This window comes from Folsomia candida, unplaced genomic scaffold (assembly GCF_002217175.1).
Source record: "Folsomia candida strain VU population unplaced genomic scaffold, ASM221717v1 Fcan01_Sc026, whole genome shotgun sequence".
Classification (NCBI taxonomy): domain Eukaryota; kingdom Metazoa; phylum Arthropoda; class Collembola; order Entomobryomorpha; family Isotomidae; genus Folsomia; species Folsomia candida.
Window position 1 is genome coordinate 369,486 of NW_019091218.1, and position 72,089 is coordinate 441,574.

The 72,089-nt window shown below is 37.1% G+C and overlaps 4 protein-coding genes and 2 long non-coding RNA genes across 13 annotated transcripts; 1 reads left to right on the forward strand and 5 right to left on the reverse strand.

Moving 5' to 3' along the window:
* Positions 1-2,801: 2,801 nt before the first annotated feature.
* LOC110859526 lies at positions 2,802-5,806 on the reverse strand. Its single transcript, XM_022108488.2, has 8 exons — positions 5,651-5,806; positions 5,554-5,580; positions 5,321-5,447; positions 5,148-5,248; positions 4,576-4,662; positions 4,280-4,480; positions 3,198-3,218; positions 2,802-2,941 (listed from the first exon to the last, which is right to left on the reverse strand). Exons 1-8 carry the CDS (start codon positions 5,702-5,704, stop codon positions 2,909-2,911), a joined length of 651 nt encoding a protein of 216 aa, XP_021964180.1. The 5' UTR covers positions 5,705-5,806; the 3' UTR covers positions 2,802-2,908.
* Positions 5,807-18,547: 12,741 nt separating this feature from the next.
* LOC110859469 (gastrula zinc finger protein XlCGF26.1) lies at positions 18,548-23,382 on the reverse strand. Of its 4 annotated transcripts, none has more exons than XM_022108426.2 (8): positions 23,243-23,382; positions 22,682-22,753; positions 22,540-22,596; positions 22,015-22,291; positions 21,185-21,769; positions 20,479-20,793; positions 19,511-19,589; positions 18,548-19,096 (listed from the first exon to the last, which is right to left on the reverse strand). In XM_022108426.2, the coding sequence occupies exons 2-8, from the start codon at positions 22,737-22,739 to the stop codon at positions 18,695-18,697; spliced, it is 1,773 nt and encodes a 590-aa protein (XP_021964118.1). In that variant the 5' UTR covers positions 22,740-22,753; positions 23,243-23,382; the 3' UTR covers positions 18,548-18,694. The 4 variants fall into 4 exon arrangements, with proteins under 4 accessions (XP_021964118.1, XP_035715414.1, XP_035715415.1 ...); XM_035859521.1 differs by having other exon boundaries at positions 22,988-23,365; XM_035859522.1 differs by lacking the exon at positions 23,243-23,382 and adding an exon at positions 22,944-23,057.
* On the forward strand, positions 18,739-35,449 carry LOC118438782. Its single transcript, XR_004837060.1, has 3 exons — positions 18,739-18,748; positions 24,843-24,844; positions 35,278-35,449. It is a non-coding gene; the product is annotated as an uncharacterized LOC118438782 (long non-coding RNA).
* Positions 29,357-32,753, reverse strand: LOC118438780. 5 transcript variants are annotated; one of them, XM_035859527.1, is made up of 8 exons: positions 32,542-32,753; positions 32,105-32,387; positions 31,695-31,842; positions 31,257-31,609; positions 31,103-31,194; positions 30,520-30,678; positions 29,569-29,712; positions 29,357-29,492 (listed from the first exon to the last, which is right to left on the reverse strand). In XM_035859527.1, exons 2-8 carry the CDS (start codon positions 32,157-32,159, stop codon positions 29,475-29,477), a joined length of 969 nt encoding a protein of 322 aa, XP_035715420.1. In that variant the 5' UTR covers positions 32,160-32,387; positions 32,542-32,753; the 3' UTR covers positions 29,357-29,474. The 5 variants fall into 5 exon arrangements, with proteins under 5 accessions (XP_035715420.1, XP_035715418.1, XP_035715417.1 ...); XM_035859525.1 differs by having other exon boundaries at positions 29,469-29,712; XM_035859524.1 differs by lacking the exons at positions 29,357-29,492; positions 29,569-29,712 and adding an exon at positions 29,718-30,461.
* Positions 34,205-34,692, reverse strand: LOC118438781. The gene is made up of 2 exons (XR_004837059.1): positions 34,467-34,692; positions 34,205-34,374 (listed from the first exon to the last, which is right to left on the reverse strand). It is a non-coding gene; the product is annotated as an uncharacterized LOC118438781 (long non-coding RNA).
* A 29,156-nt stretch (positions 35,450-64,605) lies between the features above and the next one.
* LOC110859470 (ABC transporter G family member 23) lies at positions 64,606-70,575 on the reverse strand. The gene is made up of 15 exons (XM_035859584.1): positions 70,310-70,575; positions 70,181-70,210; positions 69,571-69,688; positions 69,247-69,401; positions 69,105-69,175; positions 69,000-69,036; positions 68,827-68,920; positions 68,037-68,401; positions 67,285-67,531; positions 66,972-67,149; positions 66,571-66,686; positions 66,285-66,355; positions 65,651-65,913; positions 65,452-65,538; positions 64,606-64,994 (listed from the first exon to the last, which is right to left on the reverse strand). Exons 1-15 carry the CDS (start codon positions 70,399-70,401, stop codon positions 64,777-64,779), a joined length of 2,142 nt encoding a protein of 713 aa, XP_035715477.1. The 5' UTR covers positions 70,402-70,575; the 3' UTR covers positions 64,606-64,776.
* Between the last annotated feature and the right edge of the window lie 1,514 nt (positions 70,576-72,089).

Sequence of the window (72,089 nt, forward strand, 5' to 3'; positions counted from 1 at the left end):
AGCTGACTTCATTTATTTCTTTACATACTTACTTAAGTTACATAATAAGTATGTCAAAGGAGGTAATTAATTCGCTATTAGAATTTTCAATTTTTCTACACCAAATGCGGCAAGTCCAATCGTCATCGCAACTGCAGAGTGAGAAACAGAGTGCAGAGTGAGAAAGCAGAAGTAAGACCACAGAGACAGCATTTGAGTCACTAAATGTTACTGGCTCTATCACATTTCCACCTACGTCTTGCACAGCTTCAAAATATTTACCACGTGCCAACAATTTTTTCTTGTTCCGCAAAGTAGCGGGGATATCTTTCACAAGGGAACATACCGAGGTGTCCAACGAGTTAAGGGTCGACACCTATACCAGAATGACCACGATACATGACTTGTTAAACGAACTGAACGAATTTCCGTGTAAAATTAACTTTTCGTCAAGTTTTGACGATCCCGATCAGCAAGGAAATATCAGAACTACGCAAAAACTGCGTTGCATTTAGTTGCATTGCGGAAATTGCTATAAGCTGCTGAGATTTTGCGTAATTTATTAGCAACTGAATAATATGCTAAAAATATACTGAAAAATGACGAAGAAAATGTGCATCGTATTGCATATTTTAAAAACTGAGAGTAGCTTACGAATAAATCACGCAACTTCTATGCCTGCCACCGATAAAGTAATAAATCGGTGATATTGGGCACAAAAGTTGCGCAAATTATGTGCTAAAACTTTCAAAATTTTTTCGCTCATGGAAGACGAGAAAGTTGCATAGATTCTGCAAATATTTTGCGTAATTATTTCTTCGCAGCCATTGCTTTTTTAACTCGTGGTCGATCGTACAACGTTCCTCTACCCTGTTAAGAAGGGTAGAGCTCAGACATAAAATATGTATTACAAGTATTCAATCTTCGAATTAAAGCCAAACAGCAAAAATTATATTCCTGTTGACCTCGTGGCGTCCCTGTGGCTGGCTAAAGGAAAGAAGATTTGTTCCTGACCCCCTGTTCAAGTCGAAAATTACGAAATCTAATTAAAAGTGCTGCCGCCCCCCAAGATTCGTGGAAACAAGTTCCTTACTCGACAATTTTAGGAAGTTGTGGTAAAAATGCATTCTTATCAAATATCACTGATCGGAGCGAAAATTAAATTTTATTCCCATTTAGAAATATGTGGAGAAGCCATGAAGAAGCTCATCTTGACAGAAGAAACTTCAAATGTGGACACAGACTCCAATGCCAGGCCACCATCCAGCAATTCATCTTATTCAGTCGGCGGTTATCTTCCAGGGAACAACATTATTGTCCCGAGCACGTTATTATTTGAAAATTTAACTCACGTTAGCAGTAATGCAGTTTCGTTATTTATAGTTTTAATGAAATTTTTAAATAACCTAGACTTCAATTTGTTTGAAGATAATGATGGTGAAAAGTAGGCTACTGTGAGTAATGTTATTGGGACCTTTGATGACGATGCTACCTCAGGACTGACTGCTAACCTACACGAAAACAGTGAAATTTTAAATTAGCCAGAGGATTCTACAGATCAGGCCATTATCTTGGTACAACAACCACCATGAAAGTAATATCTTAGGTATTTATAAAGTTAGTCAATTGTTTGCAATAGAAGCGCAATTCGTCAGAAATGTTGGTTAATTAATTCTGGCAGAGACCAAATATGTGGTTTCCATGGTATAAATGTTCCTATGCAGTTCCTATTTAAATACAATTCCTATTTAATAAATCATTTAATGTGTTATATTCGTTTTAAAATAATCTTAATTTCTTCATACAAACTGCATAAAAGAAGCATGGAAAAGTTGCAAATAATTTGCGTGAAAATCACGGAAGAAATATCTACAGAAATGTTAGGCAAAATAACGCAATAATTCATAGTGATTTCTGCGTCAAAACTCCCGCAAATAATGCGCTGCACTGATAATCAATTATGCGCAACGATTACCAACAAATCTGCACAATTTCGGCGGCCATCGGTTGCAGCAGATTTGCTATATCACTTTTGCGCAAATTCAGTGATATTTGCGGATCGGGATATTTGTGACGAGCGCATGACCATCGGGTTGACGTCGGAAGAGGTCGGCCGCTGAACGATCAGAACACATTTTGTGTTCAGACATTTCAATTTTTTTTGGAATTCCAAAAAATTTGCACACCTCTAATTTTTTCAAAATTTCACATAATTTGATCAAAATTTCAATTTTTTTAAACCTCATATTTTTTTTCAAAATTTCAGAATTTTTTTCAAAATTTCAAATTTTTATAAAAATTTCATAATTTGTTCAAACTTTCATAATTAGCTTAAAATTTAAGAATTGTTTTGAAATTCGAAAAAATTGAAATGTCTGAAGACAACATGTGTTCGACCTGAACGTTCAGCGGCCGACCTCTCCTGATGGCAACCCGATGGTCATACTCTCGTCACAAATATTGTCAAAACTTGACGAAAAGTTAATTTTACACGAAAATTCGTTCAGTTCGTTTAATAAGTCATGTATCGTGGTTATTTTGGTACACGTTAGCTCGTTGGACACCTCGGTATGTTCCCTTGTCAGACTATTTCACATATTCAGATCAGTCAAGCCAAACTCATACAGTCGCCTCAATCCGTTTGCGAGATATGGAGAGAACAAAGTTTTATTCCTAACCCGGAAAAACACAACTCGAAATCGTGATTCGCAACCAGTTCGTACAACATTGCCAACCTTTTCTTATATATTTGCGAATCTTCCCCCACTACATGCCTCCGAATATTTTGAATGAATCTGTATCCTTAAAATAATGAGGAGATCTTTCAATTTGCATATCGTACATACTTTACTTTAACGACGGAAGAAATGATATAGATAATATTTCTAAACAATCAAAACTCAATTTTAATCCGGGAAAAGTCCATTTTTTAACGAATTCGGATATCCGAGCATCCACGGAACTAGAATTTTTAAGAAATATTTATTTACAAAAATATCTCCAATCCTGAATTAAATGTAATCCATGCATACGCTTATTTGCTTGCCATAAAACATCGCAGTCAAAAGATTTCCAACTGATCGATGCAGTTCGCATCAACTTCTATTCAAAAACTTACGTCGCAGCTTTTCAAAATAAGTTTCCGAATGGAAATGTATGCCCCAAGAGGAAATCTTTTCACTATAAGCTTGTAAATAAAAAAGAACAAGTGTACATACCGTTTCTTGAGGACCGCATCCCTAAAATATGAATAAATTTAATTAAGTTTATTATTATGAGCACGACTGTAATACGTATTATTATGTAGCGTCAGCTACTTATTGTGATCGTTTTGTCCGTCCGTCTGTCTGTCCGTCCGTAAGCAAGATATCTCCAGAACGAGTCAACATAATCAAACCCCGTTTTCGCCGTTGTGCTTCTAATTTTTAGTTCTCGGTCGAGTTCGAAAGTGGGGTCAATCGGACCACACCCCATTGCGCCAATGGGTGTGATCCAAAATTAAATGTAACTTTAATTTTCATGTGTGGTGTCATTTTAAAGGAAATTTCACCACGCATTCAAGGACGTTAATATTTGTGACCTCATGACCTTAAGGACGAGGTCAAAGGTCAAAAATACATAATTTTCATATGAGGTGTCATTTTCAAAGAAATTTGACTACGAATTCAAGGACGTTAATATTTTTTACCTCATGACCTTTAGGACTAGGTCAAAGGTAAAAAAATACATAATTGTTGGATATGGTGGAATTTTGAAGGAAATTTCGACATTTCTGACGCTACCTTTTTAAATATCGGTTTGTAAGAGTTTATTCACAATGTCACCCTTTTTCAAGCGGGGATTGTCTAGCGAGTTATACCAAAAACTTAAGCTAAAAATTAGAAATCACATGGTACTCATGTGTTCATTGAATATTGAAGAAAAATATGTATTAGCAGCAAAGTTCTATTTTAGAGCGAATTTTGTCACGTTTATTGCTCCACGGAGCGAAAACCCAGCGGAATGTCCATAAATTACGTAATGCAAGAGGGTCTTGGGCTCCAATGATATCGTGCCTATGTTAAACATGTTAAAGGGGGGGGAGGAGGTCCAGAAAATCGCGATTTTTGCGTTAAGTAATTTATGGACGGCCTCTAGGCGGTCGTGGGAACTTTGCCCGCCGATAGTTTGACTAAATAAGCCATTCAATGAAAAAAGTGCCTTGAGATTTATAACTTTTGGTTTGATTTTTTGATATAACTGGCCACACAATCCGGTGTAGCTTAAAGAAAGGTTGCATTGTTAGCGCAGATATCCTTACCGTGGCAGACGTGCCGTTTCCGCAGTCACCCCAATTATTTCCGGCTCGATAGTTCCACTGAATGATGCAGTGGTTGCATCTCACTCCGGAGGGAAGTTGGAGCTTTGATCGCATCAATCCTGTCGGCCCAGCGGGCAGCTTGGTCGTCCCGGACCCGGGACCACCGCCAGCAATTCGGAGCACGTTTTGGTTGAAACAGGCCTGAATATTCAGCTCGTATTAATTATGACGGAATTTGTAACTTATGAAATCCATGCGTTTTATAGCACTCATTTAAAAATATAACCATAACAAACCTGATTTTCTGTCTGGGGGTTGGTACAAAGGCGGAATTCCATTGCACCCAAGTGGCTCACGGTCAACTCGACTTCAATATCGATGATCTGCATAAAAACATAAATTTTAATTTTAAGTATACATACATATATCCAAATCCGACTACTGTTCATCCAGTATTAATAATCTCAATTCCTTGGAAATTTTTCTGAGAGGTTAGGTTATTTGGTTTTTGAAAAATAATATAAATATCTGCCAGGAAACCTTTCAGATTTTTTTCAAACTATTAACAACGGCTTAACAGGAGTTTAAGTACACTGTAAATAATCAGGCAATAAACATTACTGAAAAGCACAAGTATATACATGACTCTACCACAGTGGTAATGATAAGTTGTACCGTGTGGTAATGGCTTGGTAATAAAGTTTTACCATCATGGTAACAAATTTTTACTACCTGGTAAAATATTATTACCAAATTTGTTACCCACGAATCATTACCTGCGTGACTTTACCGGATTATTAAGAGTGTGTACAAAAAGTGTTAAAAATCCAAAAACCAAATCTGTAGAAAAACCTAAAATCTCTTTTACCTGGCCAGCCGAATAGTCTCCGGTGATGATGCCTTTGTAAAACGTGCCACCAATCTCGTTAGCTCGTGGAGATGGTGACGACGAAGGGTCGCCACAAACACCTGTCTCAAGACGACAATATTGGTTTAATACACTCACGCAAGCCTAATCTTATCCGTATCATCTAATCTTACCGCAGTTGCTTCCTGGATCGTTAGCCTGATGCAGTCCACCACAGTACAATTCGTTATCGCTGTAATTTGGGGGTGGATTTTGTCCAGCAAATTCGGGCACACGCCAAATTGAGGAACGGTTTGGAGGCTTAATTAATTTTTAAAAATCATTATAAAACCCACGTGGCTGGATTTGAAACGAAAAAATTCAAGAAAAAGTGACACATTTTGACACAAAATTGTATTATTATCACCTTCATGAACCTTCCGTGAGCGTCAACCTAAATAAATCAAATCTTTTCATGAAAAATAAAATCCTTTAAAAAACAACATTATTATTTTTTTACTTACAGCGATCAGGACGCCGCCACATAGGACGAGCGCGAAGACGAACAGGTGCTGCATTCTTAAAGAAAATACTCAACCGTGCTTTGAATATTACGGTTTTTGTATTAATTGTGACCCAACATTGGACACTATCCAGCCTTATATGTCCAGCTGAAGTGGAAAGTAGTAACGCTTGCAAATTCCAGAGAGGTGTGCACATTTTGTAATCAGAGTCCGGCTAAATATGTTCTTACAAACTCCGAAATATCTAAATACATACATATGTAAAGTCAGAGCTTTTTAATTAACGCAAAGAATAATTAATTAGTAATTAATAATTAGCGCTGACATCTTTAATCTAATTAATTATCAATTTTTAATTAGAGAGCTTCAACTAATTAATTATAATTACTAATTAATTACTTCTAAAAAAAGTAATTAATTACTTCTCGAAAAATAATTAATTAGTTAAAAAAAGAATTGTTTTCAACGCAAATTTACAAGCTACAATATAAAATTACGGACGGCAGAAATAATTACCGGCAACTCAAATTTATAATAATCGTTACATTTTAACATCGCCCATATTTCGGATACATTTATGTATCCTTTAATTGATGGAATGATTATAATCAGTCCATCAAGTAAAGTTCAACTGGAGCTGATGATGGTATTTGAGTATTGACATTGTTAGTTTGTTAAGATTTTCATATTAATTTTTGAGAATATCGTCTTCCATTATTGGCACTTATATACTTTACAGTATGCAGTTATTTATTGTAACAAAGTTGAAATTATTGCATGAAATTTAATTATGAGGGCTTGAAAATAAGTCATGTAGAATAGGAGAGTTGCCAGATTAAAAAACGCCACTTTACCTGGGAAAACGAAACAGCGCAAACCAGATAAATCTCAAAAATTAAGTAATTAATTAGTTAATTAATTAATTGGTTAAAATATCACGAAACTAATTAATTATAATTGACTCAGTTTAATTACTCTAGTAAGGTAATTAAAACTAATTTATAATTGTTAATTAGCTGAAAATTGGTAATTAATTAGCAAATTAATTGATTTCACTAATTAATTAAAAAGCTCTGTGTAAAGTTATTAAGCAAATAGTTGAATTATGTATGTATAAAAACATTTTTTTAATTATTTTTTAATTGCCTCAATTTTAATTTAGAAACATTGAACACCTCAAATTAACGTACTATCAACATTTTCACTCCGCACTGGTGTCACATTTCTACGGTGATCAGACAAAAGTAATTTTGTTGTCGTTCCCCACAGTCATACTTTAAGCACAGCCTTTGTGGAAAGTTCAATTTTATTAATTATTTATTTATTGTCAATTTCTGAGGTTTTTTAAAAGAATTTGTGTGTTTTTGGAAAAATCGCTGAAATACGTAGAAACATTTATATTCAGAAAAAATATTTTTGACAATATCGCCGAAATATTTTTTTAAGCAGGCTTCTATATAGCAATACCCCGGAATATGTGAAATATGTAGGGTTGCCGTTTTTATCCGACATTATCCTATCCGATCGGATAGGATAGGATGACGGATATCCGACACTTGTTATAACATGCATCCTATCCGAAGGTCGGATAGGATACATGTTATAACAAGTGTCGGATAATTTCGGATTATCCGATCGGATAGGATAGGATAGGATCGGCAGCCCTAAAAATATGTAAACATTTTTTGATCACGTGACCTAAATATGCCTCACCACGAGCAAGATAGTTTCAATTCAATCGGGTTATTCAATTCAATAACAAAAATTAAAATACTTACCTACATACATAACCGTGCCCTGCTTATATGAGATGGTAATTCGGTATAATAATCGATGATTAATTTGGCATGGTGCATTGACAACAAATACAATTAACGAGATAACTCAGGATAAGCCAGCTCAGGACATAATGGACAAGTTGATGATGACAGGAATTCCCATCCCTAAATGTGCCCATGCACTCTAAGAAATCCAGTGCTAAAATAATACCACGAGGTTTTCACGTATTTATTAAGTACAATACCAGAGTCGTATTGATACCGTCTAGTTGCAGCTTGGTATTACGTTAATATCAATCGGTTCAAATTTAATACAAATAAGTAACAACTTTAATACCGACAAACCAATTCTTGCAGCACTATGCCAGATTTCTAGCAGTGTGTGATTTGGCAAGTAGAACACATTCCTCACCTTTATTTTATTCGCATTTAAAATTTCTAAAAATACGAAATATGTAAAAATACATATGAGCAATGATATATTTTGCATATGTACTTATGCATATCACTTATGTAAATATGCATTTGCCAGGATAAATACCCATGCAATTATTTGCGGATGATGAGCTGTCAACCTGATACTGATGTAACGCAGTAATTAAGCACTCAATCAATGACCAAATGCATTTGACTGCATACCTCACTCGATTGGCAAATAGCTTTTTAGATAAGCTTAATTAACAAATCATCCAATCCATCAATCAGCACAAATAAATTCCATTCTTCGTTACAAACATATTTATGTAAAATATGTTTGTCACGATGTCACTTTATTGACAAAATATGATATTTTGTCAATAAAGTGACTCGTTCGATGAGGGTGTTGGGCAGATTCGGTTTGGTCATTGGCTTGCATCTTACATATTTACAATTGAGTTTCCCAGTTCTTCGATTTTAACTAAATTATGTATTGTCAAAAATTCATAAATTTAATTAATCAATACACAATTAGCAAAAAGCACTATCTCCTAATGGGCGCATTTGACAGAGAAATTTGCAAATGACGAGGTTGAAATGCCAAGGAAATTTGGTGCGTGTAAAATTTGTCAACTTTTTTCCCTCTAAAGATACAATGTGACCATTGGTAAATCGTTTTTCTTTTTGCACATTTCATATCAACCAAATTAGTGATCGATTGATATCAATTTGGTCAACATTTGATCGGAGACGTGGGGAGACATCAATTTAATGTTGCATACATACATACATTTAGCTACTATAATTTATCTAAATAATCAAATTGTTAAACTATTCACAAGATTGATATTCATTATCGGACTGAATTGGTGACTTTTTCAATCACATTTTTTTGTTTCTTTGAAACAAAAACTTGCAGGAAAAAATGAGTCATTTTTTCCTACAAGGTTACATACATATGTATCTCATTGTCTCAATTTCTTTACGCGATCTTGGGCGAACACATGCAAGAAAATGGATAAATTCTGCGACGTAGCTTACATAAATAGAGGTAAACTATTTATAGCCATTCGTATCGAAAGGTTATGCAAAAATCGTGGCACAAAGTAATTATGTAAATATTTATGTATGTATGTGGCCACACAGGAATCCAAAAAGTGCAATATATTTTTTGTGAGCTTGAAACTTCCATGCGACCTGTTTTTATACTTAATAGCCACAAGAACACATATTTACATACATAAATATGACGAATACAAAGCTATACATACACTCTAAGAAACCCGGTAACTAAGTAATTACCAGGCGGAGTGTCTATGTGACTCTACCGCATGGTAATTTATTTATTATTGAGTAGCAGACATTTTGTTACCAAACCGGTAATAACCCCGGTCGCGAAATTTGAAAATATTCCCAGTTAGTAACTAATTTTCTACCACTCAATAATAAATTAACTACCATGCGGTAGAGTCACTCCGCCTGGTAATAACTTAGTTATTTGATTTCTTAGAGTGTACCCGTACATGCTTGAAAAATTGTTTATTTCTTTCTTGAATAAACGCTACATAAATTGGTCCGAATTTTTCATTCAAGTTGATGCCACGGGCGCACAGAAAAACAAGTTCTTTTGAACAGTTCCTCCAAATGTTGTGTACGCAACGCCTAACTTTTCCTTCAAGTGTTCCATATACATATATTGGAAATAACTAGCATCCGTTCCTTAACCGTTATTAACCAAAACCAGGATATTTAATTTAATGACGTTTAATTTCACTAATTTATATAAAAACAAGCCATATTTCTGCATGCGAAAACTTGGCACAAAGTTTAATAAATTAACCGTGTAGAAAGAACGTAAACAAGTAGCGTCATAAATATAAAGTGTCACGGCATGAAAATTAACCTACCCTAGTCACAAAAGGACGGACGGACGGACATATCGACAAAACGGCAAGATAAAGCAGCCGACGCTACTTAACGAAGTATGTAAATATGCTGATGCACGACGCAGTAGACACCCTTGCCTGATTTTTTACATACCCTGATCAACACCTACCCTGCCCCACCGAACGAAGGAGGAAGGGACGGACAAAACGATAACATAAAGCAGCTTATCTTTACGACTTGTACTTATTTAGGCGCATGCACGACGCAGTAGATACCCTTGCCCGATTTTATTCTTCTATTAGAACGAAATTTCAATTTCAAGGATGTTAAGCTTAACCTCCTTTTTGAAGATTTTTAGCCAATTTTGTTGCCTAGAACTGGTCAATTTCGACCCCATTTTACCACCCAATTGGCAAGGTTTTATTCAAACTCCAATTTTACACACACATTTTATTACGAAGAAAACCATCCAACCAATTTTTAACCCTAGCCCGGCGAAGAGTCGAATTTGCAATGCATGTTCCGGCCATGTTACCACCTTGCCAACCAATTTTTCCGACTTCATTGATACCCTAAAATCTTCAACATTCACAAAAAACCCTAAATTTCGTATCTTTATCGATTTCCATCCCACCCAAAGAATTAATCCTGTCATCCCTCAAACCAAATCGAACCCAATGTTTTAGCCAAATTTCGAAACAATATTTTACAAAGTGTCCACATTTTAAGGGGACACACATGCGCTGAATTTGATCGTCACGAATTGAACATAATTTCAACATCCTACGATTTCTTACCAAATTCGGACAGGTTTAACTTGAATAATGAGTACATCACTCTCCTTCTCTTTAAGACAAAGGTGCGCAATTCTGGTAGTGCAATGGCGCGAGTCGTGAGCACTCTCTGTAGCGACATGACATCTGCATACCTTCCTAATTTCAAAGTATTTAGTACATACGAACACAGAATGTGTTTAATATTATACTTCGTCATTAGAACAAATGTAACAATTATAAAAATTGGCCAAAACAAAAGGTTTGGTTTTTTGAATTATGTGAAATTTGACGATATTTCTAGCAAAAAAGTTAATCCACATTCTATCAATATTTTCTCACAAGCCCAAAGATACGATGGTTTGTTTTACTCCACTTTTGTCAACAAATCTGAGCTCGTGTCAGACATTAAACTCGCGAAACCATTCGATATTTACGTTTGGATTGCATTTCTCTTGAGTGGAGTGCTATTGTCAGTTGTATTATGCATATTACTTGAAAATCCTTAGACCCAACTGAGTTCAATTTTGCTTTGGATTTTTGCCTTCGCCGTTGGGCAAACGGACGAAATACTTGAAAACCATGTAAGAAAAAGGGTTAAAATGGGCTCAGTCATTATTGCGATCTGGTCAGGAATGATGATAGTATTAACGCATTCTTATGCTGGATTATTCTACTCACTTTTGGTGTCGGATGTAAAAGTAAATTTACCCCATAATTTAGGAGAACTCCTTAATATTTCTTTTATTAAATTGTACACCTTTCATAACCCGGATGCTGAAATTTTTACCATTTCTGTTGATCATTTATTTCAAAAAGTTCCTCACTTGAAGGCAATTAGGAAACAAGTTAAGACAATCCACACCATCAGTGGTACTGGAATTTTTGGTAAAACAGTGCTTGCCCTTGCTTTTGAAGGGTTTGTTCGTAGTACAAAAATGTCTGGGAAATTTACCGTTTTTCAAAATTCCGATAATTTAAGATCATTCGCAAGATTGATGAAGGAAACGAGAAGATTTGTGGAAGTGAGGAATACTGATGGTCACCTCGTAGATTTGAGGTGGGCTTGGGTTTCGTCAAGGGATCGAGTTGGCCACGTGTTTGCTAAAGTTTTGGCGGGACTGCATGAATTTGGGATTTATTCGTATTGGATTAATCGATGGGAAATGCTGACTGATTCCACCGGAGTACACGATGTGAGGGAAGGTATCCTAAAACATAATGGTGCTCGGAAAGTAATACCAGTTAGAAAAGATATCGTCGTACTAATTCATAAAAGACCTAAGTGCAGGCGATGCTAAATTCAGAAAAGACCTAAGTGCAGTCGGTGTTTAATTCAGAAACGACCAAAGTGCAGTCGATGCTCAATTCAGAAAAGACCTAAGTGCACAGAAAAAAAGTAAAAAAAGACCTATATGCAAGTATGTATTTACATATGGCTAAATCTTGCCAAAATGATTTTTCATATATATCGCGCGATTTAGCCATAACATACTTGCACATAGATCTTTTTTTACTTTTTTTCTGTGCACTTAGGTCTTTTCTGAATTGAGAATCGACTGCACTTTGGTCGTTTCTGAATTAAACACCGACTGCACTTAGGTCTTTTCTGAATTTAGCATCGCCTGCACTTAGGTCTTTTATGAATTAGTACGACGATATACCGTTCGCAATGGGACATGTTCAAATGCATTTCGCCCTACTCGGGGTGGGATTAGGAGCTGCGTGCATTGTACAACTGAATGAAAATTTATGGCATTTAATTATGAAATTTAAAAATCTTATACATTTATTTAACTAAAGGACTACAAATCCATGTAGTGTCTACTAAATCGGTTTCTTGAGTTGATGTGGCCGGATCCGTTGCAAGCTTTATCTTAGTTTAGCTTTACAAAGTGTCATGGTTTTCAAACCAGTTTTGTAAACTGATATCCATTAACACTCGAATAAAGGTTGACTTGACTTACAATGCGATGGTTTGAAGTGTAACCCTCCGATTTGGCTTAAATTTTAAAATTAGGTGGTCCAAGCCAATACAACTAACGTTTGTTCAGGCAGTTTGTGCGATGCTGAGAGTTACTCAAAATATTTGAGGTCAAAGTTCAAAAAACGGGCGACTTTTTTCAGGCGGAGTGAGAAAACTCCACTTCCAGTCTCTTCCCCTCGCTTTGATTTGCAGGTGTCTCGCTCACGCATACGCCTTCATGCACAAGCACAGGCTTTGATGCAAAATAATAAAAAATAAAAATTATTAACTACAGCTTAAAAAGCAATTAATACGCATTCTACATAATTTAATTCATAATTAAATAAGTGCGATTTTTACTTATTTCTAGTACAAATTTACATAAAGTTAATTTATACATTCGCCAACGGCAAATAAACATGGAAAAACTTAATTTGCTTTCCATTTCGAACGCGTTGGTTATTCTAATATTCAATTAATTTATATTTTAAGTGCTCCTGTGTTTGTTCCAATGATTCGATATTGTTGGTACTCGAGCGGATTATGGGGTGATGACGAAAAGCCCGAGTTTAAAAATGTAAACGACGTTTTAGAGAAAAAAAATATTAGTTGCGACCTGAATTGTGGCAATCCCACATTCATCAAATTCAGCTGGTGCAGTTTATCGTATTGTTTTGTGGACTTTTATGAAAATAATCATATGGTCACATGTACAATGAATAATTAATATTTTTCTACAAAAAAAATTAAATTTAAAATTGTTGAAATGAATTATTTTTCGGAGTGAAAATCAAAGCGAAGGGAAGAGACTGGAAGTGGTGTTTTCTCACTCCGCCTGAAAAAAGTCGCCCGTTTTTTGAACTTTGACCTCAAATATTTTGAGTAACTCTCACCATCGCACAAACTGCCTGAACAAACGTTAGTTGTATTGGCTTGGACCACCTAATTTTAAAATTTAAGCCAAATCGGAGGGTTACACTTCACACCATCGCATTGTTAGTCTGGGTATAAAATACTGAATATAAATATTCATTTTTATTTAAAAAAGTGAATACACATTTTGATACAAATTTGGTTGAAATAGAATATTAACAATTAGCTTGACAAACATTTGCGACAGAATTTCCATCATAGTAGCATAGGTAATTCAGTTTTAATAGATAGTGTCGACAAGTACTGTTACTAAAGGGTGTTAATAAAGTCCGATCCCATGAATTTTTTGGAGCGCGGTTGTTACAAATTCAGCTGGAACTTTTGAACCAGTGAAGTTATTTATTTCAAATTTTTACCATGGGAGGAACAACTAAACGTGTAAGTCATGAGCATCTTAGAGTTAAGATACAAACATTGCATCAGCAGGGGTTTAAACCTGCAGAAATTGTGCAAAAATTGGGCTGCAGCCGCAGAACTGTTTGGAAATGGAAGAACAAAAATTTTGTCCACGACAAAAAGCGACCCGGGCGACCCAGAAAGGTGTCACCTACCACAAAGAGAATGATTAAAAACAGACTTTACAAGAAAACTGGTAGTTCATTACGTAATTGTGCAAGGGAGTTAAATGACTCAAAACGCTATAAAGAGAAGAAGAAGCAAATTAACTATGTGACCGTGCAAAAATTTGTGAAATCTACGAGGTGGGGTCACACAGCTTACAAACTAACCAAAAAACCTCTCATGTCACAAAAAAATATCGATGACCGTCTGAAATTTGGAGAACTCCTTCAGAAAAGTGGCCATTTGAGTGAAAAAAGACTTGGTGAAGAATTGCGCAGTCACATCCTTTGGACTGACGAATCTATTATTGAGCTATATCCAAAATTGAACCAACAAAATGTTCGTTACAGGACAGAAAACAAATCGGATGTACCATCAAGAGCAGTCCCAAAATTCGGGCTTAAAGTTATGGTAGCGGGTGGATTTTGTGCACGTGGCGTGACTCCTCTACATATCATACCAAAAGGCCAAACAGTCAATGCAAAGTATTATATGGAAAAAATATTACCTATCTATTTCGATAGCATGGGGAACAAGGAAATATTTCCGAATGAAAGAAAAATAGTTTTCATGCAGGATGGTGCTACAGCCCATACAGCAAAAGCGAGTTTGAGTCTCATCAAGACGCAAGTTTCAACGGTCTGGAGCAAGGGGGTGTGGCCCGGAAACAGCCCAGATTTGAATCCCCTGGAGAACCTGTGGTCCATACTTAAGGAAAATGTATACAAAGAACCACAACCCCGGACGAGGGAAGAGCTAGTAAAAAAAGTTCAAGATGTATGGAATTCGATTCCCACAGACACATTGGAAAAATTAGCACAGAGCCTTAAACAAAGAGTTGAGAGCATGGTTAAAGTAAATGGTAACAAGACCAAATACTAAGGTAAATATGTCGAACATTTTTTGTAAGTATCACGGGTAGTTTTTTTTATACTAGCCTTCACTTTTTTATAGGAAAAATGGGATCGGACTTTATTAACACCCTTTATATGAGAAATACATCTACCTAGTTATAAGTTCAGGCATAATTATACATTTAAGTTTATACTGTGATTAAATTCAGTATAAATTATCTCTTTGTAATTAAGTTGTTTGTCGATTTGAAATTCTACTTTCACTTTATTCAATAAATTAACTCGACTAGAATCATATTTTTCGGTTCAGTAGACTTACTTTTACTTGCTCTTACTTACTCTCTCTTGTTAGTGGGTTAATTCTTTAAAATGCAAATACACTTCCCAAATTTACTCCCGGTTTTCCCCTCTTCGGAAAAAAAATTACGAAAACTATGTATTTATTAAATTATTGCATCGATTAACACCAACCCGGTCGTTCCAATCGGAACGAGTTATTCTTTAATTTCTGGATTTTAAGAGAAAAATAAAAATGTCAGCATCTACTAAATTTCATTAGTTTTATCATTGCTACCATCTTACACACAGGTCGCCTAAATTTCCAGCCCACTTGCCTCAACATTTCATAGGTCACCAATTCCCGAACGAAAGCCACCAATGCGATACTTAATACAACTGCACAGAACCCTAATACCCCTTCGAGTGTAGACAACGAGACTTGTTTTCCTTCGTCAAAAAAAATTTATTTCTTAACTCCAAAAAATTTCTTTACAAACACTTTTCGATAAAGTTCCGTAGATGTTTGACCTTTGATATCTTTCATAAATTTTCTTGTGTAGTCTAAGTATTCCCACAATTTATATAAACCTGATTGAACTAAGTGACCAATACTTTTGGACAAGAAGGAATTCATAAAGCCGCGAGTTATGAATATTGGTTTGTGAATAAAAAATTTCGTAGGCTCTGTATGTCTGACGATGTACGAAACCCTCTTGGTCTCAACTCCTGCTAACATTTCGTCTAAATCGTATTCCGAATTTATAATTGCACTTGTATCCATGACTCGCTGAAAACTGTTACCCTGCAAATTTACATCCCACTCTTCTGAAATATTCACACCAACGATAAAATCTGATGTGGAACGTACGAAGTGTACCCTATCTTGAAGAAGGGTCTCCGTGCCAATTAACTTTGGCTTCAAACTGGTCTTAATTATAGGTTTAAGTAACGAGAACTTTAATAAACTTTTTGGGGTTGCACTTCCGTGGTAAATTCTGGTGGTAGTAATAATTTGAATCTTCGATGCGAGAACCGATTCAAAAGTTGACGGCAGCCTGGGTGGGGTAACGGCGACAAGTTTGGAATATAAGGAGCTTTGATAAAATACACTCCCAAGCAGAAAGAACGACAACACACATGTGACAACGAATAGTGACAAATGTGGTGTTAGTCGCAAAATACCAGGAGTTCCATGGCACTGTCCCGACAGAGAGGCCAAAATCCACTGCCATATTTGGGTGAAGTAGGCCATTGCCTTGCGATGCGTAACTGATACGCAGTCTTTTAACGCACCTAGTGTCAGAAGGATCGCGACAAGTGTGAAAGATACCCCTGATGCCGTCCACGTATACTGGTCGAGCGCCATGACCATAGCTATCAGCCCTTCAAAGTTAGGTTTACTATAAGATACACTTGCCATTTTAAATTGATACTTTTCTCCGGAATATTGCAGCCATGTATATTTTGCAGAGACCGGATATAAAAACCAACATTCAATTTCTGGCCCACCAACGATAGCAGTGTATTCGATTTCAAAACTGTAATCGTACTTGTACGGATGAAAAGGGATAGTATTTCGTTGTCCGTATACGGTGACATCGGTAAAGTTAAATTTGCTTCCTAGCACTAGCTGGGCGCATATTACATTCCACGAAAATTCTTTGCCTCCTCGTTTAATGGCGCTGCATGTCTCTTTTCCCGGATGAAACTTACGAGCTCCCCCTGTGCCTGCGCGTAAACCCTGCAAGTCAGCATTGTGCCTTTCCCAGGAGTAATCAAGTAGCTTAGGAAGATCAATTGCTGATGGTCTTAGTTCGAGCAAATGAGAGAATCTGCATGGCAGGCAGACTACATATATTTGCAAATAATTGTTACCATTCGACCTACTATGAACTACAAACAGTTTAGACGTTGATGCTGCTTTGGGAGAAATTCTGAACGTTTTGTTGTTTGTAATGCTTATAACGAGAAATATATAAGTTGGATCTTCCCCGCAATAATTTAAGCGTTCACGGAAATGATTGAAATCTTTTTTGCCTGCTTCTGGCTCTAGTTGGGATAGAAAAATAAACGAAATTCTGGTAACAGAGTGACCAATGTACTTGGAAAAGATGTACGAATTTTTTCTACAGGAATCTTTAAGGTTTTGGTTTGGTGGAAGGTGGTTTAATACTTTTAGATAGTTTTGGTTTTGCAGGAGAAAATAAACTAATTCAGCTTCAAAGGGTTTCTGTTGTTCGGCGAAGAAGTCGCCTATTATTTGTATGATGGACCTTGCAGGGACTACGCAATCAACGTGTTGAAAATTGAAGTGTGCGGACACCGAGGTGAAACTAGTAATTTGAAGGAAAGTGAAGATCAAGATTTGCTTAATCATTTTGTGGAAACCGTGTTGCTGTAAAATAACAAAAAACTTGTCTGGTCCTTTAAGTCGGCTAAATATTCAGGCAGTTTAAGACAGACTGTCTAATAATACACGTCTCCGTATTACTTCGGTGATGGCGAAAAAACGTAATTTATATAAATTATTTAAGAAATCGATTAGTCTGACTTTGTTGAATACAATAAACACGCAAACAAATTATTTTAGTAACCCGGTTTACATAAATATACATACATATATTCATATATCAAATACCCAGAAAGAAAAATGTGTTTCCCCTCGGTAAGGGAAACCTGAGTTTACGAAACTTTTATATCTGCGTATATATTTAATGCTAGTGGCCCCGCAGAAGATAATTTAGACGGAGGGGACATGTTTTGTAAAGCGTTCTCATCTATGCCTTTCGCCACAATTTTCGGTGCCTTTCATGAAGCCCCAGAAGCTTATTTTTTAGTCCAGCCTGTGAAAAATGTTAAATTTGGGTTAGACAAAAGAGTATTCTAAAGCTTTCAAAATACCAAGTTTTAATGAAAATTTAGGAAAATCAAAATCAAACTGAGGTCTCCATACTTTTATCCACTGCCACAGAGCCTAATCAACTGATTGCTGTAGGTAGACAGTGCGTCGTAAAATGTTGTGACTGATTAAATATTGTCACGTAAATACATACCAAACTTGCCTCTTAATGTTTTCCCTTCAGCCATAAATTCTAAAAGCTTTGAGGGACATTCGGTGGATATATAAATATATAAGCTAAATATAATTTTTGAAATGTTTACCCTACCTCATGTCTACATATATGTCACGTAATGTCTGGAACGCCAAACCACATGTATGTAGCTTGCAAATAATAAATAACAATATTCGTTTCTTCTGCTTGGTTTTAGCCGGGTCTCTGATTATGCCGACAATCCAAAACGAGTAAAAAATATTTACGACATCTAAAATTAGGGCGGAACAAAATTTAATGGGGTCCCTAATTATAGCTGGGTCTGTGACATGCTGGCTTGGATTCCAGGCCGTAAACAGTAAAAAGGCAATAAATAGAGAATTTACGGTAGATTCATACGTTATTATATTTCTTTATAAAACTTTATTCCATCAAAACAATACAAACCAGATGTGTGTATCCTTAAATTCTTACAAAAATATATACTCCGATACATCGTTAACCCATTAAACCGTAAAAAAATCATCAATAACAAATCCCATCCTACTCATTTCCACCCTCTCTTCTCCGACTCGGTAGTTTGAACCCGCTCTTCCGGTCGCCTATTTTATGCGTATTCCTCAAATGCAGGACGAGCGACCTCTTCTGCGCGAAGGCTTTCGCACACCCGTCCTGCTCGCAGACGAAGGGGCGCTCCCCCGTGTGCACTTGACGCACGTGCGCCTGCAGCTCGACGTTGGAAGGGTACCCTTTTTCACACTGGGCACACCGGAAGTTGAGCCGGGTCACGTAGCCCGGCGTGTGCAGCTTGTTGACGTGGTTGGTCAAATGCTTCTTGACTTTGAAGGCACTCTCGCAGTGGGGGCAGGGGAAGGGGCGCTCTCCCGTGTGCGTCGTGCGGTGATTTTGCAGTATAGTTGTGGTCAGAAAGCGGGCATCGCACATCTGCAAAAGCAAATGATAAAGGGTGTTGATTTAATTCGTCCCGATTTCTCCGGTTTTGAAAAAAAACTTGCACCTCAAAAGAGGGGAAAACTTGGAGGACAATTTTATCAGCAGGGATAAATACATTGCTAATTAGTCTTTCAGAAATGTATGTTAATCATGCCCTTTACTCTTGTCCTTGACTAATTTTCCTAAATTTGTGTCGGGTTCTGAAAAAACCTTTGGGACGAATTAAATCAACACCCTTTATAAACTTGCGAATGTCGGAAATTTATACAAATCATGCCTTTTATTTACTATACATAATCTTTGCTTGTTCCTTTGTGCTAATTTTCCTAAATTTATGTCGGGTTCTCAAAAAACCTTTGGGACGAATTAAATCAGCACCCTTTATATTACATACTTGCCACTTACATCACATTTGTGGGGTTTCTCGCCACGGTGGGCCATCAGGTGACGCCTGAATCCATGTCGACTGGAGAAAGTTGTCCCACTAAATAAATCAAATATCACAAATTTACTTCACTTTTGCTACTAAAATTGATGTATCACTCTTAAAAATATGGGTACCATTTGTCCTTAGAAAAGTAAATGTAGTCTGACACATTTTACATTAAGTAAACTTTACTCTTCATAAATTAAAAAATAGCGATTTTGTATTGTACCTTTACATACTTTGAATTGAATATAAAGGGTTGTGAATAAATTCGTCCGAATGTTTATTATTAAAATTTATAAAAATGTTACGTACATAAAAAGTGAGTTGATGGTATGATTAACATAAATTCCCGCAAGATTAATTAGCAATTTATCTCTTATACAAAAATTCCCCCCGAGTTACAAGTTATCAAATATAGACCGGACGAATTAAATCCACACCCTGTAGACTAAATGGTGTTGATTTAAACTAAAGGCTTTAGTTTAAATACTTATTGGGCGTACTCACGACAACGTCTTATTTCGCATCGCAACTCATTTAGCAAACTTGCGAAGGTCGAAATATTTGTTTCGTGAGGGGATTCGTAAAATATGACTTCGCAAATGTCGCCAATCTCGCAAATTTACTAAAAGCACCTATTTTTATGTTGCTTCCATGGATTTCTGTAATTTCTGTTGCTGGAGATGGTGAGGATGCTTTTGCGAAATAAGTACATGTCCATTTGCTTGGTAAATTTGCTGGTAAAAAAATCAAGCGGTTTTACAGCAAAAATTTTGCCAAATCTGGCATATCTCGCAAAACTTTGCAAGTTACATATGTTGCTATGCTCAATTTGCGAGATATACGAAGGTTGACGTGAGTATGCTCAATATGAAATTGAGTAATAGTGAATTTACTTTTCGAAATTACGTTATTTTTAAGAGTGCAAAATACAGTATCTTACCACTCATGGCAAACGAAGGGATCCGCCCCGTGCTCCCGGACCCGGTGCGAATTTAGTATGGTCCGATACGTAAACTTTTCTCCGCACGTGTCGCACGTGAGCTTTTTGGATTCGTCGTGCGCCCTGAGGTGCGTCTTGAGGCCGTCCATGAGGCGGAAGCTTTTCCCACAAATGTGGCACACGTGGTGGCTGGTTTCTGACTGGGGTGCATGGACGCGGGTCACGTGTCGGACCAGGGTGGCCTTGCGGATGAAGGACTTCTGGCATTGGTCACATTTCACCCATTTTCTCTCTACGTGGCGGACGCGCACGTGGCTGAAGGATAAAATAAGATAAAATATCGTTACTGCGAGTTGAAGATGCCTTAAGGGGGTCATTCATAAATTATGGAATGCAAAAATCGTGATTTTCCAGAGCCCCTCTCGTGTTACATAATTTATGAACGGCCCCTAAATAGTCACCAAATTGTGCAAAATTTAAATTTGAAGCACTTTCTAAATTCCTCGTCACTAATTAACATGGGTGGGATTACCATATTCCCATCCCACCTATGTTATCGAACGGTAGAAATCTGGTGTGACTACCCGTTAAGAAATAAAATTAAAATTTGCGACTCAAACATAAGGAAATGCAAAAATGCGCAAATTTCAGCGCAAAAGCGCAGCAATATGTCGGTATAAAATAAAATTCTCACGCTTTTTTTTACCTCTCTAACTTCAACTTATTCGAAAAACGGGACCCACACTCGGTACAAATGCAACGTTTTTTCACGTGCGTCTCGGCATGGCGCAGGAGCCGCCCGTCGTCCTCGAATCGCGAATCGCACACGGAGCAAACGAGGGGTTTTTCCACTTCGAAATTATGCAGGTCCACGTGGCGCTGTAAGTTCTCTTCGAGCGCGAAACTCTTGCCGCACTTGTCGCAGGGAAACTTCTTTTCTCCGGTTTCGTGGCGAATCACCATGTGCCTCACGAGCATGTGGGCGACGTGAAATTTACGCGCGCAGAGGGGGCACTCGTACGCGGCCAGGCCGGGGTGGGCGCTCCTCAGGTGGACGTTCCTCGCCGCCTCAGTCCCAAATGTGGAGGAGCACGTGGGCGCCGTGCAGGCGAAGGGGTGACCCCGCTCCACGTGGCGGAGCATGCGCTCCTTCCCGGCGAATAATTTTTGACACGTGGTGCACTTGAATTTGTGGGGGGTAATGTTTCCAAGTTCTGAAGGCAGATTTTCAGTTTTAGCGGGAATTTGTTGTTCCGGACGGAATAACGAATCGTCCCCAGTTTTTCGGGGGCTGTAAAAAGAAAGAAATAAATTTAGCATAAGAAAACGCCGACACTAGAATTTAGTATTCGCAAACTGGCAAATTTGCAAGGCAAAATTTACGAAAAAAATTTTTGAGCTTGCAAAATTTCATGTTACAATGCTACCAAGACCTGTGTGAATTGTCTCGTCATTTTTTCTCATACACGTTTTTTTCTCGTGTAAAAATATTCCTGCAAATATTTTACAGCAAATATTATAATTTGAAATATTTACCTTTCTCGTGTCGCCCTAATTTCCTCGGTGGGACGCATTTTTCTTCTCTTTGCGGCGTGCGGAGTTATGCAAAAGGGAAATTCCTCGTCGTCGTCGCCACTTTGTTGCAAGGGGTCTTTCATTTCCAGGGCGGAGGGGGAGTAGGAGTCGCCATAGTTGAAGAAGATTTCGCTCTCGTCCACGTCACCGGGGTCGTCGTCGTCTAGGTCACGTGGGTCCGTGTCGTCGTCCTGCTCACTTTTGACCTCGTCGTCACCTTCAATCGTGGTGTGGCTCTCTGCACAAATAATTTTAACAAATTCCTTAACAAAATGATAATAAAAGCAACTAGTGTAGCAGCTTTCAGCCTGAGTCAGGTTATCCGTCCTTAAATTATGTAACGCAAAAACTGAGGAGGGTAAAAAAAATGTTTGTGCTACGTAATCTATGGAAGGCCCCTTAGACACACACACAGAACGACAACCCTGACCCGTACATAAGCCTTGACTCGGGCTAAAAAAAATTCACTCTCGTTCACGTCGTCACCTGCGTCGTCGTCGTCATCCAGCTCAACTTTGACCTCGTCGTCGCCACCAGGACTTTCTGCATAAGGATAAATATATATTTTTTTTTATTCCTGAAGAAAATGATAATTACAAATTATGTATCACTCGCTCTCGCTCGTCACCTTCTTCCTGCTCAACTTTGACCTCGTCTGCTTCAATTTTAACGTCAATTTCCTCCATCGTCTTTTCGGTATCTGCAAAATTCAAAAACATTTCTCAAAAAACTATTTACCAGCCCGGCCAAACAAAAAAATTGTGAAAATCGTAAAAATTATGCACCACACAGTTTGCAGCGCATAAAAATTGTTTGACAAACAATTTAACTTGTTTACCAAATAGCGTAATTAATTTAGCAAACCTTGTCATCAATAACTTCAAACTTACAAATTATTATTAATCTTTAACAACTGGATTCAATTTCAATTCACCTTTATGCAAGTGTTCAGTCATATTTAGTCGAGTAGACTGCTTTAAGTTAAAAAATAGATATTTGTCTACACTAGCCATTTTTCATTTAATTTAATTTTTTCATTTAAAATCCAAGTTCTTTAAAAATAAATAAATAAATTATCCGGGATAATTTATCCCTACTTTTTACTAAAAATTAATTGCATAATTCAACGAATTATGTCGGATTCAAGGGATTATGTAGCTCGAGTGTCTTCATTGTTTGCAAAACTTACAATTATTTATTACTTAATGTAAATGCCCCCCAAGTGATTAATCAAGTTTAATTAAAACCGGAGGAGAAAATGTGGATACAAAATTTGACTGAGCAGGTGGAATCAAACTCGTGCCAAGAAGGGTGAAAGTGCGACATGTGTTATCGGTTGTCAGTATCAGTCCCGTCGTTTGTCAGATATCAGTGCAGCCGGGTCGGTTGTCACCCTCGAGCAGTTATCAGATATCAGATATCAGAATACCAATGTTTTAAGTGCCCCACCCCCTTGGGGGGTGGGGGGAGTGGTATACCTCCATCTCGCATTACCCCAAATGTGTCTCAAGTTACCCCAAATGTGTCTCACGTCACCCCAAAAGTTTCCCACCTTACCCCAAAAGTGTCTCACGTCACCCCAAAAGTGTCCCACCTTACCCCAAAAGTATCTCACCTTACCCCAAAAGTGTCTCACGTCACCCCAAAAGTTTCTCACCTTACCCCAAAAGTGTCCCACCTTACCCCAAAAGTATCTCACCTTACCCCAAAAGTGTCTCACGTCACCCCAAAAGTTTCTCACCTTACCCCAAAAGTGTCCCACCTTACCCCAAAAGTATCTCACCTTACCCCAAAAGTGTCTCACGTCACCCCAAAAGTTTCTCACCTTACCCCAAAAGTGTCCCACCTTACCCCAAATGTGTCTCACATTGCCCCAAATGTGTCTCACGTACCCTAAATGTTTCTGACCTTACCCCAAATGTGTCTCGCATTACCCCAAATGTGTCTCACCTTACCCCAAATGTGTCTCGCATTACCCCAAAAGTGTCTCACGTTACCCCAAAAGTGTCTCACCTTACTCCAAATGTGTCTCGCATTACCCCAAAAGTGTCCCACGTTACCCCAAATGTGTCTCACCTTACCCCAAAATGTGTCTCGCATTACCCCAAAAGTGTCTCACCTTACCCCAACAGTGTCTTACGTTAAATGTTGCTCAAGCCACCACAAATATTCCCAACTCAGCCCAAAAACGGCCAGAAGCACTGAAATAATCAAAATAGATAGCATGGTGAGTGGTGTACCGGTGCATCGGTGTTTTGTGCGTCTGTATGAACGTATCCGGCTAAGGGCCGTTTCCGCCCTTAGCTACTGACCCGGAAGGTGCGAGGAGGCCTTGCTGCTGCTGCCCAGCTGCTGGTTTTGGCCTCGGCTTCCCACCCCGTCTCCGCCACTCCATGAGAATAGAGAATGATAGGGAATGAAAATGAGTGAAAGAGTCAGGAGTGACTGTCAATGAAAAGATTTCTCATTCCCTTAATTTTTCACCCTATTCCACAGATAACTCATGGGGCTAGGAAAGTAGGAAATGAAGTCCGAAGAAGTGAAGTGAAATGGAATGAGCTTGAAAGAAAAGGACTGAATGTGTGTGAATGAAAATCTTCAGTCAGCAATCGGGATGACTGAACTTTAAATGAAACAAGTTTTTTTGAACAGGAATGTTATTATGTAACTCATTTATCAAATTTTGAAATCAAGTTTTACATTAAGTCAAGATCCAAGTCAGTAGGGAACAAACGTGCCCGTTACATGTGTACATGTTTTCTACATTCAATACAAATGCATGTATACAGATGTAATAACAAATGACGGAACAATGTTACGCACGTGCTATGCATCCCAATTACAAAAATGTGTTCAATACCTCAATAGTGTTTAGTTTTAATCAGTGCAATTATCTTTCTGTCTCATTGCTCGCCATAACATGCATACGTAAATACAATCATCTCGTGAGAAATTCATACATAGTTGTCACAAGATTATTATGAAACGTAAGTTCGTATGTACGACAAGAGCACGAGGTTTGGAGGCACATGGCTGAACGAGAAGTTGTTATTAGCCCTAGTTTATCTACGTATGTACGTCTTCAATCCAAACTATACTCATATCTTTCACAGGCAGGCAAAGTTTACGCTGCTACTTATGTAAGTACTAAACTACTTTCCACAAGCGTCTCAACTTTCTACGTATAAATCTTACGCTCAACTCCGCCGTCTCATGTCTCATTCAGTCTCTCGCTTGAGTATACAAACCCAACTCGGTCATCATGCCGGGTTTCACTGTGAGAAAACTATGTAAGCAAACTCTCCTCACTAACATATACATACTTTTAGTGTCTCAACTTACAATTTTCTCATAAAAGTAAATGTTCTGGAAATTTGTTTAAGAAAATTTAAACCTTCCCCAAGTCAAAATTTTGTGTTACTATCATTGACAAAAAACATTATGAGCGGCTTACATATCACGTTTAGTTCCCAGGCTTAAAAAAGTATCAGTGATCTTTTTTATCTTAATCCCAATCAATAATCCCTTTAAATTGTGCAGGCTTGAGTATGTAAACTGTGTAAATTCTGTAAACATTCAAACTTAAATTCAAATTCAATTCAATTTAATTCAATTCAAATTTAAACGAAATTTTTCTAACATTTTTAATCGAAATTTTTGCAAACTTGTTCAGTTCAAGGGCGTCTCCTTATTTTGTACTTAGGTTGCAGAATTATTCTTCAAAACGTATGCATGAATTTTGCAAGTTTGCCAATGTCTGTGTGAACTGTCGCAATAAGTCTCCTTCTTGCCGACACATTTACCGGGCTGCAAAAACCACTGTGATAAAATTCGTATAATTTCATTTTCATTTTTAGCATGGCTGGAAACCAAGAAAGTTATAATTCTGAGAATACTTCGACTTACAATGGGACTCCAGGATTGCCACCGTGTGTCGACACAGGACTTGGGCGATGTCGACATTCTTCGTCGCCAATTCCGCTCGTCCGAAAATGATCACGTGACTAGAGTGACGCCGAAGAGGAGGAAAGCAAAAGGGACGCAAAATTTATTCGATTTGTCGACACGCTGGGCCTGCAGTTGACCAGTGTCAAACTTGTTATCACCACAAAGTCTCCAACGTGCCAGAGAGTGCGTTCAAGTAATAATTATTGCAGGGAAGGGAGGGCAAGCCAACTTTGTAATTTAGAAAATTTTGCGACACAAGTTTGCAAAAAATTGAAATAATTTCCACAAATTTGCTTAGCAGTTCCAATTTATAAAGGACAAGGATCTTGGAGTGATATGACTCTTATTCATTTCCTTATTTAGAAACTTGTAACATCCCTAAACTTACAACTTTTACAAATATTTGAAAGGAAAATTATAAATTCTGTAAGCCAAGGCCATCTCTATTTTGTCAGACGTAAAATTATTTTGCAAAAGTAACGGATTTTATGTACAAAGTTACGAAAGACTGCGTGAACCGCCTAGAGATGTGCAGGGCAGGCATTTTTCATTACCCGCCCTACCCTATACCCTACTTCGCCCAGCCCTGTCCTACCCTACCCTATAGGGTAGGGTAAAATTGAAACCCGGCCCTGCCCTACCCTGGAAAAATAAAGCCCGCCCTAGCCCTACCCTAGATTTTCTTAATCAATAAAAACCCTACCCTACCCTATAGGGCTTCGGGCCCCGGCACTATTCATAATTGTTTATGTAAATCATTTAAAGCACAATTCTTATATCTATGGAATGTGACGCAAGAAATTTTGACAGTCTTTTTGCAACTTTCCAAATTTTGTGTCGCCACACCAGTAACAAATGTCAACATGGAGTAGTCAATCTCCATAGTATAATCAATTTTAAGTACTTGTAACACAAGTGAATTAATACAGAAGAAAGATTGTCCCGCGTCTCATTTCTAATGGCCTGCTCGATGGTTGACTGCGTTATAGTAAAGCAAAAAAGCCCTACCCTGCCCTACAGCATATTGGTGTACATGCAAAAAAGCCCGCCCGGCCCTATACCCTAATTTAAAAAGCCCTACCCTACCCTACCCTTAAAAATTCAGGGTAATAAAAGCCCGCCCGCCCAAAGCCCTATAGGGTAGGGCAGGGTAGGGTTTTTTTAGGGTATACCCTGCCCTATGCACATCTCTAGAACCGCCTCAATATTAAATTTCATAAAATATTTCCCAGCAAATATGTATGTCTCAACGACAAAAACGTGTTTATCAGGTATATACGCACTTCTAGCACTTTGTAGAGACGTGTGCGAGACGTGGTGGTGTGAGGTTGCTCTCTCCGAGACTCTCTTAGACTACACTCATAAGTGGGCGTATTTAATTAATTACGAAATAATCAATTACTTGAAACTGATAATTTTGTCTTATCAATTACGTATTAAGAAATTACTGTTTGTGATATCTGAACGTTTCAACCGGTTTGTTTTAATCATTGTATCAAAATTTGGACTCGAAATATTACATTTAAGCTGGTGAGAAATTTATCCCATCTCAAGTTGAGTATGTACATACGTAGTTTGTATTTGTAATGGAATTTATTGTATTGTGAAAAATGTGTAATACAAATACGTCGTGTCACTTAAATCTTCCCTGGCTGCCGTCCTGCAAAACTGCTGAGGATTTTTTGGGTGTGGTGGGGATGGGGACGCCCTGCCTACCACATCTCGTCGACCTTGAGGGGACGCCCAAAGGGTCACCCGCTGGGAACCATCGGGTCTCTGGGGACGCCTGGTCGCACCCATGGAACCTGGCATTCATAATTGCTGCAGGGAGCTGGGGGTGGAACATTCTTGCTGTCGTCACTATATTGGGATTCTGCTCTCGCCATGTCTGGAATGTGCTGACACCGCCTGGACTTACGCCCTCAATTGTATACCTAACTTACTTGAGATGTATTTTTGCAAAGAGCGATTACACTTGACATTATGAGCAACCTAGCACCACCACGTCCCATCGCTGAGGAACTTCGCATTGGTTATTATTAAAGCACACGTCTCCGGTTACGTTATATATATTACGTTGTAATGTTATAACATATTAAGATCTTGTAACTGTATACTGTTATTGTAGTGATATGTTATTTTGTCACGTCGTTATATAGAACTTTGGTCAGACTTGAAGCAGATTGGAACACCGTGTCACAGAATTTTGTTGTTGCTTAGCATGTTAATTTAGAACAGGTACGGCGGCTCGAAAAAGTTATTTGCTATAAAGAGGTTGGTAATATTACGCTGCAAAAGTAGAGCCTTTTACCAGTACCAAGTTTGAAGTTACATGATGAATCAATTTTCTGTCATAATGCTTCGATCTTTACATGAGTAGTTGGAAATTTGCAATTCATAAAATGCAACTCGTTATACTGCTGTTATGATGTTATGTCGTAAATTGTTCGTTTGGAATTTGTAGTTGATACAATGTAACCTGTTATATTGTTAAATCATGCTGAGAATTAACTTGTAATTCTATGGGCCATGAGCCTTGTAAGAATTATTCATTGAATAAATATTATTATTATTATTATTATTATTATTATTATTATTATATATCACTTTGTAGTCGTAATTTTACCAAAATTATTAGATTACAAAGTTGTCGTGAATGATCGTAATATATACTTTATAAATCTATATTTCTCCTCCTTTCAGCCATCTCTTATTGAAGTCAAACAGTCCCCGAAACGGTGTGACGTCCTCCTTCCCACGTTGTCTCAGCCGGGCACCCTCGCCAACTTTGTGGTCCGTCTGTCCGAGCAAAAAGTTCTGCTCGAATCGTGCCAAGCGTCAGTAAAAAATAGTGTTAGCTAAGCCTCGGGACAAAAAATAAACGTTTTTTAAAACCATTCTTAATCGTTGCAATATAATGCTAAATGTTCAAAATTTCCTAGATCTGTGGAGGATTCAGTGACCGTGCTGATGGGAGAGGTCAAAATTGTCAACGTCTCGTTCCACAAATCCGTCTGGATCAGATACTCGTATGATGGGTGGGATTCTTTTGCAGAAATTCAGGCAAATGTGTACATCTTCGCGTAATTATGCAATCCTACATATTTACGTATTCATACATAAATATGTACTTCAGTATGTGCTCACTCTACCATGAATGGGGTTGATAACGACATGCGTAAATACATATGTACATATGGTGTTGTTGTAGTGTAATAGCTCCTTATTAAATCTTACATAGGTATATCCGGATATATGAAAAATTTAGTTGTACCTGTGCAAAAAAATTAGCAAATTTGCACCTACCGATACAATTCTAATATGTACAAAACGGTGGCAACTTTAATGCAAAAACTTAATCACCAGTAACCTTTTTAATTTCTTCGGTTAACACAAAAATTATAAAATAATGCTCTGAATGTAAATTTAGAATTTGTACATATGTATATATGTATCCATTATTTCGGCCAAAGTTATGGATGATGTCCAACCTTGACAAAGAGTCAAATTTTTTAATTGTGCATTACAAATCTTTCATAATTTCTCAAAGTTATGTAAATATATAACTGAATCTTCTTCATGTGTTTTAAACTTGCAGGCTACCCATAAGCCCGAGCTGCATACGGGATGGACGGACACGTTTATATTTCGGTTGCCACTCCTTTCCCGAAGGGAAACTCGACCCCCGTGGAACACTTTACAATTCATTCTCTATAAACATGATAATAGCTTTATTTTACATTGTTTAACATTTGACATAGATTCAAATTATTTATACAGATTCGAAATATTTATATAGATTCAAAGTATTTATATATATTCAAAATATTACAACTTCACACAGTATTGTCATCTAAAGTTGTGTACTTTATGTTTAATGCAGTTTTGCACGACGGTTCCATTTCTGCCATCTCGGTTTGTCTAGTACTTATTTTTTTTCGGCGACAGAATGTCAAAGTTCCACGAATGAATTTGTATGTTCCGACTGTGGACATGATTAGTACTGAACGCACAGAATATATTTTTGCTCCAAAATAGAATATGAAGGACCCAACAGATAGTGCTGCAACGAACACTATGGAGTCTGAAAAGCTAATATTTCGGAAAAGTGATAATATACTATCGAGTATGATATCAGATGTACCCTTCTCTACTTCAGAGGTCGCTGAGACTAACGTGACCAGGAATAGAAGGTGCACAGGACTGACAGGTAAAAAGCCTCTGTGCCGATTACGTGTGTATATATAATAGGTTAAGATGATGGAGATAATTGTAAGCCAGGTGTATACAATATTTGTATCCGATAAATTCCTTCGACGCTGTGTTTCAATTATGTTGGAAATAGGAAGATGAATCTCATAGTGGGTTATATTTGGCAGTAATAACTGGTTCAATTTAGGACAAGGGTATGGAGGATTGACTATTTCTCCCTCGTCCACCCTTAGGCTGCAATTGCACGGCTATGCATAAACGAGGTTCTATTAGTGTTATATGTATAATGCGTCATATAATTTGTACCTGGATTATCATCACCGATCCTGATCGTTGCACGCTGTAGTCCATGATCTGTTCATGGCAGGTGAAAGTAAATTTGCTTCCACCTGTGATTGAAAATTGACCAATGCCTGTGCTGCTGTAAACTACTTCGTTTGATTCTGCGCATTTGACCTGGCATTCCTGTACCATAAACAAGTGAAATAAATAAACCACAGCAAACGCACATAGGAAGTGGATTCAGGGAATAATTTGGAAAGTTTAATTTTCTCCTCCTTGCTTAAAAAATTCATTTCATCCTACCGTAGATTTTACTGGATTCATTTTCAGTAAAAATCTTATTCTGCCCTGACCACATCTCCTGGGGGTGGGACGCAGTGTGGGGGGTCTAATTGGCCCCTAAAAATTGATAGTATCCTCACCCTGAGGTCTTTGACATTCAGGCCACTGATTTCGATTAAGTCGAAATCGGCCACCAATTACCCTTTAGAAAGAGGCAGAAAGACGGACAAAATTTTCACATAGGTGAAGTAGCCTGAAGTCATGTACTTCAAGTAGCCTGAAGTTACGCAATAAATGTAAGCACAGAATTGTAAATCAGGTTTACCTGTTGAATTATTTCATAATCTCCTGCAAGAATTCCCATAGTGCACACGTCGATGCTTCCTACATGCTCCTCCATGGGTATTATACAAAACTCTGCGTGATAAAGTAGCACGTTATTGATTGGAAAAAATGTATTTTAATTAAGGAAGTTTTACCTTTTGTCGTTGTGCACAATCGTTCACTGAGTGATGGAAGAGGCACTGCTCTGTTACTGGACATCAACAGATGAGTAGAAGGAAGCACAAGAACGCAACGCATTCCATTTGTCAGATAAGGAATGGGAGTGACGGCTACAAATTGAAATTCTTGGTTAATTCTCTTGATTGGAAGTTTTATCAAAACTTCAATGCTGTTTTCCAGTTTTACACAGGACGCTATTTTCAACTTGAACACACCATCCCAAGGGATGGAGATTTTGTAGCCATGCTCGAGAAGCAAATCACTTGTTTCGCGTAGCTTCGATATGATTTGTGGGTTTGAATAAATTGCCATAGGAACTAATTGGTTTCTTAAAAAAATGAAATTTTGCGTTATTGGTAATATCTTAGGAGTTATTAATAATACACATGATAATATACTAGGAGACGACTCACCTGCAATCAGATAAGACTGACATCAGTTTTGTGAAGTAGTAGGTGAAGTAGTAACCAGCCGTCGATATATCTGGTTTAGTCGAGTTGAGCCAGAATGAATTAATTGTGGTAGAAGTTGATCCTACTAGGATGTCATCATCCTGGAAGTCTAAAATAAAATTAGTTAAATAATCGTTCCAGTCGTCCGATTTTATCGCCCATTGTTGAAAAAGCTGCGACTGAAGGGGTTGTAGTTTTACAAACCATTGATTTATGTAAAGAAATAACGCAGAAAAAATGAGATATTTATCGCGTAAGAAATAGATAATCGCCCACAATGCATGTCCTTCACATGTAGCAGTTTCTCATTTGTGATTACTTTAAGTAAAATAGAAATAAATCAAGTAATGTCGAGTGCTGATGAGACTTACCGAATATTGTGATTGATATCATTGGTATCAAAGGCTGTTGTGTCATCCAATTCATGTTGTATTTGGAGAATTAAATTTTGTAGGAAAATGTGCACATGACAGGAAGGATTTTTGCTGGTGCAATTGGACAGAGATTGACCTGACATTTCTGTCAAGTTGGCCAGATTCAGCGTTATCAAAAAAGGTATGGTGTTTGAAAATGTAGAGACATTTTCCAACTCCTCGATTACCGCTGGGACCTTCAAAATGGATGAAACTGGGGACAACGGATTGATCAGGTCGCCTATAAATTTGTAAGAAATGATGTGAAGTTTATTTAATTTGAAACGCAACTATGGTTTAACTATTAAAAACGCGTCATTGTTTTCATCTTAACCTTATAGCGAACATAACGCATTTTTAATTGATGAACCATAGTATAACCCGTTAAAACTTACATTTAATTATTCCAGCAGAGGAGAAGATGAATAGAAATATCACAGGCGTCATGACAATAAAATTGGTCGAATACTTTACTTAGAGGGAGCTAAAGAATTAACACTTTAAAGAAAGCCCTTTATAAGATCGTTATGTCCGTCTGTCTGTCCGTCCGTCCGTCCGTCTGTCTGTCCGTCCGTCCGTCTGTCCGTCCGTCCGTCCGTCTGTCTGTCCGTCCGTCCGTCCGTCCGTCCGTCCGTCTGTCTGTCCGTAGCTCCGATAACTTTTGAACGAAAAGACATAGACACTTGAAATTTTGAACGTAAACTCCTAACGTCAAGGGACAGGACGAGTTCGAAGATGGACACTGTGACATCGTCACCTGTGACGATGACGTCGTCCCAGTGACGAAAAGTGACGAAAAAGTGTCACTTATCAGTTTTGACATGTGACACATCATTTTTAACTATTTTTCAATGAGGAATTCGAAAATTCATGTCATTTTGTGTTTGGACGTCACCTGTAACGATGACATCGTCACGGTGACGAAAAGTGACGAAAAAGTGTCACTTGTCAGTTTTGGCATGTGACACATCATTTTTAACTATTTTTCAATGAGGAATTCGAAAATTCATGTCATTTTGCGGTTGGACGTCACCTGTGACGATGACATCGTCACAGTGACGAAAAGTGACGAAAAAGTGTCACTTGTCAGTTTTGGCATGTGACACATCATTTTTAACTATTTTTCAATGAGGAATTCGAAAATTCATGTCATTTTGCGGTTGGACGTCACCTGTGACGATGACATCGTCACGGTGACGAAAAGTGACGAAAAAGTGTCACTTGTCAGTTTTGGCATGTGAAACATCATTTTTAACTATTTTTCAATGTCAAATTCAATGGTGACCTCCATTTTGACCTCAGAGGTCTTGTAAAGGTCATAGGACATATCTATTTCAATTTCAACTGAAATTTAACCCCGAATTCAATGGTGACCTCCATTTTGACCTCAGAGGTCATATAAAGGTCACATAAGGGTTATCAACTGTTAAATTTGACACAAATAAGACACAAAAGTCGAAAACACGTCAGAAGTGTCAATCTTAACAAATTTTCGAACAATTTGATATTCACATTGACGTATGACACTCCTTTCACCCCTTGGTTACATGCGTTGTAACGGTTTATGACTATTTAAATTACAAGTTGTCGGAGTACATATTCAGATAATTGATATTAAATTACTGCATATTTATCTTCATTTGGGAAACCTAATTGGAATAGGTAATTGAATACATAATGGTCATATTATCGGTACAATGAAAAGATTTTGCAATTTTGGATTTATCTCCCCCGACTTTAAATGAAGATATGAGAGTCACGACGCGTAGATCCGTGTGTATACTTGAAGCTAATACAGAATGAGGAAAAGATTGCAATTATTTCGTAAACTTAACGGAGGGTACCGAGAATCGTAGTCATATAGGTACCATATATGTGTGTACACTCTAAATAAAAATGAGTAAAATTTACCCAAGGTTGGGTAAAAAAGAGGATGACACAACTAGAGGGTAAAATTTGTCCAACGTTGTGCAAAATTTATCCAAAGTTGTGTAAAATTTACCCAATGTTGTGTAAATTTTACCTTTTAGTTGTGTCATCCCCTTTTTTACCCAACCTTGAGTAAATTTTACTCATTTTTATTTAGAGTGTATAACATGTCAGATAAAAATATGAAATAGATTATTGTTTCAACATAACTTGGTAACGGATAAAGTACAGGATTCCCTAGTGAAAATAGACATTGCAAGTTTAACCGGAAGACAATTTTCCAAACCGAATTAGGTAAGCTATTTAAAATAGTCGAATACGTAAGGGTCGAATTATTGTAATAATCATTGTAATAATAACAGGTTTGATAATTTCTTTTACATCTCCGCACCTTCTCCCCCAACTTTGACGAATACTGACGAGAAGACAAACACGTTTAAACTCTCACGAATTGGACCGTTTAAAAGTTCGCGATGTGATTCATGTCTTCCAAAATTCGGGATCAGTCGTTGCAATGATGCGTAGGGCAGCACGACGCGAATTCTGGTGCAGGGAAATTTACTCCTTACTAAAGGGAGGGCAGCCTGGTGGATACGAATTTGGCCTTGAATAACCCCGGAACGGTTTGTCGTAGCGGGTCAAAATTTTGAACAGGCGAGCATGTTATCCTCAGATAGTTGTGTGTAAAATTTCAGCCCTCTACTTTCAAAAATGCCTCCCGTACAGCCCCCAGAAGTTGAGACACTCATTTCAATTTTTTCCAAACTCCGTCTAAAAAATTCGGTCTCCGCAGAAAGAATTTCTTTTTAAGTATCCGAACCCAAAGAAGTCTATTTGACTTATATCAGGGGATTGTATAGGTATTTCACTATTCGAAATGATTTTTATTCCTAATCTAGCTTCAAGGTCATTTGCATAATCTTGGGTCAACTTTATCGTCTGTGAAGACGCTGCGTCACGATAAAAATTACCTTATTTATTTTTTTACCGTGCTATTTAGGAAAATGTTACTCTAAAAGTGGTTTCGAGACACGGTCAGCATATTGCTTTGCAGATTTCTTCACTTTTTGGGGGACTTTGATACGTGGGAGGACACCACGATCGGACATTGCACCCACAACTTAAAACTGTTTACAAAAGTTCTCCTCACGGGAAAACACCAAATTTCGTGAATTTTTTTTCGGCATTTGTCGTGTAGTAAGCTCTTCGAGCTCAATTAGTAACTTGTAGAGAAAATAGTGCTTCGTCAAATGTGACAAATAACTCACTCCTATTCCTCAACAGAAAATTTAAATAAAATTGTTTGTAAGCACGAGCCAGATTTTTTCTGGAACTATTTGAAATGACTATCTCAGCTTCTGGGGGCTGTGGGGCAGGCATTTTTCAAAGTAGAGGGCTGAAATTTTGCACACAACTATCTGAGGATAACATGCTCGTCTGTTCAAAATTTTGACCCGCTACGACAAACCGTTCCGGGGTTATTCAAGGTCAAATTCGTATCCACCAGGCCGCCCTCCCTTTGGTATTTAGTATAAAATAAATCATAATGAAAAAGGTGCCCAATTCTATAAGGTACCGAAATTGATAACACATTAAAATCCCATTTGCTCAGGATAGATGATAAAAGAGAAAACTATTTCAAATTTTTTCAAATTTTTCAATTGTGTAAAATTATAACGAATTAAATACTTAGGGAATTTAATCAAAGTTCGTAAATTAAAATAAAATTGATATTTTATACGAGATACAATTCACAGTATGGTACATGCTTCCTTTTTGGAGTGATATTGTTACAAACTGCAAGTTATTTGCAACTAAATTATACAACTAAAAACTGCTAAATGCAACCAATTTTAAAGAAATACATTCAGAATTAAAATTAGAGAATAGCAAGGTAATAATAGTTATAAGTAAACTAAATCGTAACCATGTGCATTGTTTATAAAATTTCAAATACTCCAGACATTCATTATCACAATTTAAAAATATAACATGGACAAATTGATATGATTTGATACAATTTAATCCTGTGTGAATTATAATTATTATTATTTTTCTGGAGAGAGAGAGAGAGATTGAGCGAGTGGAGAGAGAAGAGAATATGCTGTAAAATTGAACAACAATGATTAAAACCAAATTCGGAAATTCACATGCCGAAATGATAAATTTATAAATAAGATAACTTATCCCGTAACCAATTTCTACCAATATTTAAAAGCGGCAAAGCAGAGAAACTGAAATTTAAAAGAGAACATTAATTTTCGTAAATAAAAACGATGATATCGCAGGGTATCGTCTTGCTCTATAGGATACCAGAACAACTGAAAATAGAATAAAATTAACAATTCCAATTGACAATTAAGAATTGAAGTCGATGTTAATTTAGAGTCTTATGAGACTTTGCACGAGTTAATTAAATCCACATATTACAATAATTTTACCATTTTTATACCTGACACATTTTATGAACCGTAGAACCCTGTGCAACACTCTAAAAAGATGTCTTAGGTCATCTTCCCCCAAGGTAATTCTGGTTACACCTAATAATTTTACCTATAAGACGCCGTATTTCACTGATAATTAAAACGCATCTGAATTCAAACGCATAATTGACATGATAAAGTTGATATAAAATTTGGGCAAAAAGTTAGTAAATTTGTCCCTGCAGGTAGCTCGGAACCGTATCTGGTAAAATTTCACAGAAATTATGTACCACTCGTTGTCAAACAATAAAACAGCCAAATTATTATTTTTTTTATTCTATCGCAAATTATATGATAAATAATAATTGAATTAATTATTAATTGAATTAACGATAATTGAGCTATTTTGAAGCGATTAATTTGACCGATTAACGAGTCGGAGACCCAAAATTATGCAATTAATCAATAATCGATCGATCAGCACATTACGTTACACCTGGGATGCCTTCACAACGAAATGGATTCCTTCCAAATTTTCAAGTTTTAGTCTTTCTTTCGTATCCAATTCATAAGTACTTTTAATTTATAAAAATATTTTGCGTGTACGATGTAAGTGACGTGAGTCCGCCCATTGTGAAGAAACTAGCGAAAATTTAGATGGAAATAATAAAATCCTTGTAAGTAGAAATATTTGTTTTTAAAATTCAAAACCTGTTCACTTAAAATAATAGTGGGATAATTATAAGCCAGCATTAGTTCCAATATTTAAGTAATTTGATTCTGAAGTTATTTGGTAACTTTATAATGTGAACTGAACCTAACCTAACCAAATTCAGTTCCACCTTTCTGTACATATGTTCCATGAAATGACCAAGAGACCTTTATTTTTCTTGACAACTTATTTTTAAAAAATTCTTGGCAAAAATTGAACCAAAAATTACTAGTGAGCTTATCCATCCATTGTGCATTTTTATACAATTTGATGATAGGTACTTGTTACATAAAAAACTCCATTTACTCGGTTTACGCTGTTACCAAATTTACGAAAATTTACAAAGTTTACAAAATGGAGGTGATCATAATATTCTTAACTAGCGTATAAGCCCGTCTCCCGCCGGGCGAGGGCTGATTTGACTTTCACATAAATTGGATGGAATTGTTGATAACTCCAACCGATTAAATATTTTAGTTGTATTGTAAGCTGAAATCCTTTGTCGCCGAGGAAATCCAAGGAATTCGCAACGAACGTGAAAGTGATGATCATCACTTTCATCTCATATAATACCAATGAGTTGATGAAGATGATGGAAGTTGATGTATAAGGAGATAACTGACTTATCAACTTTCCAACGCAGTTGATATGCAAATCACTTTCTCCACTTTCACTTCCGTTGCGGAACATTTGCTTTCACTTCCGTTGCCGACAGACATTTCCCGCATATAACATAGACTATCAATAGGGGTATAAAAGGACATAGTTTTCATGAATTGTGATAAATAAGTATGTATGTAATTAGTTATTAAGGCAACAGCAAGACACGTGTCCCTTTTCTGGAACCATCATAATACACCTTGCTTGAAGTGATAAGTATTGAGTCGGGATTTTGCAATACTTTTGTCAAACCCGTTTTCTTATAATATAAAGGAGTAATGTAAAGTGGTGCAGATTTTGATTTTGTTTGTATGCAGTAAGGTGGTCAGCCCTTCTGAATAAAACATTGACCTTTATCCAAAGTATTCTTTTGACCGAAGAATACTTATGATACTGATCCATTTTCGGTTACTAATCGCGTATAAGTGAAAACTCAGTCTTTTTAAGTAGACAAGTTTTTCATGAAAATCTTAACAACGACAATGAGATAAGAAATATGCTGAAAATGCTTCTTTTTTTTGCTTATGGCGTATTATCAAGTAAATTTGCAATAATGAGAGGAATGTCTCACACACAATTTCCTTATCAATTGTGAATTTTTACGAAACCCATCAGACAAGAGATACTGTCGCGACCAGTTCCCTTCTGATTTTCCTGGCGCGACCAGGTCAACCTCGCCTCCCTTTTATAGGCGGAATCAAAATTTCATCTGCAGGAATTAAGCCCATTTTTATTAGGCATTTTTCATTCTCAATTTACAATGTGCATTTCAATGTGTATTTACATTCTGTACCATTTACAGTGTACAATTCTCGTATTTCCTTTAAGTTGACCACGTCTGGCCGAAGTCACGTCTGACTTAAACTCTGCTTCCTCCTAATCTATTGCAGCTCTCACACAACTGCAACTGATTACCTAGTCCCCTTTTTATATTATTTTCCCATTTTATTATGCTTGCATGTCGTCACCAATATATGCGTGAATATGAACTCACATTAAGAAAATGGTGAACGGAGAAAGTGACTTTTGTACCTTTTTTTTATTGACTTATTTTTTATCGTTTGTTATGCAGAAATTATCCACATTATATTATCTAAATTTCAGCAGATTCAAATAAGTAGAAAATATGGTGCGTGCACCCCACATGACCTTAGACGGTAACATACACGCAAATGTATGAACCTAAGTTTTTTTTTCAAATTGTCATCATTGTAAATTGCTAAATTTCCGATTGTTTTGTACCTACTTTTATGGCGATTCCCCTTTTTTTAATTAATTTTACGCCAATTGCACCAAACGAGGATGCGAAGAAATTGCGATTATATATAATTAAAACGACAGTGTCGCCCTGGTGTATGATGTACGTAGGTGTTTTATTATTAATTTTCAAAAGGTATGTTCCGCACTGTTTCTGACCAAAATTTTGATGAAATAACAAACTTCAAATACATTTAGGAGGCTCTGATTTTTTTGAGCTCTGTGGGTTAACATAAACACTAGCAATAAATCGGCAAACTTTACCTCGACGGAAAAAATGCTAGATTTGCAAATTAAATATCGTAGTGTGATTTAATTTTTAATGCTGGATCGGCAATACGTGTCGCAGATTTATGGTTGAATCCTTAAAATTTACGATGAAGACTGCCCAACACAAAACAAAAATTCAATTGGGTCAATAATTTTAAATGATGGCGAAACGAGGTCTCGGGCAAAAAGTCGCCAGGACGCTCAAAATCCGTTTCTTCCACAGAAAGGCTCCGGAAACTAGAGGAACAAATAATGAGAGATCCGCGATTGAAACTGTCCTATTTAGCAGATGAGATAGGTGTTTCAAAACCAGCAATTTGTTCCATGTTAACTGAAGACTTAGGTATGAAAATGGTTTCCGCCCGTTGGGTACCAAAATTGCTTTCAGCATCTCAAAAACAGGATCGAGTCGACTTTTGCAATGCCAATTTTAACCTATTAAATGAAGACTTGAACCTGCTCAATATTTTATTAGTTGCATATGGTGCTTGGGTTTACTATTATGACCCGGTGACCAAATAATAATTCCCTCAATGGAAGCACGAGGGGTTGCCACCGCCCGTGAATTGAAAAGTGCAAAAATCTGACAAAAAAATGATGATGACCACTTTCAAGGATAACAAAGGTCCCCTCCTTATAAAATTTATTGCTGTAAATACTACAGTAAATGGGGCCGTGTATGCAGGAACCCCGAAGGAGCTGCGTCCTCCGGTTGAAAAGAAACGTGGGGTCAAAATAAAGAGTTGGCCTTTTTTTAGACGACAACGCGCCACCTAATACCTGGCTTTTTGCGAGGGTTAGTGCAGACGAAAATCGCTTTACCTGCACAAACCACGCCCCGTGCAGTCCAGACTTGTCCCTTAGTGATTATTATTCGTTTCGAAACTTAAAGAAAAACATCAGGGGAAAACGGTTTTCGGATGATAATGAAATCAAGTCAAATAAATTTTGGCATATTTTCGAGGTAAATTTTAATGAGTTATTGCTAGTGTTAATGTTAACCTACAGAACTGGAAAAAATCACAGCATCCTAAAAGTATTTGAAGTTTGTTATTTCATCAAAAGTTTGGTCAGAAACAGTGTGGAACATACATTTTGAAAATTAATAATAAAACACCCACTTATATGTGTACGGGAGAAAGTAATAATATAAAAAAAACCGTCTCATATGCACACCAAAAGTTTACGACCGTGGCTTGAAAGTATATTGTAGACATACTTCTTAAATATTAAAGTTTTCGTTCGTGTGATGAGGGACGTTATGCATTATGATAAAGCTAAGCCAAGATTATGTGTCGTAAGTAATTTTGAGTCCTATAAAAAATGCATCCCTCTTAACCCAGCCAATTTGTGGAAAAATGAGAATCGGTACGACATTAGGCTAAGTGTACAAAATGCAGTCACAGTGTCACACTGCATGAATGACTATTATTAAGCGTGGGACTAATACCTATATGTATGTACATAAGTGGAACGATAAGAACGACAAATCCTTGCCAACTTTACTCTTGTTTAGCGCAGGGAAGAAACGTGAGAGTGATAATCTCTTGGGCTAAAAATAAGTGCCACTTTCGTTGGTTTATGACGTAGTCGGATCCCTGATCACGTACCACTTTGTAACTGATTAGTACATTGCAAAATTACATATATATATATTTATTTCGTGTGGCGTTTTTTTCGTATTTGTGCTAGTATTGAATGCTTGCTAATGCTAAATTTATCAGCTTGCCAAAGTTTACAGAAAAATTCATGAGGTAATTCCTTTTCTGGACATGGGCAAAAATAAATTTGGCAGAACATCTGCTAACATCAGGAACTAAATACATGCATTACACTGTAATAATAGAAATGGTCAAGGTGCCCTCAAGAAATTTGAAGAACAGAATTTGCAAGTAACTTATTATTTAGGGTGGCATACTAGCGATCTATTTTTGTGTGTGCTGTGAAGGTTGCGAAGCATTTCTTGGCTGAGATTTAAAGATGGGTTAAATGTTGGTTTCCTGCTGCTCTAAAGTCGAATTGCTTATGCAGGGAAAACGGCTGATATATTTTTAACTTGTCACATTCAGTTTTATTTTTGGGTATAGAGATGCACCCGGCCATACACCGAATATTTATCTACTGTGTTAAAAAATTATTCTCGCATGACTTGAAAATATGACCCGGTCATACGTATTGACATGATTTCCTGAAGTTTTTAATAAATTATTCGCATTCATTCCTAGAAATGGGGCGGATGAGATATGTAGTCTAATTTTAAATAATACAATGAATTATGAGATTACAAAATTTTGCTGAACTTTTCAGAAATTTCCGTGTACACCTATATATGCATATTAAAATTTGCCAATAAATTTTATCCCTAATTTGAGATAGTTAAAGATGAATACCTAACCGTGCTCTGCTCATTTTAATGCAGTAAAAATTTAGTAACACACTTGATTTTGCATTATTATGCAATATTACTCGAGTTAGTTAACCACACAAAAAAATACCGGGTGACAATGAAGGCAATTATTTTTCCGAATAAACTACAAATCCGCTCCAGGTAAATTAGCTGCAGCTGACCGGTAAGGCAGTACTATCGAACTCCCCACCAGACCAGAACAACCTCTTCCCCCAGGACGGTTTAAAATTAAAAATGAGCTAGTTCCGGCCAATCGAATCGACATGAAAAGCGAGACTATCGTCTCCGATTCGTCAACACGATTTTTGAGAATTGCTCGTATTTCTACTGAACAATGCCAACTTTATACCCGTACATACCAATTATTGTCGAGTCGAATTGTAAGAATTAATTATTGTTACGTTTTAGTGCAATTTAAGGAACAATGAATTTTAATACCCGAACCTTAGGTAGATTTCCCCACCCCAGTAGACACGTCTCGTCAAGAATCCGAGTCCCAGGCGAGGTCCGGAGGAAACGACACCCCCTTGGGCATGTCCCCTCCGGAAGGCTCGCCGAAGGTTGAGCCCCCATGTTACGAACGACGATGGCTATGAGGGGTGCGGAATAACCGTGGTCGACAGATTCGGGATGTTTTTCTTAAACTTTCCTTTATTTCCATAACTCTGACTACTTATCCTTAACTAAGACCATGGCTCAAGCCACACTTATCCTAAAGCTAAATCCATACTGAACACCTCTCTCTCTCTCTCTCTTTCTCTCGTACTCAGTATCCTAATAATAGAAGTGTCCCGAACCTGGCATGCCCCTCATGTCGGATCGTTTGGCATAACATAATATTTATTAGTACAACACAAATTTTTTTAAAACATTTAGTTAATAATTTACCTCAGTTTGTAAATTTGTTCTTTGCTACCGTTTCAGCACTTGAAAACTGGACTATGTGAGTTTCATGTACGTAAATAAGTATCTAAAAAGTCAATTGTCCAAATGTTCGGATCAAGAAGATTGGATTTTGAAGAAGTGGAAATCAACGAAATTTTTTAAAATTTCGGAATGAAAATAACCAATCAGACCTGGAGTAGCATACATGGATAATTATATGTAATCTTGCCATTAATTTTGACAGGAAGTCTTCAAAAAGGAAGATTCCAAGTGTTGCGTTATAATACATTTAAAAGCTGATGCCGTTGATATATTTGTACGGATTTATATTTCCAACGTGTAGCGGGATAAAATTCCAAGATGTGTAAATATTTCATTAACGCATGTACTAAATACTGGACATGATTCTTTGATTATTCATAAACGAATCTAATTTTAAAGCACATAAAAAATAAAATTAATTACACACTTATTTATTATGTAAGTATGTAAGAAGCACAGGAAACTCCGATTCTGCAGACAAATAAACACATTGTACTGTGCAGGTTGAAAGGTAGCTCGTGACGTGTTAAGGCATATTTTATTATTTATGCATTCGTGACAAATCAAAATTATGCTAATTTTGTTTCATATTAGAAGAAGAACTAGATAATCATTGTTTAGAATTGTACACAAATTTGAATTTAATGTAGCTTGTAATATAACTTGAATTAAAAAAAACTGGTTTGCTTGTTTAATATAATTGGGGATGCAATTTGTTGAATATTAATTTCTGTAATTAGGATTGATATCCATCTCTCTCCCTATTTAAGTGCAGATACGATTCGTTTCTCGGATAAGTTTCGTAGTTTTAACTGCTGTGTAGACTACAATCAAAATAAGTATCAGGACAGCAACACCAATTGCAATCGAAGTCCCCTCCATGGTTTTATAATACTCCAGAAGTGTGGAACTTAGTGATGATGAAGGTGTTGATGGTGGAACGACTGGAGAACCTGCTGGAAGTTTCAAAATAATTAAACGCCACACACCAAAGACATGTTGAAATGACAAGTTAAGTCTGCAGTATAAGTACTTTCTCCTTACCAAAACAAGTAGCAACCAGGGCTAAGAGTAAAGCCAACATCGTATGATTTATGATGTGTCGTAAGCTGTTGCTTAAATGCGAAATGATATTTGACAAATAAGTGAAATGGACATTGTCAGCATTTATATATTAGCTTGACTTTTTCTCGACACGCTATTGCTTTGTTAAGGGGTTGAGGTGAGAAATTAATGCGGCGATCAACTTCCTGTCCCCACTCCTACATTTATGACCATAATAAAAGTAGCGGAAGCAGATATTTTCATAGTGATCATGCGCCTCGTCAGTTTCAATTTCATCTTCTTCACGCGATGTCATTTTTCAAAGACATTGGGGACTGGGTGGCTGGGGCAGCAAGAGACTCGTTTCATTTTGTCCCTTCATAAACATGTTTATGAAGGGACAGAGTAAAAAATTTTCAGGAATTTGTACGTAACTTTATATACATTCAATGCTAAAAATCTTAATCGTCAAGATTGACGTAATTTACGTATTTATTTAAATGGCTAACATTGAATGATTAAAAAATCGATCAAAATTTTGTTAGTAGACTAACTCAATTATTTATCAAAGATTCCTCAGCCTTATTTTCTACTGTAGTACAATATCGGTTTGCATTGCTGGGCAGCTTTTTATGGAAAATGTATTAATTACGCACAAATTGGCATCTGTTGGAAAAAATGATCGAAATTTGGAAGAAATATTTATTAAATAAAATCGCAAACAATTATTTTCAGCTATTGTTTCTGTAAGACTACTATTTTTCTGAAACATTTAATTCTTATATTTTGCGTGGCTCAAGTACAAAACAATATTCATTTAAAATCCTCAAAAAATTATGCTCTTTTGCGAAAATCGTAGGAATTAATAATCGGTCAGGGGTGGCCAAACCCCCAGCGGAGGTAAATGGTGGGTGGCCCCAACCTCCCACCACTCAACCCACGTTCTAATTTTATTACTAGTTATGTTACCGTCAAGCGTAACAAGATTTACTGTTTTAAATCAGGCTTCATATGAATAAATAAAAATAAATAAATATTTGTATCCGATGAGGAGAAAACTCATTGCAATTTACAAATTTTCCGAATTTACTGTGTCTTTTCTCATCTTCAGATGCAAATATACCTGCCAAACCTGAGTATTTGCAAATAGTGCAAATTTCATATTACTAAATTTGAGATTTATTGACACTAATTTGGTCCAATTCGGTGAGCTGGGAGGCCTCCATCGTATGTAATATTTTTTAGCGTTTTTTCCAACGTGTTGTAATTTCTCCAAGCAAATTTACCCAAACATCTCACCCAAACAGCAGGGAAACGCCAGGCGTCCATTTTTTACACAAACTAACCCATAAGGTGGAGTTAGGCAAAGGGACTTAATGTTGGTCCTAAATTTTGTCACATATTTATACCTATGTATGTCACTTCTTAGAGAATTTTTTAGAATATCTCAGAAATCGATGTGCTTACAACCGTCCCTAGATTTACAGCATCATAATCAACTCATTTCAGGGTGAGCTACTTCTAACGTTACTACGGTTTATTTATAGGTGAAACAAGCCCAGAGAGAGTGCGTGGTGAGTAACTAATGATAATTACTTAATTCCCACAAAGGTACACAGTGTGTATAAAGTCTATCTCCCTCTCTCTCGCACGCGAGGTCTGTACTAACTTTCAAAGCTGGGAACTAAATGAGTTTCAAGATTAAAAATTAATATTTCCCAATATAAATTTCGGAATTATAAAATTATTCTTGAGCTGGACAAATTGAATTAATGAATTTTAGTTTATAAGCCCTACAATCCACGGGCAAGTGGGTGTGGAATAAATATTCTGTAATGTACGTATTGATACTGCAACTTCGGTTTATCTATCTCTGTATGTTTCTGTAGACTCGAATGTATGTACATAAATGTATGAAAATACATTTACACACATTGGAACACTCATACATGCATTCTCTGTATAATACATACATTCTCTGTATGAAAATTATTACTTCTTGAGGGGAGAAACACTATACACACTGGGTGCTTACATCTTTGCAACCATAAATACCCTACCATACAATTTCCAATTTGTCCTGAGTACATCTGCTTGGCCTTTGTCTACAGATAGAGATGGTCCAATTAGCCTTTCTCTGGAATTCCAATTCCAGTTGAGCCAAGACGATTGGAAGCTAATTAAGCCTCGATTAAACGATAAGCCTGACGTCACCACTAAAGGTAGTTTATTCCGTATGTCAAGAACCGATTACGGGGACGTGTTTCAAAAATCCATGAAAATGGCAAAAGAATGCACTAAGGAAATGAAAGGCTGTACATTGCGGTTCACGAGGCATTACGTGTACGACGAAAAGGCCAGCGACAAAGCAGTGAAATATTACGTCGTCGCATACGCCGATTGTAAAAAAAAGGATTGCCACGTGAAATACACTTTCAGAATCAAGGACATACCAGTTGATAATTCACGACCCACGGTTCTCCTGGAGTAAGCGATTTCCCAAAATATTCTCCCTCTCAGTTTATGAAATTATATGACACAATTCCGTAGGGCCAAAGGAAAATTGGAGCATGACCTCACAGAAACTAAAAAGCGTCATCTCAAGGGTAGGCAGAAGAACAAGGCTGTAGACTTTTTGAAAGATCCCAAGGCCAAACCTGCGGTTTTAAGGCGACTCTTATTCAGTTCGGAGCACACTGATCAAATTGCAGTGGATAAGCGCGACTATACGGAAGTTCAGGCTATTCCAACGCTTCGACGGGCGCGCAATGAGGTCATTTCTTGAAATTATTTAATAAACGCTTCCACCAATGTGTATTTCATACTTAGGATGAAAGTTTCAGTCATTGCTTAACTCCAATTTTAATGAAGTGTTTTGTAGTGTCTCATGGGTTCCGTCATGGGATACTATGGATTTTATACAAAATATAGATATATCTAAATATAGATATCCAAATGTATTATGTGTCCAGGATTCCTGCCCATAGGGGCAGGAGTCCAGCCGCGCAGGTCACCAGTTTTATCTATTTCAGATACAAGATATCCAAACTGAATATACATGTGTGGTGAGGGCAAGTACTTAAACCTTGATCCTAACTTAATCATGTCACTCATTTAGGCCCTTTCCCTAAATGACCTCAGTCCCGACATTCTTGTCGATCTTTGCAAGCGAAAGTTGGAAATGCAAAAACTGCCACATCTGGGTGAACGACCGGCTGGCTATATACAGGAATTATCTGTCGACCCTTTCTATGTCCTCCTATACACCAAACATCAAATGGACATACTAAGGCGCCTTTTAAAGACGCGACCACATAGTTCATTACATCTCGATGGAACAGGTCTGCAATTGGTCAAAAAATACAATGAAAATTATATAAAGCTCAATGTCTGCACATGTAGGAACAATCGTGACCAAATTACCGGATTACATCGATCAAACTAGAATATTTTATTACGCGCTCTGCGTAAATATACCTGAAGATAATGAGACAGCAATGATACCGGTCCTGGAGATAATTACCAACGCCCATGATGCCGTGAATCTTGGAACAGCGCTGCAAGCATATTTTCGCAAGTATAAACTGTGAAAGAACCCAGGCCCCGTTTAAGCTATTGGCGAGTAGGCAGTCGCCTAAGTTGCCAAATTTTTTAGAAGCGCCGTCTGGCACCCCAATAACTAGATCAAAACACCAAATTTTATAATTTGTCGTGGAAGATAACATTAAAAACGAAGTTCACTGAAATCTGTACTGCAAAACCTCATATGTAACTATTATTCGCAAACTTTAACTTGAAAATCCTGCCCGACAAACTTTCCACTTTAATAGTAAGGGGCCATTCATAAATTATGTATCACAAGAATCCACTTTTTTTAGGCCCCTCCCCCACTCTGACACTAGTGTAACGCAAGACCAAAACCCCCCATCTCCCTGGGTGACGTAACGCAAATTTTTCCGACAAAAAATGAAAGCTCAAAAGGAAAGTGCAAAATTTAGACGTTATGTGTTACACCCATTTCTTTGCTGGTTAGGATTTGATTGGTGTTTTGCTTTAGTTCATGTTCTGTTTTAATTACAAATTTAATTAAAAATTTGCATTATTACTTTTTAGGAAGAACTTGTGATGTAAAATTTGATTTCATAACTTTTTTACGTTAAAAATATAAATTTTTTAAAGTAATGCTCATGTAAATTTACTGAAAAACCTTCAGTGATGAGGAAGATTAACGGTGGTGAACTAATTTTACGTCCTCCACAAAGGTAAATGAAGCCTTATCTTAGGGTACCATTGTATGCGGGTTTTGAAATCTGAATTCTTGTGTGTCAAGTTGTCCGTCTTGTATGTATTCAAATGGCGATTTTGAAACCTGTTAATATCCGTGCGTTCTTTGAAATGAAGATTTAATTTCACCTAAAATTCGATAATTTTTAGCTTTGCAAAGCTAGGAGGTTAGAATATTGATTTTTCCTTCCATGAGAAAATATTTAACTGCTGCTTCTTATTTTTTATTTACTTTATTTCTGTTTTCTCTCGAAACAAAATGTCAACATTCTAACGTGCAATTAAATCTTCACTTTCAAAAACCCACGTATTTCGATGGACAGGTTTCAAAATCGCCATTCGAGTACATGTCCAAAAAAACTTGACAATTTGAGACTTCAAAACACTTCAAAACACACATGCAATGGAACGTTTAAGAGACATACAACTTTAATACTTCAATACTTGGCGACCACACGGAGTGGTCTAATTTTCTTAAATTTTCAAACCGCAGTGTTTATTTTTACACAATTACTGATTCTAACCTATTTTAGTTTGCGTGACGTAACGCAGGACTTTGACCCCCCTCCCCCCTCGTCACATCTTGTGACGCAACTCTCAGACCCCTCCCCCCTCTCGCGTTACATAATTTATGAACGGTCCCTAAACTGAAATGTCTTTGTAACACTTACAATTCAAAAGTGTGAGGAGATTACCTCGGATTTTGGCCGGACCAATTTTAAGTTGTTCACGCTCAGAAATAATTCGATATATCCTTTTGCGTTTTCTTGAACGCGATTGTTTTCCCATGGGCAAATTTGTTAATACATTTTTATCCAAAATCTAGATTTTTGATAACGTAACTTATCAAATTTTAATCCGCTTAAAAAATATACAAAATTTTTGCTCAGAATTGCTTCTCCAAGATCATAAAATATATCTTTTTAACTTTTAGCTTAAATAAAATTAGTTTCTTGCGTGTTTAAATATTTTGAAAAACACCGGGAAAATATAAACTTAAAATTAAAAAAAAAATATTTTTATAATTTCAGAGAAGTAATTTCGTGCAAAATTCGTGCTGGATTTTTTAAATCGGGTAAAATTAGAAAAATTTCAGCGTTTAAAAATCCGGATATTGGCTGTAATTTTATTTCAAAATTTGGCAACAGTTGAAATCATTCGTAATTCAAACTTGTGTACCATTCTATAGTAAGGTGTAGTAAAAGCGTTTTCGAGCGCCGCCGGTGCCAGCACGCATGGTTTTGCCTAGGGCGCCACATTGCCTACAACGGGGCCTGAATAAACCTATACATACAGAATGTTCATATCCAAGTTCCTTAACGGGTTGCTTTGGTACATTTAAAGTTTCGATCATATACGAAATCAAGAGACGTAACTTGTGGTGTCCGTTATGTGGTCACTGATGACTCCAAGGCTTTAATAGCTGCAGTGCAAATCGGATTTGGTCTTGGTTCAGTCGACAAGTATTTAAAAAAATGTTGGAAAAATTTATGCAAAAGAGAACCGATGCAACTCATTCACCGTATCTGCAGGTTTGCTTGTACCATGATTGAAATTTCCCCTTTGAGTTAAGTTGCCCTCTTTCATTCTTCTTGTATTATAGGGGTCATGCGTCACATTTTTTGACTCAAAGGATCAGTCAAGACTTCGAGGAAAATAATTGTGATCTTATTCACATTTGGAAAAGAAGCTTTCTTCTTGAAAGCGATATGTGGGGTATCTATAGGAGGATCAAGGACATCATCATTTTGACTGGAAAAAAATATAACGTGCCACAAGTTAAAAACGTTATTAGCAATTTTTCAAACCCTACAAGCAGCACCATTGGCTCAACAGGATTTCCGTGGGATATTGTCAAGTTGGATAACTTATCAAGCCAGGACCCATTCTACTGTCGAAGTCCTTTTGGAAAATTAGCTTTGGAACTGTGTCACAAACATGCAGTTGTGCCACCGAAAGGAGTGAAGCAAAGGCTCGGAACCAGTGAGTCCTTTCTCGAGTGGGAAGAGGAGGATCAAGTTATAAGCCAAACGAGGAAAAATCGATACTATTCCCCCGAGTTCTTGGAATACCTTATCATTCATATATTTCCATTGACCCCCCTCTTCAACCACAGCTTACTCTATCTGAATAATATGACCGTGAGGTCAGATACAAATGCCGTGTCTGAATCCTGGAACGCCGTAAGTATATAGGGAAGTGCGCCTAGCCCAAGAGACTGGCATAAAAATGTGGATATCTGGAAATATAGCAGACTGGGTTTACTAAAAATTTACGATGATTAAGCAGTGACCCTACCCTACAATCACCCTCAACCATTGTTTGCTGGGCTTCGTGCGTGGCTGCCACAACCACTTTCTTCCTGAAACTCCCAAAAAAATTTTCTCACCCACCTGGAGCTAGCTTCACAGCTTGCTACCACATTCTGTTGAATCCAGTCAATCCATTCCGTGTTTCTGATTCCTTAGGATATTAGCTTTTAAAATCTGTCCCTACTTATGTGACCACAACAGGAAAAGTTTGGAGCAATTTACTATCGGTTAAAAAATCAAAATTTTTTAACTTGTTAGGAATTTTTAGGAATTTTGACTTATTGACAAGTTACGTTCAGCCAAAAAATAATTTTCTGCACAAGATGATGGCCAATGACCATGGATTCCAAAATTCATTTGATCCAGTTTTTTGCGTGCGTATTTTGGTCACTGGGGTCATTTATAGTGAAGAATTCAGGGTAATTCATTTTCTGAGAAATCCCCGAATTTTTTGGGAAACTTGCTTCTCACTTTTAATTTGAAGCCATATCAGACTTCCTGACCCTTGACTGAATAGAAAACCGGCCATTTGAAAATTCGGCTAAATTCTATTCTGGTCATCCACATGAGTTTAGTTTCGAGCATATTTTTTTTAAAAATTGTATGCAAAGTGTCCACTTTGAACTCGACCTAAAATAGTTGCGGGCATTATTTAAAGTAATACATCATGATTTTCTAAGTCAACATAAGTTTGTCTAAAACTTCAACAAAACATTTTATTTTTAAAGTCGCGTTCGGAGCCACACAGCGTTTTTCGACCAGTCTCCTCCGCTAGGGGCACTTCCCTAGCTTTCAATTTTACCAAACTCTTCCTTGTCACAGAGTTAAACTATCGCCGAAATTTAGAATTATGAGAGCTTCTTCTTTGTCGGGTCTCAAATTTCCTCGTCCATATTAATAAACTCCCACTGAATAATTGTTTGCTGAGAATGGCGGAGTTCTCAAAATTCAAAATTTTTGCGAAACTTTAACTCTGTTCCACGGATAGTGGTTGACTTGCATACAAACTACCTATGTACATGAACGCATAACTACATCCCGTCATAGATAATTAAAGTGACCGAAATGCCCCAAACTCTACCCCAGCGAATCACTAGATTTATCGTCGCTCAGGAAACTGTTCTCCATGGTAAACGACCTAATTAACGCAAAATTTTTGTGTTTATGTTAAAAATGATGTATTTCACAGGACGACTCGCTATCTTTGAAGCAGCGTTACGGAAACTGGAACGGTGTGGACAACGGTATAAGACGAAAACTCGGTCGGACTATGTACATGTTCCATCAAATAGGGAGGAACGGGATATGTCGGGTTTTGGAGAGAGCGACCAACGGGATTCGGAACAGGAGGAGGAGCTTGGAGACCCAGAGTACCAGCCAAGAGGTGTCGAACCCGAACAAGAGGAGGCGACTCTTGACAGTGGTACCACCCGAATCTCTGGAATAGGTCCGACTTCAAAAACCAAGAAAGCTACCAATAGGGATATTGAACCTGAACAAGCTAAGGAAGGATGGAGAAAAAAGAAGCCGTCGAAGCCCAGGAAAAAGGTCGACGGATCAGTTATTCACAGCATTCATCTAATTCCTTATGGGGGAACAATCAAAATGCTGGGGAAACCGGTAGAAGTATACCACACATGCAATGTGGACACACAGGTACCCAAATTGTGTAACAATTTTATTGTGCATTATGACAGTAACTTTAAAACCATTGGTAATAAATATTGTTTCAGCTGCAAATATTTTACTCGCTGTATAAATTGCACCAACCGTCACATGATTTCTTGGACATCTGTGCTGAAAAGAATGTTCGACTTACAATGGAACCTCTTTTCAAGCTACACGAGATAAGCTTAGTGACTTATGCTAAAAAATCAAGGTAAAAATTAGAATTGACGTGGCACTTATCTTTCCGTTGAATGGGCACTTGGAGGTCAAATATTTGAGGGCAAAGTTCACAGTAGCGGCCTGTTTTTTTTCTCAAGCGGGCGAGGGGATGAGTGAAAATTTTCTCCTTCGAGGTCACTCCGCTCGGTTCTCGTACGCTCGCACATCATTCAATGCATATTATTTTTGACAAAATTTGACAATCTCGTAAATTGGTGCATACATTCATTTAATTTTATATTTGCTTTTAAAATCCTACTATCCACCGATCCGTAATAAAAAAAAGTGACGATGGGTTCAATAAATTATAAGTGCATATCGATTAATGAATATGCATTCCAAAAATATACAACGAAATGTGGCAATAAAAATAAGTCAACTTTAAGGATTGTGATTTCTAATTAATTAATACATTCATTAATTATACGAACTTATAATTTATTGAACCCATCGTGACTTTTTTATTACGGATCGGTGAATAGTAGGATTTTAAAAACCAAATATAAAATTACACGAATGTATACACCAATTTACGAGATTGTGAAATTTTGTCAAAAATAATATGCATTGAATGATGTGCGAGCGTACGAGAACGGAGCGGAGTGACCTCGAAGGAGAAAATTTTCACTCTTCCGCTCGCCCGCTTTAGAAAAAAACAGGCCGCTACTGTGAACTTTGCCCTCAAATATTTGACCTCCAAGTGCCCATTCAACGGAATGATAAGTACCACGTCATTTCTAATTTTTAGCTTGATTTTTTAGCATAAGTCACTAAGCTTATCTTGTGTAGCTTGAAAAAAGGTTCCATTGTTAGTACAACCATTATAAACATTTTTCGGCTGCTGGATCAGAATAAGTTTAACAATGCCAAAGAGGAAACCCTATTTAAAGTGCTGAATTTGAATCCGGCGGAGCGGCGAGTAATTTGATGTCCAGTGAAGAGAGATTTCTACAGGCTATATTCTATTATATGAAATTTCGCCAAAGGCGGACCTGTAGAAACAAGAAGTGTCCCATTGAAAAAATTAGGGATCTCCATGTGTCACTTGATTTCATGGTCGAAAATTCAACCGAACTTAATAAATTGAACAAACCGGTAGTAGAAGACCATTGTGTCGGGGATGTGGAGTTCCATGCACCTTGAAGTACACATGGGGCGACGGAGGTGCGCCTCCATTCATCGCCTTCGCCATGGGACAAGGAGGGAGGAACCCAACAAGATTTTCAGACATCAGTACTCGTCAAGAATTCTTTGGAGTCCAGTTTCGTCTATTCGCCCTTACGTATATTTTAAATGCTCATTTCTTTGCCGTAATTCGGCACGAAAAAAAACTACTTATATGACGGCAAAAATTCAGAGGAGTTACTTGAGTTCAACGAGCCAGAAACAGGGCCGATTATAAGCACCCTTTGGTACACTAAGCTGTAAAATCTGTTGTTTATTATGGACTGCATACTGTTTATTAGACGAATGTCTGAATTTTAATCATAATTCACATAATCATACGTCATTCTTGATTCTCATTTTCCATTCCCCAGATTCCTTCCAAGAAAATTATTTTCGTTCTTATTTAATCCTGACTAATATTTTCCCATTAGAAATACTTTAATGAAATCATAGCTTTGTAATTTTATATATTTCTACTAGGCTTTTGCCATATAGCGTGACAGTGCACTCTTGCACTGTGTGGATCATAGTGCAGGACTGCACACAGGGTACGAGAGTAAAGCTCTCTCGCTGATGACTGGATTTATCCAGCTTGTGTAGTGGTACACATGAACTAAGCTATAGTCGAAACCCTTGGTCACATTATTGTGTCTACAGGTGAACTGGCAAAAATGATTTTGTACATCTATTCCTAATTAAAAGGAATTGCTTGCGTCTCGATTAATTGTGCAAAAAGGAAATTCATAACCTTACCCTACCCGAGTTTTGGGGTATGAGAAACTTTTGGGGTAACGAAGGACAAGTTTTAGGGTAGGGTTAAACACTTTTGGGGTAAGGTGAGACACATTTGGGGTAAGGTGAGACACTTTTGGGGTAACGTGAGACACTTTTGGGGTAATGCGAGACACATTTGGGGTAATGCGAGACACATTTGGGGTAAGGTGAGACACATTTGGGGTAACGTGAGACACATTTGGGGCAACGTGAGACACATTTGGGGTAAGGTGGGACACTTCTGGGGTAAGGTGAGAAACTTTTGGGGTGACGTGAGACACTTTTGGGGTAAGGTGAGATACTTTTGGGGTAAGGTGGGAAACTTTTGGGGTGACGTGAGACACTTTTGGGGTGACGTGAGACACATTTGGGGTAACTTGAGACACATTTGGGGTAATGCGAGACGGGGGTATACCACTCCCCCCCCTCCACCCCCCAAGGGGGTGGGGCACTTAAAACATTGGTATTCTGATATCTGATATCTGACAACTGCTCGAGGGTGACAACCGATAATTCTGATAACTGATATCTGATAACTGCTCGAGGGTGACAACCGACCCGGCTGCATTGATATCTGACAAACGACGGGACTGATACTGACAACCGATAACACATAAGTGCGACCCAACTGAACAAAATACATACGAATATTTATGTATTTTTCTAAATATGGAAATTTCCATGAAATGCTAACGATTGCCAGCCGGCCGTGCATAAAAAACTGCTGTACTTATTTAACTTTCCAAATCCCAAGATTTTATTACCAGACGGCGGATATGTATGTAAATATGTACACATTTATAACTTTTTCATACCAGTACTGACATTCCGGCGTCCGCTTCCGACCAAATTGTCGTGCTTCCAGTGCTTCCGCTTCTAGCCAAAATTTTCGCTTCCAGCTTCAAGTGCTTCAGCTTCTGATCAAAATTTGTACTTCCTGCTTCCAGCGCCTCCGCTCTCGACTAAAAATCGCCGCTTCCGACGTCTGGAATCTGCTTCCGCCTTCCGGAAGTCGGAAGCTGCGCACCTATGCAATCTTGCTGCAAGATTAAAAAAATTCAAAAATGTTTTTCCATATTTCACGGTTGTCGTACATATTACATATGTATTACATAAGTAAGTTTTTTGTAGAAATATTTGTCTTCATGCAGCAATTAAGGTTGCCTCAAAATTATATTTTCATAAATACAGTAGAAAACTTAAGTTTAAAAACTTTTGTAACATGGCATAGCAATCTTATTAAATTTATCTAAGGTGCGTGATATAAATCTCTGCATTTTTAGTGCCAAAAGTATCTGGGGTCGATCACGTGATTTATGGACGGTCCCCTACATGTGTCGAGGAAATGGCCCCGTTTTGACGGAGATTATGCAAATTTCTCAGGCTTATCTCCCCCCCCCCGTTGCCGACGAGGGGGAGGGGGAAGATTAGCATGGATCAAGTCAGGCTAAAAACCGCGTGAATACATATAAGCAAAAAAAACAAGAAATTTAGCATGAGACAACTCCCTCCATTCCATATTCGTCAAAATTGGGAAGTTTTTTGGCCTCGCGAGGCCAAAAAACTTCGCGAAGTGGAAACAAGCCACGTGCCAGGCTACTTGACAATGAAGGATTGTCAATTAATAACCGCGATAACAATGCTTGCTCGAAGGCGAGACAGTTATTAATTTACATTGTGTGACAAACTTTTTACACTCTTAGAAATGGGGTTACGATTATAAGTTATAATCGTAACCCCATTTTTAATTATAATTTATAACCAAAAAGTGACCAAAAAGTATAACCTAACCGCGAATAAGTTGACCTACTAATTTTAACCTATTAATTTCAACTTAATAATGGATATAATCATGACGAAATTTAAAAAAAAACTGCTAAACCTCTTTTAAAGATGTAGATTTGAAATGAATGGGTTACTGATGGCATATCTTGTTAAATACGAAAACTCAAATTGGAATTGCGGAAAATCGCCTCCCACCAATGGCCTCCCCCCAATCGCCTCCGAGTAATGGCCTCCGAGCAATAGCCTCCTGAGGAAATTAGCCTCCCCTGCCAATGGCCTCCCACCCAAAATCCTCCCAAAATAAATGGATGAATTAGTTTTTTAATAGTTAATTTATCCAAATCCTATCAGTGTCATATGTATTTTTGAAAAAAGTTATCATTGTACAATATTAGCACAAAGACCCAGGGAAATTTGGTGCCGTAAGCACCATCCGTAAGCCCTCAAATTAACTCAACATGAATTATACGTGATTTTGCAACATCTAAAAATGTGGGCGCCTCAAAATTTAGCCTGGTCTCTTGTCACCGACTAATTATAAAGTTTCACCGACTTGGTTATAAATTGTAACTATACATATTAGACAAATTCATAACCAAATCGGTAGAGTCATATAACGTAAATACTCTATTTATAGATGGGGTTAATATCCAAAACTGAGGGTCACGGACCTGGCTATAATTAGACAATTGTAACCACTCGATGACAAATTCATAACCACGGCGGTAGAGTCATACATATACGTTGGTTATAATCGTAACCCCATTTCTAAGAGTGTATCATTCAACAATTGTTCTGTCAAGACTCCATCTTACAAATTTACACAATACCATCGTCACCATAAGGGGACATTCTTAAATTATGCACGTAAATACGTAACGCTTCACAGGGGAGGGAACGGGATTGAAAAAATTCCGTTACGAAATTCCACACTCAAAATAAGGTGGTAATGAGTCATTACCATGCGGAATGACTATGTTTCTCTACCAGGTCAGTTACGATTTGTCATAGAAATGGTAATATTAAGTTCAGGGAATTTCAAATTCATTACCAAATATTAAGGAAGTGAATACCATTATGTATTAAATTTGAATTTCCCTGAACTTATTATTACCATTTCTACTACAAATCGTAACTGACACATAGTCATTCCGCATGGTAATGATTCATTACTACCTTATTTTGAGTGCAGGTCCGCGTGAGAGGTTTGAAGTAAACTTTTTGTGTCGCTACAAAATCCAATTTTCACTCTTTAAACGATTGATTTGTCATTTTTGCGTAATTTGTTTATTCTGCCCCAGTTTTATTTACTATCAATTTTACAATTTATTCCGGCCTTTAGAATAAAAATGTCTACATAGTCTTAGTTTCTTTCGGGAATATTCGGAACTTTGTAAATTTTTCTTGTGCTCCTAGTGCGAAGGGGGAAGGGCTGCGAATCAGTTATGCAGAGTTGGCGGGAGGTGGTTTAAGAAACGCATTTTTGTGTCACGTAATTTATTAACCTCCCCTAACATAACGTACCAGAATTTATGCAACATGTTTGTCGTCCCACTCGGGGAAAAAATGTCCCTCAAAATAATTCAAGCATGTTAATTTCTCATTGTGGAAAACTCATAAAATCCAAAGTGGCCAAAGTAATGCAATTTTTGCCATGTTAAGAAATGCGACGTGACTTTGAATCTGCATAAAAGCGGGGACGACCGTCCTTCCCATTCACACAGCTCCCCGGTCTGCCCAACTGGTCAAATCCGTCCTCCCAAAAAGCCAACAACGAAAGCGTAAGCGCATATAATTACGTAGCGTCAGCCACTAGTTTGGATCGTTTGGTCGGTCCGTCCGTCTGTCCGAAGGCGGGAAATCTCTATAATCCTTCACCTCAACCAAACGCTGGTTTGGCTTTTTAGATTATGGGTCAATCGCACCACCCACCCTAAACGCAAAATTTAGCATGTTTGCAAAAAGAATCAAAAATGCATATTTCATTTTCATGCGGTGTATTTATATATGTAACCTAAAGTTTTATTCCATAACGTCACTCGTTTGTTGAACGTGCAAATGTTTTTGATTCCTGTTTTCCACAGGTCCTCAAAATGAGGCAGACCGTGACCTTAATGCTGATCCTGCACGTGCTGGCCGTGTCTTGAAGCTACTCCGCTGGATGTGATGCAATTTGGTAAGACATGCGTAATTTGTGCCAAATCTTGTGTCACTTACAACGGAACCTTTCTTCCAGCTGAGCGGGGATCGAGTAGCGAATTTTGTCAACAAATCAAGCCAAGAATTAAGAGTCACGTGACAATTATCTTTCCATTGAATGGTCCCTTTGAAGAAACGTATTGGCGGTAAAGTTCAATTTTTGAGCAAATTTTCTCTTGCTTACGAGGCGAAAACCAAAGCGCTCGTGGGTACTTTGACCGCCAATATTTTTCTTCAAAGGGGACATTCAACGGAATGATAAGCGCCATTTGATCCTTAATTTTTCGCTTGATTTTTTAGTATAACTCGCTAGTCGATCCTGATGTAGCTTGAAAAAAGTTTCCAATGTTAGTCCATATTGTCCCCCCAGAGCGACTTTAATTTGTCCTGAGAAATAGAGGCCGTCCATAAGTTGTGTAAACCCAAAATCCCGATTTCCTAAACCCTTACCTCCCTTTAACATAGGCACGATATCATTGGAGCTTTAGACCCCTCTCCCTCCCCCGCTCCTTGCGTTACGCAATTAATGGACGGCCCCCTACTAGATACACAATATTTACTACGAGTCTTCTCCACACGAATTAGTCGCTTTTTTCTACATGCATTTTTGGCAAGACGATGACGAATTTGTGTGTGGTTGATGCATGTGACAGTGAAAACAGGGCTGGAGAAGCGCATGTCCGAACCCGACGCCGTCATTTGGGGGATCATCCACGGTACGGCGGATACTATGGCGATTATGGCTACGGATACCGCGGAGGTTTCTTCCGATGCACCAAATTATACTGCTAATTGCAAAACCTTTGTACATTTTTTTTGCGACAGTAATCTTTTATTTTTTAAGTTTGAAATAAAAAATATTTACATTGAGCGTACTCACGTCAACCTTCGCATCTTTTTAATATCTCGCAAACTGAGCACGGCAACATAGCGAAGTTTTGTGTGAGATTTCGCAATTTTTTTTGGAAAACTGTGGGATTTTTTTTTCGCAAATTTGACATGTTCTTAATTCGCAAACTCATTGTCACCATCATCACCAAGGATAATTACAGAAATCCATGGAAATAGTAACAAAAATAGGTGTTTTTAGTAGATTTGCGAGATTTGAGAAGTCATATTTTGCGAATCCCTTCACAACAGAAATATTTGGATCTTCGCAAGTTTGTTAAATGAGTTTCGATGCGAAATAAGACGTTGTCGTGAGTACGCCCATTTATTAGAAGCTTGACATGGTCAACTTTACTCAAAAATGATGTTATTATCTATAAATATCAGTAAAAAGTCCCTATAATGTTACTGATAGTAGCTCAATGGTCAGAGCACTTTACATGAATTCAAGGGGCCCAGGTTCGATTCTCGGCTGGGTAGCAATTTTTGGCATTATTCGGCATTTTTGTGTATGATTCCTAAAAACTCATATCGAGCGCAGTGGTGTGGTGGAAAATTTCAAAATCCGCATTTGTGACCAACTTCATATCTCTAAAAATATTCCGGTTTCTATTGCATTTTCACAATTGTATGCTTAAAATTACCACGAACGTCGAAACCTGAAGGTATGTAAAACTGAATTTTTTAAAATTTAGTTTTGGGATATTTTTACGATCCAAGATGCCCGACGAAAATAAAAGTGCGAAATAAAAAAAATAAAACGACTCGATTTTTTTAAAAATCACATTGAAAGTTGAACTCTTTGTCACGGTTTTAGTCAAACATTTTGAAATTCCGTCCAGGATTTCTCCCTCCAAACAATTGTTCTATCCAATCGGTATAACACATTGTCAGGTATCGGAGTCATGCACATGTGTATCTATAAATTCTTATATGTAAAATATGCAGATTTGTGTTGCTAATTTATGTATATCAATAAAAATGCGAATTAAAATAAGGCAGTGCGAAAACCCTCAATTTTTGGTGGTTGGTGAAACGTGACAAGTTATTTTGCTTTATTTACTTCCTCTCACTCTTGCTGTCTAGCACCTTGTTTACGACGATATTAAATGCTCTTAATTAATAAAAAATAGTTATTAACTGTTAATTAATTAATGATGGAGTGAAATTAATGAAATTGTTGAATTCGGGGTTTCACAAAAGTTTTAATTACCTGTGTGGGAAAAGTTACAGAAATATATTATGAAATTCTGGCAAGCAACTTGAAATAGGTGGGGGAATGCAATGCAAATAAAATTATGAGGGGCTCGTAATATTTAGTTTTCTTTATAATACTTTAAAATACATAAAACTTTTTTTTTAATTAATTAATTTTATATCATTTTAAAATTGATTAATTTTGGTTACTTTTTGAAATTAACTCCCTTGTATTATTAGTCTAAAATCATGTTAGGAACTTAGATTACCGTGCTTTATTGGAGGGAACCCTATTAAACTTCGCAACGCATTTTTTGACGCCCACCCACCCTTTTTTAACATGCGCCACATCAGGCCCCGATCTAGCCCAAAATCTTACCTGGGCAAAGAAATTAGGCGCCCCTAGCCGCTCGCGCCTTCGGCGCTCGCATGTCGCTTTTTACTGAATCAGATATTTTTCAGATCAAAATATTCTTACCCAAGCCTTATTAGAATGGACATATACAATGAGCTCCTACAGCTTTAATCTATAATAGGTTAAAATTGCGTAGTAAGGCATGTCCAGAAAGTAACTTAACAGTACAAAACGAGATGCATAATTTCGATCTTGCGAAACTATCAAATTTAAATTTATGGCATTCGAAAGACAAATGATGATAGTCGAAGTCATCAAAGTTTGAAAACGATCCGACTAAAATGAACCATATGCGGAGGGGTGAAAGTCAGGACTCGCCAAACGTGTTTTTCACGGCCACAAAAATGTGTGTCAACGATAGAAGGAAAAATTGCAGGACAATTTTACTGCTTGAAGTACCTCTAAATTTGCAATCTACCGAAGTATTGGAAGGTATGGGGAGGCTGCTGAAGATTGAAATACACTGATGGCCACACCCCCATCAAATCCTCCCTCAAAGAGATATGTTGCGTTTGCATTAATTTCAATATGCATTTTCCCATATTCCTTAGCAATTATGATTAATAGATGGAAATGGATCGTTCTACCGTGTTCCAAATTGAAGCCCATAAACCAGGCTTCACTGCTCACACAAACAAGAAATTTCCAAATTATGTCGAGGATCAAGAGAAATGAACAAAAACTGGTTTGCGAAAAGTGCATGAAAAATGCTTGGAGAAATTACTGGTCATTGACGATGGAACCGGGTTACATTTAACCCATCTCAATTTCCAGGAGGCAACTTTTTCCATCCCCGAGATCATAATGAAGTGGGTGATGAACCGAAATTATAGAAAATAACAAAATCCCCCAAAAATGACTAATTTTTCAAGCCATGGATGAGTTTGGGGATATTTTGGAACCCCATAAATCAAGTGTGTCTATGACCACAACGTGTCCCTGCAGGAGTTTGTAAAAACAACGTTATTACCCTACATACATAAGCATCAGAAAAAAAGAACATGTCTTATTTTGACCGGACTTATCAACGTGTCAGATTGCAAAATTGTGACCAACTACTTGTAGGAAAAAACATTGAAAATGCTCCCAAACAAATTAAGCCACTAAATGTCTCCCAACCTCGCGGGATTGGAAAGTTTTGGTTTGCATGCAAATAACAATACACTAGTCGACGTGAGGAGCCAAAAAATGTGAAAGGTTTCAAAGTAATTCAAGGGAAATTTTTAAAGCTGTGGAGGAAAAAGTGGAAAAAAATCGTTTGGTTCATAATTCCAAAATAATTGGCTAAATTAGATACAAAAGGGTCAGACAGACAATGAGAGGCATTATTAACAGGTGGAAGCCTTAAGGATCGTGAATAAATTTTGCACTTTGGGTTATGCAAAGTAGTTTTAATATTACACGAAGTTTAAAACTGTTAAGTTACTTTCTGGACATAGTATATTGATCAGACCTATATTACGTAATACAGATAATATTGGGGTCGGGCTTAGCAAATTTTCGAGATACATGCCAAAATGTGCAAATTTTTTGTAAATTTTTTTAATCCTGATTTTGGCACATTGGCTAGTTTCTGCATGGGCGCACCACAGGTTCGGAAAATTGCGCACCGAACCACACCGGGTGTAGTTCGCGGTATGGTTCGCCGGGTTTTAGATTTTTGCTGGTGTGGTTCGCGGTGTGTTGCACTATTTCGGAGGTGTGGTTCGCTTTTTGTTAATCACAATTGAACCTTTTAACCTTTGGCGCCATTTTAAGATTTGGTGTAAATTTTGGTCAAGAATGATTCAGCGTCGTTTTGGACGTATAAAACTTTATTTTAATGTCTAACGGAAAAAATCGTAAATTTACATAGGCTTCTGTATTCATGACGTTTTTGTAAATATTTTTACAGATATAATGTCCTTTCAATTTTGGGAAATGTAATTAGCAATACAACGAAATTTATTAAATCTAAATTCCAAAAATTGGAAAAAAATATGAGTCGGTAACAAGAAGTTTTAGCGCTTCAAAATTGTTAGTCTAAATTTTGAAAATTTAAAACTTCAGAAATTTTACTACATTGATCTAGATAGCGTTTAAACAAGTGACATTAAATTTTACCTTTTTAGATAGTAAGTTGTTTAAAAGAACTTCTTTTACATATTTATTGGTGAGTATTGTAAAAATTGGGGACAAACCCACGCCGGAATTGGAAATATGCCTTCATTTACCGACTCAATGAGGATCATTTACGTGCAAAACCCGGATCACCATAAGCCCAATTTTATTTTGTTCACCAAAAAAATAAAATCGTCCCCGTGTTTTTTGAATTTTGCATTTTTGATAAGGTGGTAAGTTGTTTTCCAGCCGGAACCTCGGTTTTTTAAAATTCTGTAAATTTTCTAATTTTAGTTAATCTAATCCAAAAGTTTGAAAACATGTCTCTTCAGATTTCCTTACTTCATTTATAAAAAAATCCACATGCAATATTTTTTGAAAATTGAACTTTATAATTTTAATCAATTTAAAATACTGACAAAGTATTCTGAACTTCAAATTAGGAGATAACTGATTTTTTCATAAGCCAGGTAAGTCATTCTGGTGAAGCATGTTTCCGAATTTTTGGATTCGCGCTAAAATTCGAAAATTTTAAAAACCGAGGTTTCGGTTGGAAAACATACAGTTTACAATTTGCTCAAAGTAGCGCATTATGAAAAATGCAAAATGCTTATTTTCTGTGGTGAACAATACCAAATTAGTCGGATGGAGATTCAATGTTTACCTGTGAAAGACCTGCATAGTGAGTCCTCTTTGACATTTCTCAAAAATTGGAATGATATATATAAAACCACAATCTTTCTGAACTCTCCAGATGCTACGTAACCAATGCGAGATGGAACAGTTGTTATATCATACAATTTATTTTGCTCCCCAGCGTAAACTCAACATAAATGCATTGCCAGGCATATCATTTTAAATTTAAGTTTAAGAGAATTTACATGTTGAGCAAAGTAGAGGTTAACACAACAATTTGGTGCATCAATACATCAGAACTGTCGCAATGAGTTGTCTAAACTTGATAAACATAAAAACCCCAAGAAAATATTTTCAAAGTTTACAACAGGAAAATTCAATAATATCTAGTGTAAACCCGGGCGCCTGCCGGCGCCCCGGGCAGCTGCCCGGGTTGCCCGCCCCTAAATCGGGGCCTGCGCCACATACATAACATAAATAACACAACCCTAACCACCATTGCCCTTCTTTACGTTATCAAGTTTATGAACCTCCCCTTAGTTATTTTTATTAAAGTTTAGTTAAACATTGCCAAGTTGAAGTAAAGAGTACATATGTACATAGATTTACACAAATTATTTAAATTTATTCAAATTAATATTATTTTAACTCTGAAATTAAAATCAGTACGCACAAGGATTTTCAAAGCGTCATCCTAAACCTTTTTGCACAATTGTGACACCAGATAGTTGACTCATTATTTTTTTAGACTTCTTAAAAATAAGGGAAATATTTCTATTTGTTATTTACAAAGAGACAACGCTTGAGGTCTAGATTGTGGTCTGACCCCACAATCTTATTTACATAAATAATTTAGCACGTGTGTAAGAATTTTTCAAAACATTCAGTTTGAAAGAAATCATGACTGAATCCGTAAGTGAGAATTTAAAGTTTTGTCAGTGAACAATTTTATGAGAAATGTAAATTCTCGCTTACGGATTCCATCATAAACTTGGAGCGAGACCTCTAGCGTCATCGCCTTATTAATTTAAAACACGGTTGGGCTTACACCCACACTCTAAGAAATCCGGTAATAAAGTTATTACCAGGCGGAGTATCTATGTGACTCTACCGCATGGTAATTAATTTATTATTGAATGGTGGAAAATTAGTTACCAACTGGTAATATTTTCAAATTTGGCGACCGGGGTTATTACCGGTTTGGTAACAAAATGGCTACCACTCAATAATAAATTAATCGCCATGCGGTAGAGTCATATAGATACTCCGCCTGGTTATAACTTTATTACCGGGTTTCTTAGAGTGCAGTTCATATCTATAAACAAATTCCAGCCAATTAAAAATTAACCCCGCTTCATTACTTATGTTTCCGACTTTCTGCCAGTAGCACGATCAAAACGGAGACCAACGTCCATCCCAGACCCATTAAGAAACCTCTCGTTACATAAAAGTTCTCCAAACCCCACCCCCTTGAAATGATGGAACGCAGCGCTTCGTTCGGATAGGTAGCGGGTAGCCAGTGGCTGAAATAGTTGCGATAATATTCCGGCGCCCACTCCAAGTTGAAAAACATTCCTGCAAAATTGGAAACACGATTAATATAATTCTTGCCAAAGAAAGTAGCGGTATTAACGCTCCATTTTTCTATTGTAGTGTCCAATCACGTGACTTATCACGAAAATAACTTATTACTTTACTGGTGTTCATACACACTTAAAAATAATGTTATCCCTCTATAAAGTAAATACATTTGTAAATTTTAAATTAAGTAAACTACATTAAATCAGGAGGAAATATTCCACGAGTACACTTTCTAAAGTTTGTATACATTATTCTGCATTTAATAGTTTACATAATTTTAAATTAATTTATTTACTGATGCACTACCTTTTCGAAAGGGTAAATACATTTATAAGTGGAACAATAGTTTTGAAAACTTGCACCAAATTTTCAGAACTAGAATGATGCCGGAAAATCCGCGAGTTGGTACTAGATAGATCGTGGTGAATTGTATCTCAATGAATATACCCACCTGTAGCTGCACCCTGCGTAATGACGATAAAAAGAACCAGAATTATGGCTTCCAGCGCTTTATCCCGTAACGTTCCAATCATCCAACCTGGCAAAAAAAATCAATAAAAAATATTAGTTTGTAACAGTTCCAGTTATAAAAGTTGGTATCAATAAACTTAAATCAGAAGGTAAAAAACGACATTTATGTATTTACTTACCGATCGCCACTCCTTCGAAGGACGCTATGAAAATGAGCGCTACCATGAGTACCCACGACCCTTTGACCTGCATCTCGTACACGGCAGTTAACAAAACTACGAAAATGCTCCCCTGAATGACAATCTTGATTGAGTCAATAACCACGGAGGCAACGATACGATGTCCCAACGTCACGCCGGCCGCATAATCCCGATCTTCCAATCCTTCCATGCGATCCACAATCCATCCCAAGCCCGTCGACTGCGATAGGAACATCATCACCCTGAAGAAACATACAAATATTCAATATTTGATGATAACTCATTCAAAGCTGGATTTCCTTTGATCATGGAGATCTTAAAGGGTGCTGATTTAATTAATTCATCCAATGGTTTAATAGGAATTCGACACAAATTTTCGAAAATTTTCACAAGGTCAGAATAATAGAGTTAAAGCTATGATTAATCAGTACAAATTGCGAAAAGACAAATTTACATAGCAACGTATCTCTAGTAAAAAGAAAATATCTCGAAGTTTGATATGCAAATCTTTGCATATCAATCGCATTTTTACAAGAGAATTAAATCACCACCCTTGATAAATTCATTGGAGATAAAATTGTATTAGGGATATTCACAAATTTACATAACTCACATAACTAGCAAAGCCGGCTCGAAAAATCGTATAACGCTCTCAATCCCCATACTTCCATAGATCGCGTTGAACTATAAAACAAACAAGAATCGGGTATCACAAATTTATCGTCATTCTAGCATATCGTCGTTTAGTGGGTAGAATGAGCGTGTCATTTGTCCCTTTATCGATTGACTAACTGTATTTTGTGTTCATTTAGATTTCTTAATATTTTTTAAGTATGTCCGTCCATGAGAAACAGGACATTGTATGACCTGTGCAGTTACGGCCTGGAATTTTTACTCACGTGGAGCGGTGGTTGGACCGACTCTTCACTTCCGCCACATGCGGTAGCCATGGCGGTAACGTATTTCAAGTAGTTCGTCACAATTAGTTGCTTTACCCAGGCGGTGGTTATAACAGCTAGAAAAAAAGGAATAAGTAAATCTTCATAATTCTCGTATGCATACTCGGGGATAAATCGTCACCCACGGAGGTAGTATGTCAATTTATGTACAAACCATATCCCCCAATTTTTTGATACCGGTTCTGGAAGCGTTTTGTTACCGGAAACCCCACGTCGCGTACCCTGGCGATATTATATCCGTGGGTGACGATTTGTCCCCAAGTTATTTAGGGTGCAAATTTACATTCACAACTATTGAAATTTAATGTCAAATTTATTAACTTCTCTGCAAAAATGCTTACTCGACTCGTCCATCGCAATCGAGATCGTGGTACCCTCAATGGTTTCGTTCGAAGCGAAATTTTTCTCGAGTATCCTGTTCTTCATGTGGTTCGTGTAGTTATGCGGGAACGCCACCACGGCAATTGCCCTCCCGTCGCGAATGTGATTCAAACCATTTTCCCAAGAAAGTGTCGTCAACTGAAACATTTTAGCTTTTAGAAATCTGCTGTTTTCATGCAGTTATTTATTTCTCGGTATTTACATAGAACACACTGCAGAGTCAAACATGGTTTAAGTCATTACAAAAAATCGATTAAAAATTGTTCTCATTACCCAGTCAAACTCGTGAGGTTTGAAATTTCTGAGGAAATCACAGATTCCCAAATTTTCTAAACATTGGTTCGAAACATTTCTTCTGTGTACGTCTCGTTCTTCACAGTATTTCTCTAGTTGTGCGTTATTTGTTATATTTGGGTTTCCCGTGACTAACGAAACGCCCATATTTCTCGGCTCCAGACCAACCACGTTTTGCAACACGATCAGGATAACGACGGGCATTAACAGTTCAGTAAACACGAGCCTAGATAAAGTGCAATTTATTAAAAACACATGCACATGTTTTCCGTTTAAGTTTCTTAAAAAATAACGTAATTTAAGATTTTTTTTAAAAAGACGTTTTTTTTCGTCTGGATGTAGTTAAAAAACTTATGAATGACATGTGCTATTATGGAGTTCATACCAATTTGGAGAAAATTTTCCGCCAAAACAACGACAAATCTGAACCCTTAAAATTTATTCCGTCATGACCGACCTTAAGGATCCGTTATTAATGATGCACACTTAATGATAAGGTGTCTTAATTCAACTTAATGATTAAATAGGTGTGAGGTCTGAGTTCTAAATTAAGTAAACTATGCTAAAGCCATAGAAAATCTTACTCTTAATCAATTCGAAGTCTCTCAAAACAGATCTAGTAAGTATGTATATTTAACTTCATTAAAATTTCAGATTGCATTATATTTTCAGAATTGAACATTATTTTATGAAGAGTATAAATACATTCTGAAATTAGTTTTTATACATACCTCCAGTCACGTTTTCTCCTCCGCCACGCTTTGAGCACGAGGGCGTACACGACTGATGTGTGGTCCGTCTCCACATTGACGGGGGAGAGGACGACGTTGTCCTGCAGGGTGATGGACAACCTGCGGTACGTTTTCGCCTTCACGACGCCTGACTCCTCGTCCTCAGAAACCTCCTTCTTGTCCCCCGTGGAGAACGATTTTCCCCTGACGAAGGCCTCCTTGGTGGCCTCACTGATGGAGGGACGGGCCTCGTGGAGACGGCAAAGGTGCAGCGCCACTTCCTCGAGGGTGGTGGCACCAAACATTTTGAGCAGGGCGGAAGGACAGTCCTCCGCGAGAAGTTGACCGCCCCGCATAAACCCGACCTTACGAAACAAGGGAAAAAGTCCAATTGCAATTTTAGAAGTCATACATAGATATCTCTTTCTTTCAATTTCAAGTACAATATTTCTTGGGAAATTTATTGGCTATATTCCAATTCTTAACTAGTTTTTTGCACAAATCCTTCGATCTAAATGTTGTCTGTAGAATATTGCAGAAAATATCGGCTTTGCAAAGTTTTGCTCGGTAGTAAGTAAAATTTTACGTATCAAATACTTGATATAAAAATTTGAACAAAATTTCGAAATAAGTGTTTACCTAATCTAGATTAGGAACATTAAGAAGTATAAATTTATTTTACTCGTAGTGGTCATGAAAACCAATTATGTTCCTTCTTAATTTAGAAAATCTCGAAAAAATAAATTACAATTTACAAAAAAGTTTTAATCAATAATTTAATTTTACCAACCTTATCACACCGCTTGCACTCCTCGATGTAATGTGTAGAAATTATAATCGTTGTCCTTCGCGTGCGTGAAATTTCCAATAAATGTTCCCAAATTCTGAAAGTTTAATTCATATTTAGATAGTTATACATATTTGATTAGTTATTTGCAAAAAAACATTCCGTGAATTTCATACCTTTGTCGTAACAGAGGATCCAGGCCTACCGTAGGTTCTAAAAAATGGGGTCATCAGTAAATTACATCATTTTAATCTTAATTATACGTTTTCTTAAATTATTACCGTCGAGGACGAGAAGGGCGGGATTGTGGATCATAACGACGGCCAAGGACACCCTGCGCGCCTGACCCCCACTGTACATAAATTTATATTCTGAATCACAAATTTCCTGCCAATAAACTGATTCTGATTTAAATTTATGCACCTCAAATGCTGAATTTGTCTCGACCTTTCTGGCAAGTCGAGGAAGCCGGTGAGGAAATCTATCTTCTTTTGTATCGCTTTTCCCGACATGCCATAAATGAGTCCATAGTGATGCAGCACTTCCTCAATTGTTAACACGTTCAGGAGAGAAATGTCCTATAATAAAATGTTCATAAATTTTGCAAATGTCATACCTAATTTTTCTAAAGGTTTGAGTTTCTAGATAAATTTCAAAATGGTTTTGTAATAAATTTCGTCTGAGATATTTTTTGTAACTTTGTAAATTTTTTTATTTATATTTGCCAAATTTCAGAAAATTCCTTACTTGCGGCATGTAGCCGCACAAGTGACCGAGATGACCGTTCCTCTCATGTCCGAAGACGATAAGGTCGCCGCTGTCGAGCCGTCGCAAGCCCACGACGCAAGAGAGAAGTGTCGTCTTTCTAAAAAAATCATACTTTTACATTTAAAATATTGGCACTAAAAATTTGAATAATTTGTGCTTACATAGATTCATATCTGTTCACATTCACTTATTTAATGATAATTGAATAAACTATTCATTCAATATTAAAAAATTGGATGAATATTTAATGAATATTATATTCTGATTTTTGAATAAATGAATGTTTGATGAATCTCTATTCAACTCGTGTGAATGAATATTTTTTCATTATTCATTTTTTACTCAATGCTTAATACATACATAGGGAAAGTTGAGAAATTCATCTAATACTGCGAATTTTGAATAAAATGAATAATGATGGAATGGTGAATAATGAATGAATGTTGAATAATTAATGAATATTTTTTTACAAATAAGGAATGAATATTTTTGAAGGCTTTGAATGAATAAATATTCTTTGAACATGTATGCATAAATTTGCTAAAATATCTCAAAAACGTATTATAGACTTAAAACTTAAATAACTCACCCGCACCCACTCGCACCAAGAAGTCCGTAACTAAATAAATTAACCACATATTATATTAACAATTTTTTACTGTTAAAAATTTTGAAAACATTTTAAGAAATTTTAATTTCTTAAAAGTATCAAATTTACATTTCACCCCGATCAACACTCATATTGAGATCTTTCAGAATGTAGGCTCCTTTAAAGTACGACTTCGTCCCATTAATTACTCGCAATGCCATAATAAAATTGCTTGAATTAAATGTATCCTATTCACAAAATTTGAACAACTTCACGCTGGCTTCGTTTCCAAATTTTTAAAGTTTTGTTCAATTCCAGATTTAGACAGAAAATTTTTCCTCACTTCGACATATGTTATGGGAACTTCTTGTTATCGGTTGAAGGTGCAAATTATCACTGAGATCGAGACTGGAGAAATTGTTGCATTTTAGCAATTATTCTTAATCCGGAACGCCCAAAACTCATCTATGACGCTCGTCTCATTATGTCAATTTTACCAGTGATGAAACGAGCTTTATGTATATGGACCAGTTGAGGAGGACCGGTTGGATAAGTCCATGAAATCCTGCAGTTAAGTAATCGTCTCGATTATGTAAATGCTATATATTTGTGGATAATGATAATTACATATTATGGGGAGTAAATCACTTCATGGGAATGTATGGTCCGTCCGTGTGCCAGTTTTGTATCCATGATAACTTTGGAGTAAATGCGGAATTCGAGATACGGTTTTAACCGTCATGTTTCTATTTTTTATTAGAAGTTCAGTTCGATCATCGAACTTCGATGATAATCCTAATATGCAGGTTGTAAAATCGTAAGCGGCGCCACGGTTATGAGGCCAGAGGTCAAGCGTTTCCAAAATTTAGTTTTGGGGCGGAAATTGCAGAAATTGACCACATAATCTTGGAGTTGAGGTCAAAGGTTCAAATTGTCGAAATTTTAGTTTCGACCGTTCTAAACGATCAAAAAATGTTTAGCCGAAGATGACGCACCGCGATGCATATGTATGTGTTTCTCCCCTTTGCTACGTTTTGTGTTCAAACTTTTATTGAGTATTTACACAATTCAATCAGGTTGGTAAATGTTCTTATGAACTCGATGCCGTGTCGAATTCGGATTGGTTGAAATCGGAAATACATACCTAAGCTGTCCATTTCCCAATTTAGAAACGTCTCAGAACCACCTATTTATACTTCTGCTTCGTTTATGTACTTATGTATGTACTTAACAAGCCTGGAATGTTTTGAGGTAACTTTCAAATGGGGAACATCCATACACTACGTAATTTAAAAGTTGATGGGTAGTTTGGGTACTGATATCTTTGATACTCGTTTTAAGCTTAACATTGTTCGGTCATGACATGTCATTGACGAATTGACATATTTGTCAGAGTTTTAAAACATTTGACAAATCTGACAAGTTTAAATTCTTATAAATATCCAATTTATCCGTCATGCTTGTTGGTCACATTGGAATTTAACAAGTTGTATGGTCAAATCTAAAATTAAATATATTTATGACCATTACGACGAATATGACTCTTGACACAGACAACCTATATCCGAAAGGATAGGATAATAGATGGTTTTAAAGCTCACTTTTTCGACGAGGTAATTCATGGAGATTCCCATAATATAATAATATTTGGTCATCAGTACGTATTTATTTGAGGCATACCTTAATCGAATCATGTCACATCTGTGATACATAGTAATTCCGCCCATGACCACACATTTTCGCTACCAAGTCATTCCCTGTGCATAAATTGTTTTATCTAACACTTTTAATTATAATAATTTTAAAGCTATGGATTAAGTCACTAAGTTTTCAATAATTAGTATGTAAATTTTCTCCACCGGGGTAGGGAATTTATGACACATTTCGCAACTCAAATAAGCCATGCAAA

Coding starts and splice junctions, on each gene's coding strand:
- LOC110859526 (XM_022108488.2), bottom strand. CDS start 5,704: ATGCAGCACCTGTTCGTCTTCGCGCTCGTCCTATGTGGCGGCGTCCTG. Junction 3,219..4,279: donor GAAACGGCACGTCTGCCACG/GTAAGGATATCT, acceptor TTCATATTTTAG/GGATGCGGTCCTCAAGAAAC. Junction 2,942..3,197: donor GATGCGGTCCTCAAGAAACG/GTATGTACACTT, acceptor TAAAAATTCTAG/TTCCGTGGATGCTCGGATAT.
- LOC118438780 (XM_035859524.1), bottom strand. CDS start 32,159: ATGAATTGGATGACACAACAGCCTTTGATACCAATGATATCAATCACA. Junction 31,195..31,256: donor ATTGTGCACAACGACAAAAG/GTAAAACTTCCT, acceptor TTTATCACGCAG/AGTTTTGTATAATACCCATG. Junction 30,679..31,102: donor ATTATGAAATAATTCAACAG/GTAAACCTGATT, acceptor TTTATGGTACAG/GAATGCCAGGTCAAATGCGC.
- LOC110859470 (XM_035859584.1), bottom strand. CDS start 70,401: ATGGCATTGCGAGTAATTAATGGGACGAAGTCGTACTTTAAAGGAGCC. Junction 69,689..70,180: donor CTTGGTGCGAGTGGGTGCGG/GTGAGTTATTTA, acceptor TGATTTTTTTAG/AAAGACGACACTTCTCTCTT. Junction 68,921..68,999: donor GATCCTCTGTTACGACAAAG/GTATGAAATTCA, acceptor TTAAACTTTCAG/AATTTGGGAACATTTATTGG.
- LOC110859469 (XM_035859521.1), bottom strand. CDS start 23,066: ATGGCTAGTGTAGACAAATATCTATTTTTTAACTTAAAGCAGTCTACT. Junction 22,292..22,539: donor GGATGACGACGACGACGCAG/GTGACGACGTGA, acceptor TTATTTGTGCAG/AGAGCCACACCACGATTGAA. Junction 21,770..22,014: donor ATTAGGGCGACACGAGAAAG/GTAAATATTTCA, acceptor TTCTTTTTACAG/CCCCCGAAAAACTGGGGACG.